Genomic DNA, 72,089 nt, shown 5'->3' with positions numbered 1-72,089 from the left:
CGCTCCGGCGTCGTCTCGCAGCCCCCCTCCCCCCCCCGTTTTGGCTTCGTCGCGCCTGCTCCACGGACCTTGCGCCGCACCGGCCACCTCCGGCGCCAGCGCTAGCGCCGCGCCGGCGCCCAGGAGCCCGTTCAGGCCGCCCCTTGTTATCGGGCAGGGCTGTGGCTTTGCCCGCACCCGCCTGCCCGTATGCCCGTTTGGCCCCCTGGCCCAATGACAGCCGAGGCCCATGCCCTGAGAACGAAAATAAAAAAATATAATAAAAAATATGTTTTTTGAATGATTATAAGAAATAAAAATATTAATTAATTAATTACATTAATTAACTTAATTAATTGTGTTTAATTAACCTAGTTAACTAACTAACTTCATTAACTCTGTTTAATTAAACCTGTTAGTTAATAGTCAATGACAGTGGGGCCCCACCCCTAGTTAGCTTAATTTAAACCCCCCTTTTTAAAATATGTGACACTGACAGATGGGCCCCATTGGCCCTGTTGACTGGTCAACTTTGACCCAGTCAACGCTGACTGTACCGCTGACTAGGCACTGACCGGCCCCACACGTTAGGTTGACCAGTCAACCCCTGTTGACTGCTGACGTCAGCATGACATCATGCTGATGTCATATATCCATTTTTGAATTAAATTAAATAATTTATTAAATATCAAGAAATGATTTAATCTTTAGAAAATCATATCTTTTAATCCGTAACTCGGATGAAAATACTTTCTACATGAAAGTTGCTCAGAACGACGAGACGAACCCGGATACGCAACCCGTTCGCCGCCACGCATCCCTAACCTAGCAAACACGCAACTTTCCCCCTCCGGTTCGTCTGTCCGAAAACGTGAAACACCGGGGATAATTTCCCGGATGTTTCCCCCCCTTCACCGGTACCACCTTGTACCGCGTTAGGGCACACCTAGCATCATGCTTTGTCATGTCATGCATCGTCATGCATTTGTTTGCATTATATTTATTGTTTCTTCCCCCTCTTCTCTCGCTAGACACCGAGACCGACGCCGCTGCTACCCAGTAGTACTACGGTATTGACGACCACTCTCTCTTGCCAGAGCAACCAGGCAAGCCCCCCCCCTTTGATCACCAGATATCGCCTACTCTCCTCTATACTGCTTGCATTAGAGTAGTGTAGCATGTTACTTTTTTGTTATTCCTATCCTGATGCATAGCCTGTCCTTGCTACTACTGTTGATACCTTTACCTGCAATCCTACTTGCTTAGTATAGGATGCTAGTATTTCCATCTGTGGCCCTACATTCTTGTACGTCTGTTGTGCTATACTATCGGGCTGTGATCACTCGGGAGGTGATCGCGGGTTTATACTATGTACTTTATACTTGATACATGTGGTGATTAAAGACGGGTCGGCTCGTAGGAGCACCCGCGAGTGGATCTTTGAGGCGGAGCGACAGGGCAGGTTCAGACCACCTAGGAGAGAGGTGGGCCTGGCCCTGGTCAGCGTTCGCGGATACTTAACACGCTAAACGAGATCTGGGTATTTGATCTGAGTCTGGCCATCTGTCTTATACGCACTAACCATCTACGCGGGAGTAGTTATGGGTATCCCGACGTCGTGGTATCAGCCGAAGCCTTCGTGACGTCAGCGACTGAGCGGCGCGCGCCGGATTGGAACGTAAGCCTGCTCTTGTATTAAGGGGGCTAGTTCTGCTTCCGGCCGCGTTCGCAACGTGCAGGTGTGCTAAGGGCGATGGGCCCAGACCCCTGTGCGCTTAGGTTTAGACTGGCGTGCTGACCTCTCTGTTGTGCCTAGGTGGGGCTGCGACGTGTTGATCTTTCGAGGCCGGGCATGACCCAGGAAATTGTGTCCGGCCAAATGGGATCGAGCGTGTTGGGTTATGTGGTGCACCCCTGCAGGGAAGTTAATCTATTCGAATAGCCGTGATCTTCGGTAATAGGACGACTTGGAGTTGTACCTTGACCTTATGACAACTAGAACCGGATACTTAATAAAACACACCCTTCCAAGTGCCAGATACAACCGATGATCGCTCTCTCACAGGGCGACGAGGGGAGGATCATCGGTTAGGGTTATGCTATGCGATGCTACTTGGAGGACTTCAGTCTACTCTCTTCTACATGCGGCAAGATGGAGGTGGCCATAAGCGTAGTCTTCGACAGGATTAGCTATCCCCCTCTTATTCTGGCTTTCTGTAGTTCAGTCCACCGATATGGCCCTTTACACATTTACCCATGCATATGTAGTGTAGCTCCTGCTTGCGAGTACTTTGGATGAGTACTCACGGTTGCTTTCTCCCTCTTTTCCTCCTATCCCTTCTACCTGGTTGTCGCAACCAGATGTTGGAGCCCAGGATCCAGACGCCACTGTCGACGACGACTCCTACTACACCGGAGGTGCCTACTACTACGTGCTGCCCGATGACGACGACCAGGAGTAGTTTAGGAGGATCCCAGACAGGAGGCATGCGCCTCTTTCGATCTGTATCCCCGTTTGTGCTAGCCTTCTTAAGGCAAACTTGTTTAACTCATGTCTGTACTTAGATATTGTTGCTTCCGTTGACTCGTCTATGATCGAGCTCTTGTATTCGAGCCCTCGAGGCCCCTGGCTTGTAATATGATGCTTGTATGACTTATTTTATTTGTAGAGTTGTGTTGTGATATCTTCCGTGAGTCCCTGATCTTGATCGTACACGTTTGCGTGTATGATTAGTGTCGATTAAATCGGGGGCGTCACAAGTTGGTATCAGAGCTGACTGCCTGTAGGAATCCCCCTTCCACACTCCTTGGCCGAAGTCGAGTCTAGATATTGCAAAAAGTTTTACTAACATGGCTGTGCGGCCCGTGGGCCCACGTCGCCATCGGGTGTTATTAGGATCTTTTACTCCTCGATCTTTACTCTTGGACTCTGAACTCTCTTCTACTCGGGTTAAATGATTTTTCTAAAATCTAACTTTAGGTTCTCGAAAATACTTCTCCCGGAGAGCCCCTTCACTCCAGATGATCGCCTGCTGCACCTGAAAATTTTGAAGATACTGTCTGATGTTTCCTCGAGACCCTTGTGCCCTTCGCCGTTGCAATCCCATACCACCGATAAATCCCTATGGGAAGCTACATACACTTGTCGGTCATAACTTCATCTCCAATTTGGTCTTGTTATTACAAGATACCCTGAAATACTTCGGATATTCCGAGAATCCCTTGTGTCTACTACCCTGCAGTTCTTTGCCGCCTGAATTCCCCTATGGATAATTCCTCGCACTTACCGAGTATCCGCTCACCCCTAGTTGATTCATGTATTTCGTAAAAGTCTTCAAAATACCATTCGATCTTCCGAAAATCCTGAGCAGCCTATTGATCTTGAAATTCTTTCTTTCTTGCATTATGGTTAATCCCATAAGTCTCGTAATCTTATTGACATCCCTTGTCTTTATGATCTTAAGTCCGTTGATTCAATATATTGAGGATGCTCCCATTCCTCAGTCGAATCCTAGAATTCATCCTTTTGGCTCAGTCGTCATTTTAAACATGAGCTGGATCTCGACCAATCAAATTGTTGTCGATTGTACCCCTAAGGATATTCAACTTATCCATCCCTAATCAGAGCATTGCTTATGATCCCTTGTCTTGGAATTCATAATTCCTTTGCATTTGAGCTTTGAGTTAGTTAGTTGTTTCTATAATCTGATGCACTTGCATTCATTCTTCGTTTGATAGAGTTCCGAAACTCACATCAGCTCCATTGTAGACCACTAGACCTCTTGTTGGATTATTATCCGATAGTGTACTTCATATTCAATAACCTTGTGAGCCTTTCCATGGGTATATAATGCCTTTGGTAAATTGTATCCTCTTCTTTGTTAACCATGCTCTACTTTTGAGCTTGTATTATTTACCCATGAACTTTGTGGTATATGTTTCTAAGAAGCCCCTATGTGTTGAACATATGCCTTCTCTAAACTGTGGGAACTCAAAAGTTTTCACGAGTCATACACTTCTGGTATTTTGCCAGATAAAATTTCAACACTACAACTTCTTCGAAAGTGAGAAGTGAATGAAAGGTTATGCATTGGAGAAGTGGGAGTCGACCTTGAACTTTGTGTTCATGCCCATGGACACGATGTAGATCTTATCATTAAAGCTTCTCTTAAATTAGATTATTCCTTTCGTATAAGTTCATCTTATATCCAGGATCTGGCCTTTTGCAATCGTGGTTCCGACCATGTTCTCCTTTAAATACCATTTCGCGTGCAAGTTTAAGCGCTTGTCTTCTGTAGAGCAATACCCCAGTCCAACCTCTACTTTGATCTGTCATCGAGTATTACCCCCTCTGGTATCTCGAGATTATCACGGAACTGCATAACTTCTTATGAGTTCTTCTTCAAGTATTATTTGACTTTCGCTGCATCATCATTTGACTTGATGTCATTGCCGACCGATTACATCTTCATGAAATCTCTCGACAAATGTGTCATGGTCATCAGCAACATCCTGAGCTCTTCCAGGATATCAATCAAATTCATGATGAGAATTACCATCCTTGCCCCTCGATGATTGTGTTATCATCGACAACATTCTTGCCTTCCCACAACACAAACGTGTTCATGTTATGATTGCAACTTGCTGTCCAGCTTGTATGATGTTCCACCTTGAAGTATTAATGTCCTTTATGACAAGGATGTTGTGGGGATTGCTCCACCTCTTAAGAATTCTTGGTATATTGATGCTTCTCACCATAACCATTCTTTCTTGGTCTCCGTGTTGTTTCTAACCGGAATACCGACAAATGGTCTGTGATATGTAAATTCTAAACTTCTAGCAACCCTATTGCTTTGAGGTTATTGGTCTATAGTTTCATTCTAAGTCTCTTGCTTATTGAATCATCATTCGAACATTGATCGTGCTACCTAGTCTAGATTCTTGGGTGCATCCTTCTATCATTGTTCAGTCGTGTATGTTTCCCTCGAGCATACATCATTATATCATTTGATCTGACAAATGATATTTCCTTGTTCACATAATTGTGGAAATCAATCCTTTGGAAATCTCGATGATTTGTTGCTGAGCCTATCAGCCACCTCCTCATCCTCTCCTTGGTTTACTGTTGAACTCTTGTGTCGGAACTCGCTCCCATAGTTCAATTCCCGAGAATCTTACAATGTCATCTCGACAATTTGTGTTGCACCTTTCTTCTCAGGTATCCTGAGTCTAAGTTATCTTGACACCCATCACATTTGAATCTCGGTTAGATATGATGGTTGGAATATATTTCCAAGAGTTATAACATTGGTATTTCATGACCCGGTAAGGTGATGTCATTCCTAGCACACTTGACCGAAGGGCCTAGTGTTATAGTTTCCTTTTTAACAAGATTAACCATTTTTCCATGAGGAAATTGAATGCCTTGTTTAATAAGTTTATCCTGATGGATCCTTTGTGTATCCAAAGTCTGACCTTTGCTTGAAGACCATGTCAATACTGTCTCGAAGCTTGTCCGTAGTACACCGATTTTCAACAAGAACATTGAATCGAAATGACAAATGTTTCTTGCTCAATTATCCAAACACTGTTGTATGGGTAATGTCATGAAATTTCTTCCCCCTTTCCTAAAGGGTTTTCTACATATATGCTGTCGTGGATATCATGCTCTGTTTGTCCATGGGAAGGATATACCCCTGAAATATGTGTATAATCACATTTTCCTTTCCATTGTTTTGTTTAACCTTCTTGAGGTTTATATGATCTAAGCAGTAATAAGTCACTGCTTTTGTAAGCACCTCGGTGTACAACTCTGTCAGTAAGAACCTGTTACTATTGTTGATGACATTCCGGTATCCACCGATGGAAGAGAACTTGGCCTAATGGTCCGCCTCATTCAACGAGCAGGAAAATGGTTCTCTTCGTCCCTCGCCCTTGGTAACGAAGTTGTTGCCGACATAACTAACAGCCTATCCTCTGACATGCCTTGCTTACATGATCGTGCAAGACGTCACCGCCCTTCCTACTTTTAACCCACATGGTGGGCCCATAACCCATAGTTCCACAGGATCGAAACCTGACTCTCCTGTACATCCCTGCTTCAAAGTTATTCCTAGAGCTTGACTTCGTATGTAATTTGCGAGCCACCTTCCTAGTGATCAATTCTGGTATCGGACACAATACTTATTCCCGATGCTCTGAACCCCATTCACACTCTGTTTCAGGCAATGAACGATTGCCTATCCGCTTGAAACTTCTTATTGCAGCGTCTTACTTTGCTCTCGATGTGTTTCATTTGTTGAACTCGAGAGATACTCATATGTTCATACTTGGGAAACCCCCAGAAGATTTTCCCTTGTAACATCCTATCGTTGTAGAGCTGCCCCTTACCTATTCGTAAGTACGATGGAGATCCCGAAGAAAGGATGACAAATTGATCATGGTGACTTGAAGCAGTGAAATGAAGACATCAACGAAAGGGATCAACCTCTTCGAAAGGGCAGCCAAGACCGAGAAGACTCGTTAGGTTTTTCGCTACCAACACCTTCGCCCCTTACTCCACCGCTTAAATCTCAGGACGAGATTTCTTGTAGTGGAGGAGAATTGTGACGCCCGCGTAATTAAGCTACAGTGATCCTCTGCTAATGGTGCCACGTCACCTCGTTTATAGTTGCTAATCTCGAGTTAGTTCGAAACCGATTCAAATTCAAATTCAAAAATAGGCAAACAATAAAAGTTTTCAAATATTAAAACTAAAATGTTCGGAGTGAACCAAATATTACATAGATAATTATGGTGGAGAAACCACACTTTTATAAAATGTTTAAATACTCTTAAATGGATAAAAGAGTAGCAAAAACAATTATTTTAATGCTTTAAAAATAATAAACATTTTCAAAACTAAATTTTTATAAGTATTAAACTATTGTGGCAGTGGCATAATTTGTAAAATCCTATTTAGGTGTCACTTTGGTAATTTACTAAAACTAAAATAAAAGGAAACTAAAAGAAAACAAAGTATAAAAAATAGAAAACAAAACTAACAAAAAAGGGGAAATAGAAGAACCCCCCCCCACTGGGCCACGGCCCAGCTGTCCTCTGGATCCACTAGGCCGGTCCAGTCGGCCCAGCTGCCGCCCGACCTAACCCTAGACGACCGACGCCCCCACTCCCCTCGTTCCCCACTCCCCCTCTTGCTCCCCGCACGCCTCTCTCCCCTTCCCCGCCTGGATCGGGGCAGAGGGCCCCGATCCCTTCGCCTGGCCGCCGCCGCTGCCCAGTGCCTCTGGCCACCCCCCTCGCCGGTGCCCGCCTCCCCATCTTCCCCCGCATGGCGCCCGCCCCACCTCGACCCGAGCTAGATCGGATCAATCCCGCTGCTCGACGCCCGTCGCCGCCCCGCTGCTCGACGTCGGAGCCTCCTCGCCGGACTACCTCCCCATCGCGCGCCGTCCACGTCTTCCTCCCCGAGCCCCATTGCCCCGTCCCCTACATCCCCCCTGTGAGCTGCGCCCCTCCCCTCTCTCCCGTTACCGGATCTGGCCGCGCCTCCGCGCGCGCGCCCCCGCCACCACGCCGACCACGGCTCTCCCCCGACCGCGCGCTCGCGCAGGCCCACGTGCCTCTGCTCGTCGGTCGTGCCTTGCGCTGCGTCACCTGCACGCCAGCCGCGCCCCGCACACGCCCTACTCCGGCCACCCTCCTCGTTGGTGCCCTGCGCACGCACCGCATTGCCCGTTCCCCGCGTGTGGCCTCCCCCCTACTCCCCTCCCCGCGCTCACCCAGCGCCGCGCTCGCGCACTCCCGCGCGTGGACTTGCCTCGACCACCTGCGCCTGGCCTCACTCGCCGCGTTCGCGCCGCTCTATTGCCGCCTCTGCTCACTCCCGCCGCTGTGAGTTCGATCCGGTCGCGCTCCGGCGTCGTCTCGCAGCCCCCCCCCCCCGTTCTGGCTTCGTCGCGCCTGCTCCGCGGACCTTGCGCCGCACCGGCCACCTCCGGCGCCAGCGCTAGCGCCGCGCCGGCGCCCAGGAGCCCGTTCCGGCCGCCCCTTGTTATCGGGCAGGGCTGTGGCTTTGCCCGCACCCGCCTGCCCGTATGCCCATTTGGCCCCCTGGCCCAATGACAGCCGGGGCCCATGCCCTGAGAACGAAAATAAAAAAAATAATAAAAAAAATATGTTTTTTTAATGATTATAAGAAATAAAAATATTAATTAATTAATTAATTAATTACATTAATTAACTTGATTAATTGTGTTTAATTAACCTAGTTAACTAACTAACCTCATTAACTCTGTTTAATTAAACTTGTAGTTAATAGTCAATGACAGTGGGGCCCCACCCCTAGTTAGCTTAATTTAAACCCCCCCTTTTTAAAATATGTGACACTGACAGATGGGCCCCATTGGCCCTGTTGACTGGTCAACTTTGACCCAGTCAACGCTGACTGTACCGCTGACTAGGCACTGACCGGCCCCACACGTCAGGTTGACCAGTCAACCCCTGTTAACTGCTGACGTCAGCATGACATCATGCTGATGTCATATATCCATTTTTGAATTAAATTAAGTAATTTATTAAATATCAAAAAATGATTTAAATCTTTAGAAAATCATATCTTTTAATCCGTAACTCGGATGAAAATACTTTCTACATGAAAGTTGCTCAGAACGACGAGACGAACCCGGATACGCAGCTCGTTCGTCCGCCACGCATCCCTAACCTAGCAAACACGCAACTTTCCCCCTCCGGTTCGTCTGTCCGAAAACGCGAAACACCGGGGATAATTTCCCGGATGTTTTCCCTCTTCACCGGTACCACCTTGTACCGCGTTAGGGCACACCTAGCATCATGCTTTGTCATGTCATGCATCGTCATGCATTTGTTTGCATTATATTTATTGTTTCTTCCCCCTCTTCTCTCGCTAGACACCGAGACCGACGCCGCTGCTACCCAGTAGTACTACGGTATTGACGACCACTCTCTCTTGCCAGAGCAACCAGGCAAGCCCCCCCCCCTTTGATCACCAGATATCGCCTACTCTCCTCTATACTGCTTGCATTAGAGTAGTGTAGCATGTTACTGTTTTCGTTATTCCTATCCTGATGCATCGCATGTCCTTGCTACTACTGTTGATACCTTTACCTGCAATCCTACTTGCTTAGTATATGATGCTAGTATTTCCATCTGTGGCCCTACATTCTTGTCCGTCTGCTCTGCTATACTATCGGGCCATGATCACTCGGGAGGTGATCGCGGGTTTATACTATGTACTTTATACTTGATACATGTGGTGATTAAAGACGGGTCGGCTCGTAGGAGCACCCGCGAGTGGATCTTTGAGGCGGAGCGACAGGGCAGGTTCAGACCACCTAGGAGAGAGGTGGGCCTGGCCCTGGTCAGCGTTCGCGGATACTTAACACGCTAAACGAGATCTGGGTATTTGATCTGAGTCTGGCCATCTGTCTTATACGCACTAACCATCTACGCGGGAGTAGTTATGGGTATCCCGACGTCGTGGTATTAGCCGAAGCCTTCGTGATGTCAGCGACTGAGCGGCGCGCGCCGGATTGGAACGTAAGCCTGCTCTTGTATTAAGGGGGCTAGTTCTGCTTCCGGCCGCGTTCGCAACGTGCAAGTGTGCTAAGGGCGATGGGCCCAGACCCCTGTGCGCTTAGGTTTAGACCGGCGTGCTGACCTCTCTGTTGTGCCTAGGTGGGGCTGCGACGTGTTGATCTTCCGAGGCCGGGCATGACCCAAGAAAGTGTGTCCGGCCAAATGGGATCGAGCGTGTTGGGTTATGTGGTGCACCCCTGTAGGGAAGTTAATCTATTCGAATAGCCGTGATCTTCGGTAACAGGACGACTTGGAGTTGTACCTTGACCTTATGACAACTAGAACCGGATACTTAATAAAACACACCCTTCCAAGTGCCAGATACAACCGATGATCGCTCTCTCACAGGGCGACGAGGGGAGGATCATCGGTTAGGGTTATGCTATGCGATGCTACTTGGAGGACTTCAGTCTACTCTCTTCTACATGCGGCAAGATGGAGGTGGCCAGAAGCGTAGTCTTCGACAGGATTAGCTATCCCCCTCTTATTCTGGCTTTCTGCAGTTCAGTCCACCGATATGGCCCTTTACACATTTACCCATGCATATGTAGTGTAGCTCCTGCTTGCGAGTACTTTGGATGAGTACTCACGGTTGCTTTCTCCCTCTTTTCCTCCTATCCCTTCTACCTGGTTGTCGCAACCAGATGTTGGAGCCCAGGATCCAGACGCCACCGTCGACGACGACTCCTACTACACCGGAGGTGCCTACTACTATGTGCTGCCCGCTGACGACGACCAGGAGTAGTTTAGGAGGATCCCAGGCAGGAGGCCTGCGCCTCTTTCGATCTGTATCCCCGTTTGTGCTAGCCTTCTTAAGGCAAACTTGTTTAACTCATGTCTGTACTCAGATATTGTTGCTTCCGCTGACTTGTCTATGATCGAGCTCTTGTATTCGAGCCCTCAAGGCCCCTGGCTTGTAATATGATGCTTGTATGACTTATTTTATTTGTAGAGTTGTGTTGTGATATCTTCCCGTGAGTCCCTGATCTTGATCGTACACGTTTGCGTGTATGATTAGTGTACGATTAAATTGGGGGCGTCACATTCGCCTAAGCACCGCTACAATATTATCGAGGATTACGGTGGAAGGGGCACCGCACACGGCTAAGAGATCAATAGATCAATTGTTGTGTCTTTGGGGTGCCCCCCTGCACCCGTATATAAAGGAGCAAGGGAGGAGGAGGCCGGCTCTAGGAGGGGGCGCGCCAAGTGTGGAGTCCTACTAGGACTCCCTAGTCCTAGTAGGATTCCACCTCCCATATGGAATAGGAAAAGAGGAAGGGAAAAGGAGAAGGAAGGAAGGGGGCGCCCCCCTTCCCTAGTCCAATTCGGACCAGACCAAGGGGAGGGGTGCGGCCACCCTTGAGGCCCTTTTCCTTCTTTCCCGTATCGCTTAATAAGGCCCAATACGTATTCCCGTAACTCTCCGGTACTCCGAAAAATACCCGAATCACTCGGAACCTTTCCGATATCCGAATATAGTCGTCCAATATATCGATCTTTACGTCTCGACCATTTCGAGACTCCTCGTCATGTCCCTGATCTCATCTGGGACTCCGAACTCCTTCGGTACATCAAAACTCATAAACTCATAATATAACTGTCATCGAAACCTTAAGCGTGCGGACCCTACGGGTTCGAGAACAATGTAGACATGACCGAGACAAGTCTCCGGTCAATAACCAATAGCGGAACCTGGATGCTTATATTGGCTCCCACATATTCTACAAAGATCTTTATCGGTCAAACCGCATAACAACATACATTGTTCCCTTTGTCATCAGTATGTTACTTGCCCGAGATTCGATCATCGGTATCTCAATACCTAGTTCAATCTCGTTACTGGCAAGTCTCTTTACTCATTACGTAATACATCATCCTGCAACTAACTCATTAGTTGCAATGCTTGCAAGGCTTAAGTGATGTGCATTACCGAGAGGGCCCAGAGATACCTCTCCGACAATCGGAGTGACAAATCATAATCTCGAAATACGCCAACCCAACAAGTACCTTCGGAGACACCTGTAGAGCACCTTTATAATCATCCAGTTACGTTGTGACATTTGGTGGCACACAAAGTGTTCCTCCGGTAAACGGGAGTTGCATAATCTCATAGTCATAAGAACATGTATAAGTCATGAAGAAAGCAATAGCAATAAACTAAACGATCAAGTGCTATGCTAACGGAATGGGTCAAGTCAATCACATTATTCTCCTGATGATGTGATCCTGTTAATCAAATGACAACTCATGTCTATGGTTAGGAAACATAACCATCTTTGATTCAACGAGCTAGTCAAGTAGAGGCATACTAGTAACATACTGTTTGTCTATGTATTCACACATGTATTATGTTTCCGGTTAATACAATTTTAGCATGAATAATAAACATTTACCATAGTAATATCGGAAGCCCTTGTCAGTTGCTCGTACTTCATACCCAAGTTATGTGGCCAAGTTGTAGTTGTTTTCTGAATTGTAATCTTATATACTTATGTTTTAATTGGAAATCGGAACGAGATATGGTAGTAGTTAGAATATGAAATGAGAATTCGTTATACCTTGATAGGCTTTGCCGATGAGATACTAGATTCTTCATAATTGCTTTTACCTGATTAGTCATAGTTGGGAGTTAAAATGCCATCAATTATGATTTTATTGTACCAAACTAACTATCCAGATGACATGGCAGTTCATGTTTGTTTGACATCAACCCTGCAAGTGTTCAGTTACAGTAAATTGTACTACTGGTCTTGGAACTTGGTAGGCTGGTGCAAGTTCTACAACTCGTTTCTATTATATTGCTTAAATGGCGCAAATCTTGGATCAAATCCCACCACTAAACCAGCTTTGCTACAACCTTGGCATGAATAGTTGCCTACATGGCACCTTGTCTTTTTGGGCAAAGAAGCTCCTCCATCACTCCTTCAAAAATTAGCTGCAATGTGTGCTTTTCACCCGATTTATTGTCAAACTTATTCTCAGACGTGCTTTAGTGTCTCAGACATTCTTTACTTTTCTTATCCAGCTATGCTTCTGAAGTAACATTCTCAAGCATGTATACGTAGAATGCACATTTAGCAACAAGATGAACGTTAAACCATTTAGCATACGCCCATACTAATTTCGAGAACATGCCTTCTGCGACATTGAAATCCATGAATCGTGTATAACTACGGAAAAATAGTTTTATCACTATGAATCCCACTTTGATCACTACAAATCCACTAAAATTTAGAAGGATGTAATGAGTCTATAACTCTAAAACACAACATGCACAAACATATGCAGTATGACCTATACAGTCTGTCCATGTAGTTCCATGAGGCATCAAACTGCATAGCAGTTTCACTACGTAAGTCTGTGGCCCTGTTTGTTTGGGCTTATGCTTCAGCTTTTGCAGCTTTTCCACTTTGGCTTAAAAGCCAAAGCTCCTAAATATGGGCTTTTGGCTTGTGAATCAATAGCCTAAACAGGGCCTATATGTAGGTCAATAATGATGAGAATAAATAGCAATTTTAATTTAGGTCGAGCAAACAGCGTGGCAATGAAATAGGCTTGCCCACACATTGAAGTATAAGAGCATCCTTGCTGGGGAGCGTCACTGGCCGGTAGGGTCGAAGATTGTAGGGTTAGAGTCTTGTGTATGTGTGGGGGTGTTTTTCTCAAAAAGAAGTGACACGTAGGCAGCCATGTACACCAAGATTGCAGCGAGCTGCTTAGGTGTTAGTATTTGCACCTAAATACCTAACTTAAAAGTTAAAACACCATAACGTACCTAAAAGCGGGCTTTTATTCTGCAGGAAGCTATGCACGCCAAGATTGCAGTGAGCTGCTTAGGTGATAGGATTTGCACCTAGATTGCCTAACTTAAAACACCATAACGTACCTAGGCTTTTATTCTGCAAGCACCTGCCAAGTTCCTATACGCTTACTGCATAATTTTACTCTTTATATAACCTTTTTTTATAGGCTAAAGGGCGGTTGTACAGACTTAAAATTCTTACTCCATCAACTTTTTTGACCTTCTTGCATAAGTACTACTCCCTCTGATACAAATTAATTGACGCAGCTTTAGTACAACTTTGTACCGAAGGGAGTAGTTTTCTTGTATTCCCATTTTCAATAATACTTCTTGACCGGAAGACTGTAGGAGATGCCCCAACAGTAAATTCTATTAATTATAAGCGCATGTTACAAGTGTACAAAGAGAGGGAGAGTATACCGAGGGAGAGTGGAATGCACACCATGGGAGAGGGAGACTAGCAAGAGTTGGACTAGACTGGGGAGCTGAGCCAAGCACTTCAAACCTCAGCCTTATCTACAGTCATCCTGAAAAAGAGAAGTTGGCCTTCTCTTTTAAACGGCTGAAGCCAAGAGTTAGCATTCAGCCTATTGTTATGAAAGATCTTGGCGTTTCTTTGCTTCCGAATGCACCAGGCAGCAGCACAAAAGGCCTATGGAGAAAGTTTTGGCAAAGTTAAACCTGGCAGAATATAGGGCTTGGTTGAAGTCATTTCTTCCACTGAGGGAAACCAATCCTGTGTCAGTGACTACGACTGAAAGGGCAGGAGCTGAAGAGCTGATGGTGGGCTTCAAGCACGTTGCTCCTACAGAGAACACAGCAGTTGCTATCAGAAACCTACAAGTTTTTTCTTTCCAGAATGTCCCTTGTGTTGAGCCTGTCGTTGACCAGGAGCCAAGCAAAGCCCTTTTTAACTTTTAAGTGCATGTAGGCATCGCTCATGGGCAAAAAAGAATTTATAAAAGGACGCAGAGGACAGACGTCCAGATCTGTGTGTGTGGTGGGGGGAGGTGTCCAGGAATCTTCAGAATTGGTGTTGGTCTGAAGGTTGAACAGTTCAACCCAGGCTGGCTGACCAGGCTAGTACATTCGAAATCCCAGGCACAAGCCAGCGTGATCTCTGCCCAGGCATGCAGCCCAGGGTGGCAACCAAACTAGCCCTCAAGCCGTTGGAGAGCTGCTTAAAATGGAAGGAACCATTGTTCCACTTGTCATGCCACGGACACACTGTGATATACCCTTGCCAATGGAACAGGTGGCATAAAACAGTAAAAGTTCTGCTCAAAATTCTTTTTTAACAGGAGGCATAAACTATTTTCAATCTTTGCTTCATTTTAAGAAAATTATACTTTGCTTTTGAACCAAGAATCAGCTTTGTTTTAACATTTTTTCATGGATGAACCATGTTTGCTTCTGAACCAAGAGAAGATATCATATTGGAATCACTATCCAAATAGAAAAGATGCCTTTGGTAGTGCCAATTAAGGATACTTTTTATGCCTGTAATAGAACTTTTCTATTACATATGGCTATTGGTAGTGCAGTGAAAGGCTTTGTGGTTGTTGTAATAGAACTTTTCTATTAATATTTCAGGCAGACATATGGCTATTGTCCATGGATCAGGAAGAGGGTCGTCCGGATGTTAGCAAGCTAACTAGAGAGTACTGCAAGGACATGAAGGGTGAAAATAGACCTATTATTCTGTCCCATAGTATCCTTATTCAGCCTTCAGTTCATGCTTTCTAGTTTTGGAGTTCCACTTTGTTCCTGATGCATCTGCATTACTACATTTCTATGCATGTGCATGTACTGCATTTCTTTTCCATCCCAGCATGTCGAAATACACGCATATATCCTTGACATGGTGTACAGATAAGCTCCCCAATTTAATAGAAGACCATGAATTTATGAAGATAGACGATCCAATGTGCGCCATCTTCATGGAAGACGAGGAGGTGTGTACTCTTCTGCATGCCAGATAAGTTGGTCCTATTGGGCTTACCCTAGTTTTATTTGTCTTGCGAACAGTTTTGCTTTCTCAGGCTAAATTTATCCGTAAGCCTTTCAATAAATGGACTATGATAGCACAAACAGTCAAATGTCCTACAAGTTACATGTTTAAGCTATTACCTTTGTTTCTTAAAAATTACTCCATAATTTTATGAAGTTTTACATTATCTTTTATACTTGTAAATGTTCAGAATTGACATTCTCACTAGAAATAAATTTAGTTACACATTTTTTTAATATTTTACTATGGAATCACAGTTCCAAAAAAATGTGCTCGAACAATTCCTTCAAGACTGCAGATTGTCATTTAATGACAGTCTTTTTTTGTTGTAAACTTATTTAATACTAAGAAGAACAAAAGTGTAGAAACATTCATTTTAATTCCTCTCAGGCTATGTGTCAGAACCATTCAAACTAGAATCAGGACATCAAAATTTCAAAAAAAAAACACTATAGGAAATAGGAAAAGTAATGTATTCTATAGCTATGCTAAAGGACGCCTTCTTATTATCAGGCTTGATTTTCCAGATCGCATCGGGTTATGTAGCCCTAGAATTCACTGTTTTGTCGAGTAATTTTTCTGGAGGTTGAAGTTAGCAGTGAGTTACTAAAAAGGAAAGATGTCAACAGTCAAGAACCATACAACTTCAACTCGACACCGTAAAGAATAGTGTAATGTTGGATGTCACTTTAGCACTTCGTATCGGCTCGCGTATGCCCGCGTTCCTGTTTAGTGAAGTCACCAAAGCATTGCGCTTCCTGCTGATTCCTTGTCCTTCACTGAAACTAAAGAAATGGACGCCCCCATTGTCCACCCATTCCAATTGAAAAGAGGGGTTTGGATGAAATAAAGCATCCAAAATAGGAGTCTGATTTTTACTCAAGACCATCACTGTTACATTTTGGTTTCATTTAGTTGGTCTACAAGAGTTTTCACATAGTTTGCCCAGTAACTGTTGAGTTCTGAAAGTGGCTTTTGTTCTTGCCATTCAGTGTAACATTATACCCGAGATATGTCATATGCTTTACTTCATGGATCTTTGATATTTGGATGTACCTTTTTTCGGGTCACTTATGTGAGTTGTCCATCTAACATGTCTCTGCTTCAGCAAGATATACCTGTGAAAATAAGGAACGCTTTCTGTCCTGCAAAAGTTGCAAAAGGCAACCCATGTCTAGAGTACATCAAACATATTGTGCTTCCATGGTTTGGATACTTTGAGGTACCTAGGAAGGAAGAGAACAGTGGTAGCAGGTAATCTTTCTATCTGAACAGTGCTATCTGGTACTGTATTTGTACATTTTATTTTTCTGAAGAGGTGCATGTACAAATTTTCATTTGATGGGAGAGATCAGGGAGGTAGGTATACAAGGACTTGGATCATTTGTTAGCATGAGGGATTTCTTGTTCCTTTCACTTGGTTAAGTAGCACATCTACGCTTATATACCTAAGAGATTCATCCCCACTATCTTATTTATCTTTACATGCACAAACAACATAAGCAAGTGGCCCCATGTGTCGCTAAGAGGATGAGAGAGCAGCGCTAGTCTACAGAAAATGAGCAAAGTATGGGTGTGCACAATGGTTGATAGGACGATCTTATCTTAAGTCCGCCGCGAAATATAGAAAAGACAATAAAAAATGATGTGCAATGGGTTATTTCTTAGCTTTATCTTATCTCTAATAACTTGATATCCCTAAATTTGTGGTGAGAAAATTGATGCTAAGAGATCATCTCTTAATTAAGGGAAGGCAAGCCTTTTCTTATGGTTTCTCTATCCTCCACCTCGGCATTTATCCTATGTGGCACTCCTAAGCTAGCACCATTTTACATGCCCTAAGGATAATAAGGATATGATAGGGCTGTTTTGTTGTTCAATGGGTCTCACATTTAGGCCTCATTCGGTTTGGAGGATTTTTATAGGAAAAACATGGGAACAAGGATTCCAGAGGAAAATTTCCTATATATGCATTCGGTTTGTAGGAAATGCGTAAAGGAATTTCGTAGGAATACTATTCATTTCCTATGCTTTTGGAGGAAACTACACATCCACTCAAAGCTCATTTTGCGCGTAGGAACGAGGCAAGTCAATTCCTTAGGGTGGCAAGTGCCATCCTATCAAATTCCTATACTACTCTAAATTCCTACGGTTAGATTTCCTCCAAACCGAATGAGCCCTAGAGGCGTGGGAGAACCTAAACATTGCATGAAGGTTAAGAAACTTGGCCTCAGTTTACGTGGAAGAGTTAGCTCACATCTACACTGCATCGGCCCTTGTGTGCCAACAAATTTTCCAGGCAGCAGATATATTCTACAAAATGAATGCTATATTTCATCATTTGATGCAACATTTTTTATCTATATATGTAGGACGTTTCAGAAGATGGAAGAGCTTATCACTGATTATGAAAGTGGTGCTCTGCATCCCACTGAGGTGAAGCTGGCCCTTACGAAAGCACTAAACAAGATTATGAAGGTAATATATTCTTGCGGCCTACATCCATCCCCTAATTTTCCCCAAGGAAGTACTAGACCCATTTTCTTAGTAGAAATACCAGGTTGTTTTCTTCGAGGCACGGTTTCTTTTTTGATTGGATGTATCGGTAATTAACAATTCTTCTATCATAGTTAAACACAATTTGGGTATTAAATGTTTGGATAAATAGTGGTATGCACCAAAGATGCTGTCAGAAGATTGACAGAGGATATCGAGAAGTGAGGAAGTTAACATCAATTCATAATAATGTACAATAGTTTCAGTAAACTAGCAGTTGATCCGTGCATTGTCAAGACTACATTTTTTGCCAAAGGCGAGCAGGAAAAAAAAAACTTCTCTCTTTCTTCAGAAAAGAAAGAGAACACCTGCCATTAGGGATGCAGAGTGGACGGGTTTGCGGGCTACAGAATGGAGGGCAGCATACCTTGATGAGTTAGTTACTTGGGCGCTTGTCTGTAGTTGTGTTTTTGTGGTGGATGAGGCCAAGTCAGGTGCACTTGTTGCCTTCAATAAGTCGGCACTGAAGCCTGTACCTACAATCAAATTGCAATGTAATTAGTCTAGAACATAAAACAAGAGTGACTTAACAGGTGGACCCATGAACTCTGAAAATGCACTGCACATAAAAGTCTGAAAATGCAGTACACCATATTACTGAAATAAGGAACTGGATTAGATCCTGTACTAACAGCAAATTGTCTCTTCTGCAGTCAAAAGTAAATATTGGTCACTAGCAGGTTATGTTAACCAACTAGCGATTCTAAAGCAGAGCATATACTCTTGGTATGGTCTAGAAAATTAAATGATATTGCAGAATAATTCACAACAAGATCATAAGTTTGCACTTTCAAAGCAGAGAAAGCATCTAGGTAAAGTAGCAAGGCCTGAGCATCTCTGAAGAGCACAATACTTAACACTGACTACTGCAAAAAGTATAAGAACTTCTGTTTTGACTGCCATGACTTGATTAAAAAAACCTCTAGTACATGAGCTCCAAAACTAGAAAACCACATAAACTGGTACAATTTTTCTTCTCCCAAGAAATCATGATCCACTCCACCTCTTTCAACTAATGTTGAGTTGGACAAGAGAGACTACATGCAATCAGGCTTAAAGAGACTATATGCATCAGTTGTACGAATAAAATATAATGGTTCTTGTGAAAATCTGGAATTGAGAGAAGTCTGTAAAATCGGTTTAGGAATCGTCTAGGAATCAACCCTTCCCTCTTCTCAAATCGGTTTTCGCTGAGTAGGCCCGGTTTTTACCTGTTGACCGGATAGTCAGCAGCAACATAAGCAAGCCCATTTAATTTACATTTTCAGCCCCTTTCTTGGTCAAATTCTGATCAAACATAGAAATGTCCAGAAAAATTGAAAAATTCTGTAAAAATCAGCACTAGTAAAGTGATCATTCTGGGAAAATTCCACACATTTTTTGCCAAACAGATTAAAAGATGCACTTAAATTACATTTTCAGCCCCTTTTTAGTCAAATTTTGACTAAAAAATGGAAGTGTCCAGAAAAAGTGGAAAATAATCTGTAAGATCAACACTAATATAGTGATCATTCTGTAAAAGTTTCAGGCATTTTTCCAAACAGATTTTAAAATACACTAAATTGCATTTTCAGCCCCTGTTTTGGTCAAATTTTGACCTAAAAATGAAATTGCTGAGAAAAATTTGAGAACATTCTGTAAAATTAACACTAACATAGTCATAATTCTTGGAAAGTTTCACCGATTTTTGCCAAACATATTTGAAAATACATTTATTACATCTTCGCCTTTTTTTTTGACAAAAAAGTGAAAGCGTTGAGAAAACACTATGTAAAATCAACTCTAATATAGTGATCATTCTGGGAAAAGGTCCAGAAAAAATAAGAAGACTTGTAAAATGAGCACGCACATTTTTGCCGAACAGAACTAAGAATGCCCTCAAAATTTGCTAAAAAGGAGCTGAAAAATGTAATGTAAGTGTATTTTAAATCTGAAATGTGTGAAACTTTCGCGGAATGATCACTATACCAGTGCTGAAAATATATAATTTAAGTGGGCTTGCTAACGTGGCTGTTGAGTGGGATGCTGAATCAGAGTTGAATGTTAGACAACTGGAAGAGTTCATGGTTATAATATGGGCTTCTCTCTCTCGAATATGTGCTCACCATGATGTGATGATGATGCGGGGCACTCCAAGATGGACTCAACAAGAAGCAATATGATGTGGAAGAGGGGGAGGAGAGGCTATCCATTGTCGAAGAAGGAGCAAGATGAACGTCAGGTCGTCGTCAGACATGACAAAGATTCCTCTCGCCGCCGACATCTTGGTGGAATAGAAGCACGACCGCCGAGTTGTTGCTGTACGGAGGGCAGATGGCCTTGCAGGCGTAGCGCTTAGGCCTCAGGGTAGTCGCTGGAGCGAGGCGGAGACACTTCTCCCGGTTGCTTGGTGGAGGCACCTCTCGATCGCGTGAGAGAGCCAGCCGTGTCTTTTCTCCCTGACCCCTCGAGGCGTGGATCTCTCCACCTGGGCAAAAAGGACGTGTATCTTGGCGGAAAATCCCAAGCGCGTGAGCGACCAAATGCTGAGGTGGTTTACCATGGGCTGACTTGCCCCGTGGGCTCTGCACCCTGGTTTTGGCTACCAAATGAGCCCTTAAACTACTAGTATTTGGATCTTGGTCCTACTGGGTCTTCTTGGGGAGTTCACATAATACAATCATTGCAGGACAATCGCAACTTCCGATGTGCACAAGGATATGTCCTGAAATAGTCAAAAGATGAAAGCATATTAAGTTTGTTTAGGTCTTATATTAATATATTTTAGATGGGGGCAACTATACATAATAGTATGATGTACTTTCCCGTCACCAGCCTCCCTTCCATGGCCAAATCCCAAAACCATTCTGGTCCACACCCAGTCAAAGAAAACCCATCATCTTCCACTTCAGCCAACAGTCATTGGCATCTCCCTACTCACCCCTTTTTTCTCCTAAGGGCATGTACAAATGTATGATCAGCTGTCTGGAAGGGATGAGAACTAGGATTTTAGATGATGTGGAGGAGAGAAACAGTACAGCCTTTCACATTGTAGAGAAGCGGCACGGACGGCGGCTCTGACGGCTAGAGGTGGATGAGATTTAACTTTCATCTGATTAATATATAATTTCCTAATTTTAGAGTGCTATAGATAAGTAAACCGTCCTGCCTCTTGTACGGGGTGTTTTTACCTTTGTCTAGCCCCCTGGTTCTTCATGGGGCGAAGGCGTCGTCCCTATGACTATGCATGAGCACCAAGCTTCTGATGTCTCGGCCAGTCGCGGCCCAAGGCATGTGCAAGACTGACTTCAGGCGGTGAACCTCACGGTCGTTCTTTCCGTTGCTTGGCTGAAGACCACAAGGCTGCCTCTTTACATGACCCGATTCGATGCCTTGCATGCCTGCACTTTGGGCACCGCGAGAGGGATTGTCGTCTACCGTTAGAACTCAGAGGTCATCGTAGTGCCCCCCCCCCCCCATTTACTTGTCCTTCCTCATCCGGCCGCTCATGGCTCCTGTCTTCCTCAGCCGACCGCTCATGGGCTTCTGTCGTTGCCCCCACAACGATCGTCGAAGCTCCAATTGCCGACCTTGGTCTCCGCGAATTAGATAGGGTTGGTGCCAGGTTTACCTGAACCAACCGCCAAGCCTCCCCGACCCAGTCCGTTCTGGACCGGGTCCTAGTGTCCCCGGAATGGGACCTCCGCTGCTCCCTCGCCTCCCTCCGTGCTATCACTAGGATTGGCTCCGACCACGCCCCCCTTCTCCTTTCCTCTGCCGACGAGCACCCCCCGATACCCCCACGATTCCGGTTTGAGACTTTCTGGCTGTCCCAGATCGGCTTCGTGGAGGCGGTCCGTGCTCGGTGGGTTGAGGCCCGCGAGCACCCTCACCCTCGTCCCCCCTTGGCCATTGATGCCTGGCAGTTCTGTGCCAAGTGGGGCCGACAATTTATGAAGGGTTGGGGTGCCAACCTGGGACGTGACCTGCGCGAGCGCAAGAAGACCTTGCTGTCCGCCATCCAGGCGCTCGACCTGCGCGCTGTTGCGGTTGGTCTCTCGCCTGAGGATTGGCTTTCTAGGTACGACTTGGAGGACCAGCTCGCGGTCATTTACACCGACGAGGAGGCCTACTGGCGCCTTCGCGGATCCCAGAAATGGGTCCTGAAAGGTGATGCGAACACGGCCTACTTCCAGGCCATTGCGAATGGTCGGCGTAGACGCAATACCATTCCCCTTCTTTGGGACGGGGAGTCTCTGCTTCAGTCCCCCCGTGACATCAGGGCTCACGTCGATGGATTCTATAGGACCCTTTTCTCTGCCTCCCCTCGGGGAGGCTTATCTTTGGCCCTCGACTGCTGGTCTGGCCGCCAGCTTGTTTCCGCTGAGGAGAACGCGATCCTTACGGCCCCCTTCTCCGAGGACGAGGTTTGGGATGCCATCCGCGGCATGAACCCTACCTCGGCCCCAGGTCCGGACGGCCTACCGATGAAATTCTTCCAGTCTTTCTGGAATGTGATCAAACCGGAGATCATGGCCATCTTCGAAGAGTTCTATATTGGGTCTATCGACCTCGGGCGCCTCACCTATGGGATCATCTCGCTCATCCCAAAGGTCCTGAGAGCCTCGGACATTCGTCAGTTTCGTCCAATCATGGTCATCAACGTGATTTTTCGAATTCTGGCTAAAGGGTACGCCAATAGGGTGACCCTCCTCGCTGACCAGATTACCCACCCCAACCAGTCCGCCTTCATTCAAGGGTGATACATTCTGGATGGGGTGCTAGTCCTTCACGAAGTCCTCCATGAGGTGCGCGCTAAACACCTTAAGGCGGTCTTCTTGAAGATTGATTTCCATAAGGCCTACGACACGGTCTGTTGGCCCTTCCTTCGGGAAGTATTGCTCCGTAAGGGCTTCGACGACCGGTGGATTTCCAGGGTAATGCAGATGGTCTCTTGCGGTCGTACTGCCGTGAACATCAATGGGGAGATCGGGCCCTACTTCCCCACCTCCTGTGGGGTAAGGCAAGGTGATCCCTTCTCCCCCTTCTTGTTCAATATGGTGGTGGACGCGCTTGCCGCCATTCTAGATAAGGCTAAGGCTGCTGGCCACATTCAGGGAATCACTCTCCACCTGGCTGGCGGCTCCGGGATCTCCCTCCTCTAGTATGCCGACGACACCATTATCATGGTCAAAGGCTCGGAGTCGGATGTCACCAACCTTAAGTTCCTCCTCCTTTGCTTCCAACAAATGTCTGGCCTTAAGATAAACTTCGACAAGAGTGATGTGATGGTGATGGGCTACTCTCCGGCCGAGTCGCTTGCCATTGCCAACCGGCTCAACTGCCGCCTCGGCGCCTTTCCCACAACATACCTGGGAACGCCCATTAGCGACTCTCGGCTTACCGTCGTGGACCTGCGCCCGACCGTAACCAAACTCCAAACGCGCATCGAACCCTGGCAGGGTAGATGGCTGTCAAAGGCGGCTCGGGCCATTCTCATTAACTCATCCCTCTCCAGCCTCCTCCTGTTCCTCATGAGCTTCTACAGCCTCCACGAGACCCTGCACCATGAGATTGCCAAAATTCAGTCCCGCTTCTACTGGGTCGGTGATCATAATAAACAGAAATACCACATGGTGAGCTGGCCTGACATCTGCAAGTCTAGGGATCAAGGAGGCCTCGGGATCATGTGTTCCAAACGCATGAATATCGCCCTCCTTTCTTGTTGGCTCTGGCGGATTTCGCAGGGCCAGGGGGGTCTTTGGCTTGACATCATTCGGAACAAATATTTGCGAGGCCAACCCCTCGCGTTTTGTCAGAGATCTGGTGGCTCTCAGTTCTGGCAGTCGGTCGTCCAGCTGCTCCCGGTCCTTCGCATCGGGACATCCATCTCGGTGGGCTCCGGATCGGCGACTCTGTTCTGGTTTGACAGATGGGCTGGAGATTCCCCCTTCGCTGCGCGCTTCCCCGACCTCTTCTCCATCCCGGTAGAACCCCTGATCTCGGTTGAGAGGACCCTTATTGACCTAGGGCGCCTTGCTTTTCGGAGGCCCTTTGGCCCTCCAGAATCCGCCGCCTGGCGTGCGTTGCTGGACTGCGTTGCTCTTCACGAACCGGTGGTTGATAGTGACCTTGACCGGGTGAGATGGCGCCTCGAACCTTCGGGGCAATTCTCCACCAGGTCTCTATACCAGGCCATCGCTCCCTCCTCCGCCGAGCGGCGTTCCCGACCTCGCGCGCGATCTTCTTGATCATCCGCTCGCCACCGCGATCCGCCTCATCTACGCCGCGCAACCGACCTGGCCCGTCGGTTACGCGTGCCTCCGTAGGTCCCGTGAAGATTGTCCCCGAGTTCAGCGCGCCCCTCCGCCAATCGAGCAATGGGCTGCCGCTGCGTGGCCCCGTCAGGCCGCAACGCCACCGCCCTGTGGTTCTCCTCGCGGCTGCATCGACTCGCGCGTCACCACTGTGTCGCCCTACGGGTCGTAGTGTCGTGATACGTGGTCCCAGCCACCGCCCCGGGGCCGTCCCCGTGGTTGCACCGACCCATGCTTTGCCGCTGCACCGCCCCTTAAGGCCGTAGCGTCGCGGCCCGCGGTCCCTGCCGCCGCCCCGAGGTCTTCCTGCCGTCGCCCCGACCTGCCCGCCGCCGATGCGTCGCCCCATTGGGTCGTAGCGCCGCGGCCTGCGGTCCACTCCGCCGTCACCGTGCGTCGACCTCCCGTGGTATGCGCCGCGCCGTCTCCCTTGGCGCGGGAATACCACCGGCCGCGCCGGTCTTCGTCACGCTGCCAGGGTTCTTCGCCTACTTTGAGCACCACCACCACACTCCTAACCTAGCCGCCGCCGCTGTCAGGCCGCTACCTCTCTAGCCGCCGCAGCTGCCCATCCACCCCTTTGTCTTCATCCAACACCAGCCCGTCGCCAGCATGGCAGCGTCGCCGTCATCTACCCCGACCGCTTCATCTACTCTGACAACCGCGGGCGACATTGGCCCCGCGCCGATTGGCGCCGCAACCGTCATCGAGTCCTTCTCTGCTGGCCTCTCCGACTTCTTCAACATGGCATACAGCTCGTGCAGGTCCTAGTCTATGTATGCCCGATGCTGGCAACGCCGCCACGTGCCTTCGTCCACGACGTGTCCCCGGGCCTGGCAAGCCTGGTGCGGCGCTTCGTCAACTTCGTCTTCGTCCGTCTACGCATGCCTGGTGCTGGCAACACCGACGCGTGCCTTCTTCTATGATGTGTCCCCGGGGTTGTCAACCCCGGCGCGACGCGTCGTCAACAATGTCTTCTTCCCGGTGCACCACTACTTCGACACCACTGCGCCCATGACTGACTCGGCGCCCCCTTGCGCCCACGGCTCCACGACGACTTCCTCGACACCGGCCACCCCGACTCAACATCGACCACGGCATTCTTCGCACGACTACCTCGACCACGGCTCCACCACCCATGCTCTCGGCTACTTCGACGAACGACCACGGCTTGTAGAATGCTTCATGTGCTTCACTTATATCATTTGAAGTTTGGATTGCTTGTTTCTCTTCACATAGAAAACTGTTATTTGAAGAATGCTTTTTTGCTTCACTTATATTTGTTAGAGCATGTTTTTTTGTAGAAAGAATCAAACTCTCATACTTCACTTATATCTATGTGTGCATCCATGGTGCCGAGCACGTTGCCGAGATGACGGCTGTGCACTCGAGCGATATTGCCATGGATAGCAACTGCATGTGTGCATCTATGGTATGTATAATATGTTTTTAAGCAGATCACATGAGCCAGGTCCGTGGCGGAGGCATCGAGGATGAGATGCACCCATGGTGGCAATATCGAGGATGACACGCGCTCGTGGCGACAGAGTGTGCGCGGGACATGACGCTCTTCTCCTAACATGTGCAATGTAGGTGGCAGACGATGCACCCAGCAAAGGTGGCCATGGATGATGCGGTGCTCTTTTCATACCAGGTGCTGCGGAGGAGGCGGATGACGCACCCAACGGAGGTGGCCTCGGACGAGCGGGGCTCTTCTCGTACCACAGGGCAACTCCTACTACACCGCCGCCTGAGACGACTTCATCCCACCAGGAAACGACACCAACACTGTCGGAAATTGCCTACGACAAGCCAGGCATCACGCTTCTATTTGGAGATACTCGGAAGCGGTCGGAGCTCGCCGAAGACGTAGCCCAACCGCTAGCTTTGGATCTCTATCATGGTGGCCTACATGTCCTCGACGAATAGGACACGGTGTACAGGTTGCGACGCACATGTCATCGATGAACAAGCCACGACACACAGGTCCTTGAAGAATAGGTCACCGGTGTACAGGTCGCGACGCACATGTCCTTGGCGAACAGGTCACCGGTTCACAGGTCCATGGCGCTCAGATCCCGTGTAACAAGTCTGGTGTCCTGAAGAAGATGGGGTGGCCGAAATAGAGCTCGCGACGACGTAGCTCGAGGCAAGTCCATGACGAACAAGTCTTTCTATTGCACAAGTCCTTGCCGTCCCGATCGCGGTAAACAGATCATTGGTCTTGCTTACCGAAGAAGACGGGGTGGCGGAACCGGAGCTTGCGACTATGTAGCCCGAGTCAAGTCCATGGTGAACAGGTCTCTCCGGTGCACAAGTCTTTGGCGTCCCGATTGCGGTGAACAGGTCGGTGGTCTTGCTTACCGGAGGAGACGACGTGGAGGAACCTTGGTGTCCCGATCACGGTGAATAGGTTAGTGGTCTTGCTTACTGGAGGAGACAACGTGGAGGAACTGGAGCTCGTGACAACGTAGCCCGAGACAAGTCCATGGCGAACATGTCTCTTCGACGCACAGGACCATGACTAACAGGTCCATGGCAAACAAGTCACCGGCATACAGGTCCTTTGCTACCTTTTTGTCGGATCTGGGGTTCCGGCAAAACCCTTAAGGTTCGAACTCTGGGGTGCACGCGAAGTTCTTCCCTCCTACCGATCTACGCCCTAGCTCGCTAAGATCTCGCGGACGAACTCGATGAACTTGCAACACAGAAAGACATGTGATTTATACTGGTTCGGGCCACCGTTATGGTGTAATACCCTACTCCAGTGTGTGGTGGTGGATTGCCTCTTGGGCTGATGATGAACAGTACAAGGGGAAGAACAGCCTCCTGAGGTTGAGGTGTTCTTATGCTTGGCAAACTTGTGTGTGTCTCTCGATTCGATCCCAGATCAGTTGCCTCTACGGTGGTGGCTAGTTCTACTTATATAGGCCCTGGTCCTCTTCCCAAATATTGAGCAGGAAGGGAGCCAACAACGGCGGGCAATTTGAAAGGGGACAGCTAGTACAAGCTATCCTGACAAAACCGGTCTTCGCCTGTGAAAGCTCTGGTGGTGACGCCGTCTTGGGCTCCACGGTGACCTCCGTCCTGCTGGCCTGCTGGTCTTCGGTCTTGTTGCACTGATATGGTAACCTTTACATGATGACTCGGTACTCCGCCCCTGCGCTAGCCTCCTTAGCACCAAAGAGGAAACAAGGACGCTGCGCACGTTGGCGCCCGCCTGATCTTGATTGTCATGGCTCACGTCACGAGAGCCTCGCGAGGTTTGCCCCGCCTTGATATCTCCGCTCCTCGCGAGCCTGCCTGGAGAGGCAACTCCTAAGGAGGTCTTGCGTCATCCGCCTCGCGAGGGTCTTGAATACCTTATTGATGTAGATGGGTCATACAGGCCTCCTAGCGTAGCCACGCCGTGGGCCGCATGCAGGCAAGTCTGGGGACCCCCGTTCCCAGAACGCCGACAGTAGCCCTCGGGCCCAAGGCGCGCTCGGGCTTGGCTTCGAGGCGAAGCCAAAGGTCAAGTGCGGAGCGCCACGTGCCCCAAAATCCTGCGGCCTGGGTCGACGCGTGGCGGTTTGATGACGTGGGCGTCTTCGCTTCCCCACGCTGCCTCGGCAACTACTCGACTTGACAAGTCCCTGCGACATGCAAGGAAAATCATCATTACCTGTGATCGTGGGAGGCGCCGGTTGGCCTTCTTCCGCTATAAATGGGGAGGGGTCGGAGCCCTCGTCTCCCATCTCTTCCTTGCTCGCTTGCTTCTTCTTCCTCGCTCCATTGCTAGCAGCAATGGCGCCTATCCGAAGGTTCTCTGCTGAAGAGAAGGGAAATGCCCCCCACAATGATCCAGGGCCGCTTCCGCCGAAGAAGAGGTCAGTCCATCGCCGCGACGAAGTGGCGATGCAGGTGGGGATGAGGCCTTGGCGCGAGCGGCCTCCTCCTGGGTATCCGCTACCCTTGTACGCCCGAGCCGAGGGCTCAAGAGGGCGGAGCGACGAGCGGCGCCGCCCGCGCCGTGCCCGTGGTCGCCGCGCCATGGCGACTCGCGTCGTCGCCCTGGAATCCATGCTTCGGATTCCTCATGCGAGCTCGTGCTGTGGGCGCCGATGCCCCCAAGCTCCTGGATCCACTTCCCGTGGTTCTTCTTCGATGCAATGCCGCCGAGGGGGCCTCTCGAGCTCTGGCTGCGTGTAACGCCCTCGATGCGGCTATATCTCACACGTGTCGAAGCACGACTTAGAGGCATAACCGCATTGAAAGCAATGTCGCCAGTGAGGTAATCTTCACAACAACCCATGTAATACATTAAGGGAAAATGATACATAGTTGGCTTACACTCGCCACTTCACACAATACATGAATAAAGCATTACATCATCCAGATACAATCAAGGTCCGACTACGGAACCCAAAATAAAAGAAGACTACCCCAAATGCTACACAGATCCTCGATCGTCCCAACTGGGCTCCACTACTGATCAACTGGAAACGGAACAACATAAAGGACAAGATCTTCATAGAGCTCCTCTTTGAGCTTGGTTGCGTCATCTGCACGGTATCCTCGGCACCTGCAAGATGGTTTTGGAAGTATCTGTGAGTCACGGGGACTCAGCAATCTCACACCCTCGCGATCAAGACTATTTAAGCTTATAGGTAGGGTAAAAGGTATGAGGTGGAGCTGCAGCAAGCGACTAGCATATATGGTGTCTAACATACGCAAAAGAGAGCGAGAAGAGAAGGCAAAGCACGATCGAACAACTATGATTAAGAAGTGATCCTAGAACAACCTACGTCAAGCATTACTCCAACACCGTGTTCACTCCCCGAACTCCGCCGGGAAGAGACCATCACGGTTACACACGCGGTTGATGTATTTTAATTAAGTCAAGCTTCAGGTTTTCTACAACCGGACATTAACAAATTCCCATCTGCCCATAATCGCGGGCACGGCTTTCAGAAGTTCAAACCCTGCAGGGGTGTCCCAACTTAGCCCATCACAAGCTCTCACGGTCAATGAAGGATATTCCTTCTCCCAAGACAATCCAATCAGACTCGGCATCCCGGTTACAAGACATCCTCGACAATGGTAAAACAAGTCCAGCAACACCGCCCGAATGTGCCGACAAATCCCGATAGGAGCTGCACATATCTCGTTCTCAGGGCACACTCAGATGAGACATCCTACGAGTAAAACCAAGCCTCAAGTTTCCCCGAGGTGGCCCCGCAGTCTACTCGGTCGGACCAACACTCAAAGGAGCACTGCCCTAGGGGGTTTAAATAAAGATGACCCTTGAGTCTCCAGAACTCAAGGAAAGAAAAGGCTAGGTGGCGAATGGTAAAACCAATGTTGGGCATTGTTGGAGGAGTTTTATTCAAGGCGAACTGTCAAGGGGTTCCCATTATAACCCAACAGTGTAAGGAATGCAAAATCCGGGAACATAATACCGATATGACGGAAACTAGGGTGGCAAGAGTGGAACAAAACACCAGGCATAAGGCCGAGCCTTCCACCCTTTACCAAGTGTATAGATGCATTAATTAAATAAGAGATATTGTGATATCCCAACAAATATCCATGTTCCAACAGGAACAAACTCCAATCTTCACCTGCAACTAACAACGCTATAAGAGGGGCTGAGCAAAGCGGTAACATACCCAAACAACGGTTTGCTAGGACAAGGTGGGTTAGAGGCTTGGCTCAACAATACAGAAGGCATGATAAGCAAGTGGTAGGTATCGCAGCATAGGCATAGCAATAGAGCGAGCAACTAGCAGGCAAAGATAGAAGTGATTTCGAGGGTATGGTCATCTTGCCTGAAATCCCGCAAGGAAGAAGAACGAGTCCACGAAGAAGATAAACGGATGTAGACGAACGGGTCCTCACAAACGCGATGTTATCGGAACCAACCCGAAGAAGCAACACCAGAAAGAAGCACACAACATAGTAAACAACCAACACATGAACCTGGTATGATATGCGGGATGCGGTATGTGATGCATATGCATGATTTGGAAAGGAATGATTGAACCTGGTCTCAACTTGAAAAACCAACAGTGCCACTGGAAAGAGGAGTTGATTTCGGTTGAAATCGATATAAAGATCACCGGAATCGGATGCACGGTTTGGAAATGGCAAGCAAAACAAATATGGCACCGGTCTGCGATTAACAGCATGAGGCCACCTAAATGCATCAAGAACAACATGCTACAACACACAAACATGGCAACAAAATACATGGCAGGGATCCAGTCATGAAGCTTGACAAAAGATGAACACTGAGCTACGGCTAATTCACTCAATAGCAGGTACAAACAAGCATGGAAAAAGTGCAAAAGATAACAGGTTTCAGACTTAGTGAAATTTACAGCATGTCAGGAATTTATCATCAAGAAGCAATGTTTAGAGCATGATAACTATATGCTACAGGAACATATCATGGCAAAGCAAGGCATGGCATGAAGCTACTCAAAGCATGTAAAAAAAAGTCCCTTAGTGACCATGAGCCAAAAGGGATCAGAAAGTACAATTGCAAGCATGTGAACATAACAAAAACATAAACAGATTCAGACTTAGTGAAAAACTGGAGCATGGCAAAACAGTTAACGAGTAGACATGTTTACGAGCTCGATGCACTCACTAGGAGGCATTGCATGATAATCTAAGAATACACCCAGCAAGTAGACATGGTATAGAAGCTAGACATGGCAAGAACAACAACATAGCATGCACGGATCAACAATAACGAGCTTGGCAAAATTGCAAAACAAGTTAACAATCTGCCAGGAACATTTTATTGCAAAAGTAGAGCTCGATTGACTCAAGCTAGGGTGCTCCATAATTGCAAACAAGGACATGGATGGATAGAGCACCACAATATCTACAAAACATCCTTACTGATCATGCTCAAAAGAGGCACGGATCACTAGGAAACAACATGAACATATGGCATAAAAATAAGGACAAAGCAAGGACTTAGTGAAATTCTAAGTCCCTGAAATCAGCATCATTGAGTAAGCTACTTTGAATGCTTGTGCTAGTCACCACAAAGATCACAAAAATACATGGCATACACCCCTGTAAAGATGGCATGGCATTCATCAAAACACATATAGAGCTCAGGATCATAGCATGCACACATTAATCATGGCAAAAATGACAAGGGCATTTGCTGAAACAGATCTGAAACTATCATCACATAGCCCTCTTCCAACAGCATTTCGGGCATCAAGATGAGCTCAAATGAAAATGATGCAATGAGATGAAATGATGTACTCGTCGAGACGAACATTTTGATATGCTACACACACGAATTGGAGCTACGATGAGGAAGTTATGATGCACCAAAGTATGCCAAAAAGTTAGGGTTAGGAGGGAAAAAGTCAACCGAGGGGAGTTTTCAGATATGAGATCCGGTCTTGCACTGTAGCATGCACGTAGTCCAGAGTTCGCCGGAAAGGGGCCGAGATCGCCGGACTTGGTCAACGCGGTGGCCGGAGCTGCGGGATCCGGCCGGGGTCGGAGGAGAGGACGACGGGGCAGCGGGCTCGGGCGCCGGCGAGGCGCGCGGTGGCCGGCGAGGCTCTGCGGTGGCCGGAGCGAGGCGAGGCGCCGGCCGACCGGCGGAGGAGGCGGCGGGGCCGAGCGGCGCGACGGCGAGCTAGCAGCACGGCGGGTCGGCGGAAAGCGGCGAAGCGCGGCGCGGCAAAGGCGGTGGCGGCGCACAGCGACCGAGGCTGCGACGGCGAGGTGCTCGGGGAGCCAGGCGGCAGGGCGCGGCTCGCTCCTGCGGGCGACGGCATCGGCAACCGGGCCCGTACGGGCCCGCGATGGGCTCCGCGGGCCGGCGCGGTGGGAGGCAGCGCGCTGGAGAGGTGGCGGGCGCCTGTTGGCTGCGGTGGCGGGGAAGGTGATGTGGCGACGCCTGATTGGTGGAGATGAGGTGGCCGGCGGCGCGGACATGTCCGACGCGGTGAGGACGCGTCCGGTGGCGCGGAGGGAGTTGGATCTAGGGTTAGACTGCACGAATTTCGGAGGAGAGCACATATTTATAGGTAGAGGGAGCTAGAAGAGTCCAAATGAAGTGCGGTTTTCGGCCACGCGATCGTGATCGAACGATCTAGATGATGGATGAGGTTTAGGTGGGTTTTGGGCCACTTTGGAGGGGTGTTGGGCTGCAACACACACGAGGCCTTTTCGGTCCCTCGGTTAACCATTGGAGTATCAAACGAAGTCCAAATGGCACGAAACTTGACAGGTGGTCTACAGGTAGTAAACCAAGGCCGCATGACAAGTCTCGGTCCAATCCGAGAACGTTTAACACCCGCCCACGAAAAGAGGTAGAAAGGGACACCGGGTGACATAGGAGCGCCGGATTGCAAAACGGACAATGGGGAAAATGCTCAGATGCATGAGACGACCATGTATGCAAATGAAATGCACATGATGACATGATATGAGATGCATGACACACAAGCAATGACAAGGCAACAACAACGAAAAACTGGAGGACACATGGCACATCGGTCCTGGGGCGTTACAACACTCCACCACTATGAGAGGATCTCGTCTCGAGATCTAGAATGGCACCGGAGGGACAATAGAAGAGAAAGAGGAGAGGTAAAGCTAAGTTGCTTCTTTGACAAATGAGTGAAACCACGAGCCTTGAGAGTTTGAACAAATTTAAAGAAAGAATACAACGAAGATGAACAGAGTTGAAACACTCCATTAAGAAAGAGGAATAAGAAACATTACGGAAACCTTGAGATTGCAAAGCTAAGAATGACGAGCGCAAAGGACACGAAGGAATTGAAACCACTCTGGTTGAAATGAGATAAACAAAGATCAAAGAAGAAAAATCTCGGGCAGAACTCCGGTTGAAAAGTGATATGAAGCTTGATAAGATGAAAAGAACTTGAACAGAGGGCACACCACTCCTGTTAAATGGATAAGCATGAAAAGAACATGATCTTCACAATTCGAGATGATGATTGAAAAGAGCAACATCACCAAGCCTCCGGAACAAAAGTAAGAATGGAAAGGAATGAACGAAGGGAAACAAGATCTTGAAGGAGCACGCTTACCACAAATGCTAGAACGGAGTTGTTGGAGAAAACCAACAACGAAAAGAATAAGCTTGATATGGTCTTATGGAAAACATCACAAATTATGAGGTGACAACCTGCCACTCACGGGAAGAAGAATTGGATTGATATGAGCAAGGAGACGAGAAACTATTTCACCGGGAGGAAAAATGAAGAACTTGGGTCCTTTATGGGCACCATAAATAGCAACAATCCTTAGGGAAGGCTTTAGGTGAACTATAACCCAAGATAACTCCAAAGAAGAGATTGATGGATTTAAAATACCTCATTCTTAATCACATGTGAATCATGAAACATGAACTCAAATTATCAAGAATGACATAATACCACCTCCAATGATACGGAAGAAAGAATTGCACTCCGGATAGGAAGATGAAGAATGATTGAGCTCCTCTGAAAAGAATCTCAATGAACACTTCGAGAAGGAATTAAATCCTTGATGAACTATCATGTAGAGCCTCCATGAAGACCTCCGGTAATAAAAGGATGATCAAACGGAAGGAAAGAGAGGTTGAAAGCACAAGGTGAAGCCTTGCAATGATTTAGATGGATCTCCGTGGTGAAATAATTGAAAGAGGTTGGAACTCCGGGAAAAAGAGAAGATGAACAATTGAAATCAGGAATTTGATGAGCCTCCGGAATAAAGAATTAAACGCTAGGATGAAACAAGAATAAGAATTACATTATGCTTATCCTTCACCAATTTAAATTGATGACAAAACAATGGATTTGGCATACTACTTATTCTCGTAGAAAGGATTAAGATAGATATGGCGCCAACTTGAGAAGGTCTTCGATGAACCACCGGTAGGATTGAAACAACGAATGAATTGATATGATCACCATGGAAGAGAATCTTGAGCAAACCACCGTAAGAATTGGGAACGATCAAAGGAAAGATATCGAAGCACCGGGAAGAATTAGCAAATGAACAAAGATGTTTGAGAGAATTTATATACAAGTGAACGAAGAGATCACGAACTGATTAAAGAATACTTGATTTAAGCACTGGTATGATTGAAGAACGAGAGTTAAACGCTGGAAAGAAAACTTCTGAGATGATAGCCTCCGGAGAATCAAACTGAAAAGACTCTTGAATTTCTCCGGATAGGTGAAAAAAATTCTCACAATCCAAAAACAACTATGAGAGGATGGCAACAAGCTAGAATGACGAATCTTTGAGAGAACGGATAAGATATGGAGGAAAAACTCTTCTTCGGTCTTAAAAATTTGAGAATTACGACGAGAAACACCACCAAGAATTGTTGAGGCACTCCGGAATGAAAAATTAGAAAAGCTGAACCAACGATGAAAAGTATTTGAAAGATCTTGGAGAAAAGCATCTGACTGATGGAAATTCATACTTACGTCAACTTCAAAAGAATTTAGGATAGCTCCGGGAAAAATAAGAAGAGTCAGGTAAGATCCTGGGAAAAGACCTGTGGGTTAGGGCCCACTCAAGAGAAACGCCGTTGAAAATATTTAAAGAGAGAGATTGCACCGGTTGAATTAAAATGGCTTGAATGAGATAACAACCTCGGAATAGATTTGAATGGATCTTGAAGGAAAAGACGAGCCTTCCAAGATATCTCCAGCACTCCGGAATAATTGAATAGCGAGAAATGAATGAATATGATGAGCACCGGCATGAGAAGGTATTTGAAACGAGGAAAAGGGATATGATCCACACCAAAAACTTGAATTAAAACCACCGAAGAAGAATGAGAACGAACAATGATGGACTTGTAGAGCATCTTCATGAGAATCACCGGATAAGAGCATTGACTAAAAGGAATGGAGAGACTTCATATCCATAAAATGGATAACGAACTAAGAAATCCGAGTCCTTGAAGAAAAAGGGGTGGGTGGGTGGGAAAACAAAGGCAACTTGGAGCGAATGAAGCAAACACCGTTGAGAAGAACTGATAATTGATCTTGCTAATTTTGAAGTGATCGGATCCACTTGAAGAGAGACACACCGGTTGAAAAGGATTGACATGACAATCTTGATTATCATGAAGGATTGGTATTCACATAGGCACATGAGAACACCACTTGGGGAAGGTATGGAATCACATTTGACTTCAAAGCAACTCGAATACCACAACTCAAAACAAAACAAAAGGATTGGCTTGCAAAATAAGCCGGAACAAACATATGATAGAGATTTTGTCCAAAGTTTTCGTGGTGGGGCCTGCACGGGCTCGATCATACAGCACCATCATGTACAAGGTAGTGCACATGACATACGAAGCGTCTCCGAGTCGGCATAGCCAATGACTCTTTAAGACACAACGAGACCACTGTAAAACCAACCGTGGATAGGCGGACCACTAGATGTCGAACCCCAATTTCATATCATACATCTATCGGAAAGATATCCTAAGAGCTACTTGAATTCCCACTTATAAACTCCCGAAATTTTCCGGTTATGCAATCAGGTGTTGGGGATATAGGGGAAGCATAATATCTCACCCAAAACTAGCAAATCCTACATCCAGCTGTATCCATCCTTCAACACATAACCAAGAAACCTTCGGAAATCGTTTACCTCAACCTTCGAAAAGCATCCGTTATACGAGTTATGGCAATACTCCCGAACTCCCACCACAGTACTGGGTGGCGTCGAGGTTATCTCACCAACAACTGCATAAAAGAGATTTTCGATGTTGGCGAAACTCAGGTATTTTAGAATCTCAACGATAAAATTGTGACGACAACACCTCGGAGCTCAACTCCCCGGGACACTGCCACAACCCCTAAATGTCAGGAGGCACCAAGAACAATGTTCTCGTCACAAAACCATCGGAACGATTCCAAGATACCCGCGTGATCCTAATTTTTTTAGTGAAATTTGAGAAGAGAAGAGTCAAAACTCTACGCCAGGATGCCTTACCAGAGCGACGAAGGGACTGAGGAGTAAAAAGAATCCTACTCTCCGATATATAATTCCTAAATGACTCAAAACATTTTTCTAGACTCAACAACGCCAACGATTCGATCAAACAAGGGGCTCCTAAAGTCAAGGAAGGCTCTTATTACCAACTTGTAACGCCCTCGATGCGGCTATATCTCACACGTGTCGAAGAACGACTTAGAGGCATAACCGCACTAAAAGCAATGTCACAAGTGAGGTAATCTTTCACAACAACCCATGTAATACATTAAGGGAAAAGGATACATAGTTGGCTTACACTCGCCAGTTCACACAATACATGAATAAAGCATTACATCATCCAGATACAATCAAGGTCCGACTACGGAACCCAAAATAAAAGAAGACTACCCCAAATGCTACACAGATCCCCGACCGTCCCAATTGGGCTCCACTACTGATCAACTAGAAATGGAACAACATAAAGGACAAGATCTTTATAGAGCTCCTCTTTGAGCTTGGTTGCGTCATCTGCACGGTATCCTCGGCACCTGCAAGCTGGTTGTGGAAGTATCTGTGAGTCACGGGGACTCAGCAATCTCACACCCTCGCGATTAAGACTATTTAAGCTTATAGGTAGGGCAAAAGGTATGAGGTGGACCTGCAGCAAGCGACTAGCATATATGGTGGCTAACATACGCAAAAGAGAGCGAGAAGAGAAGGCAACGCACGATCGAACAACTATGATCAAGAAGTGATCCTAGAACAACCTACATCAAGCATTACTACAACACCGTGTTCACTCCCCGAACTCTGCCGGGAAGAGACCATCACGGTTACACACGCGGTTGATGTATTTTAATTAAGTCAAGCTTAAGGTTTTCTACAACCAGACATTAACAAATTCCCATCTGCCCATAACCGCGGGCATGGCTTTTGAAAATTCAAACCCTGCAGGGGTGTCCCAACTTAGCCCATCACAAGCTCTCACGGTCAACGAAGGATATTCCTTCTCCCAAGACAATCCGATCAGACTCGGCATCCCGGTTACAAGACATCCTCGACAATGGTAAAACAAGTCCAGCAACACCGCCCGAATGTGCCGACAAATCCTAATAGGAGCTGCACATATCTCGTTCTCAGGGCACACTCAGATGAGACATCCTACGAGTAAAACCAACCCTCAAGTTGCCCCGAGGTGGCCCCACAGTCTACTCGGTCGGACCAACACTCAAAGGAGCACTAGCCTAGGGGGGTTTAAATAAAGATGACCCTTGAGTGTGCAGAACCCAAGGGAAAGAAAAGGCGAGGTGGCGAATGGTAAAACCAATGTTGGGCATTGCTGGAGGAGTTTTATTCAAGGCGAACTGTCAAGGGGTTCCCATTATAACCCAACCGTGTAAGGAATGCAAAATCCGGGAACATAACACCGATATGACGGAAACTAGGGCGGCAAGAGTGGAACAAAACACCAGGCATAAGGCCGAGCCTTCCACCCTTTACCAAGTGTATAGATGCATTAATTAAATAAGAGATATTGTGATATCCCAAAAATATCCATGTTCCAATAGGAACAAACTCCAATCTTCACCTGCAACTAACAACGCTATAAGAGGGGCTGAGCAAAGCGGTAACATAGCCAAACAACGATTTGCTAGGACAAGGTGGGTTAGAGGCTTGGCTCAACAATATGGGAGGCATGATAAGCAAGTGGTAGGTATCGCAGCATAGGCATAGCAATAGAGCAAGCAACTAGCAGGCAAAGATAGAAGTGATTTAGAGGGTATGATCATCTTGCGGAAATCCCGCAAGGAAGAAGAACGAGTCCACGAAGAAGAAAAATGAACATAGATGAACGGGTCCTCACAAACGCGATGTTATCGGAACCAACCCAAAGAAGCAACACCGAAAAGAAGCACACAACATAGTAAACAACCAACACATGAACCTGGTATGATATGCGGGATGCAGTATGTGATGCATATGCATGATTTGGAAAGGAATGATTGAACCTGGCCTCAACTTGGAAAACCAAGAGTTCCACTGGAAAGAGGAGTTGATTTTGGTCGAAATCGATATAAAGATCACCGGAATCGGATGCACGGTTTGGAAATGGCAAGCAAAACAAATATGGCACCGGTCTGCGATTAACAGCATGAGGCCACCTAAATGCATCAAGAACAACATGCTACAACACACAAACATGGCAACAAAATACATGGCAGGGATCCAGTCATGAAGCTTGACAAAAGATGAACACTGAGCTACGGCTAATTCACTCAATAGCAGGTTCAAACAAGCATGGCAAAGTGCAAAAGATAATAGGTTTCAGACTTAGTGAAATTTACAGCATGTCAGGAATTTATCATCAGGAAGCAATGTTTAGAGCATGATAACTATATGCTACAGGAACATATCATGGCAAAGCAAGGCATGGCATGAAGCTACTCAAAGCATGTAACAAAAGTCCCTTAGTGACCATGAGCCAAAAGGGATCAGAAAGTACAATTGCAAGCATGTGAACTTAGCAAAAACATAAACAGATTCAGACTTGGTGAAAAACCGGAGCATGGCAAAACAGTTAACGAGTAGACATGTTTACGAGCTCGATGCACTACGAGGCATTGCATGATAATCTAAGAATACACCCAGCAAGTAGACATGGCATAGAAGCTAGACATGGCAAGAAAAACAACATAGCATGCATGAATCAACAACAACAAGCTTGGCAAAATTGCAAAACAAGTTAATAATCTGCCAGGAACATTTTACAGCAAAAGTAGAGCTCGATTGACTCAAGCTAGGGTGCTCCATAATTGCAAACAAGGACATGGATGGATAGAGCACCACAATATCTACAAAACATCCTTACTGATCATGCTCAAAAGAGGCACGGATCACTAGGAAACAACATGAACATATGGCATAAAAATAAGACAGGCAAGGACTTAGTGAAATTCTAAGTCCCTGAAATCAGCATCATTGAGTAAGCTACTTTGCATGCTTGTGCTAGTCACCACAAAGATCACAAAAATACATGGCATACACCCCTGTAAAGATGGCATGGCATTCATCAAAACACATGTAGAGCTCAGGATCATAGCATGCACACATTAATCATGGCAAAAATGAGCAAATGGCATTTACTGAAACAGATCTGAAACTATCATCACATAGCCCTCTTCCAACAGCATTTCGGGCATCAAGATGAGCTCAAATGAAAATTATGCAATGAGATGAAATAATGTACTCGTCAAGACGAACATTTTGATATGCTACACGCATGAATTGGAGCTATGATGAGGAAGTTATGATGCGCCAAAGCATGCCAAAAAGTTAGGGTTAGGAGGGAAAAAGTCAATGAGGGGAGTTTTCAGATCTGAGATCCGGTCTTGCACTGTAGCACGCACGCAGTCTAGAGTTCGCCGGAAAGGGGCCGAGGTCGCCGGACTTGGTCAACGCGGTGGCCGGAGCTGCGGGATCCGGCCGGGGTCGGAGGAGAGGACGACGGGGCGGCGGGCTCGGGCGCCGGCGAGGCGCGTGGTGGCGGCGAGGCCCTGCAGTGGCCGGAGCGAGGCGAGGCGCCCGGCCGGCCAGCGGAGGAGGCGGCGGGGCCGAGCGGCGCGACGACGAGCTAGCAGCGCGGCGGGGCGGCGGAAAGCGGTGAAGCGCGGCACAGCAAAGGTGGCGGCGGCCCACAACCGACCGAGGCGGTGGTGGTGAGGCGCTCGGGGAGCCCGGCGGCGGGGCGCAGCTCGCGCCTGCGGGCGTCGGCGGGGCACAGCTCGCGCCTGCGGGGCCCGTGCGGGCCCGTGATGGGCTCCGCTGGCCGGCGCGGTGGGAGGCGGCACGCTGGACAGGTGGCGGGCGCCGGTTGGCTGCAGCGGTGGGGAAGGTGACGTGGCGACGCCTGATTGGTGGAGATGAGGTGGCCGGCGGCGCGGACATGTCCGGCGTGGTGAGGACGCGTCCGGTGGCGTGGAGGGAGTTGGATCTAGGGTTAGACTGCGCGAATTTCGGAGGAGAGCACATATTTATAGGTAGAGGGAGCTAGGAGAGTCCAAATGAGGTGTGGTTTTCAGCCACGCGATCGTGATCGAATGATCTAGATGATGGAGGAGATTTAGGTGGGTTTTGGGGCACTTTGGAGGGGTGTTGGGCTACAACACACATGAGGCCTTTTCGGTCCCTCGGTTAACCGTTGGAGTATCAAACGAAGTCCAAATGGCACGAAACGTGACAGGTGGTCTAACGGTAGTAAACCAAGGCCGCATGACAAGTCTCGGTCCAATCCGAGAACGTTTAACACCCGCCCATGAAAAGAGGTAGAAAGGGACACCGGGTGACATAGGAGCGCTGGATTGCAAAACGGACAACGGGGAAAATGCTCAGATGCATGAGACGACCACGTATGCAAATGAAATGCACATGATGACATGATATGAGATGCATGACACGCAAGCAATGACAAGGCAACAACAACGAAAAACTGGAGGACACCTGGCACATCGATCCTGGGGCGTTACACACGCCGACTGCGATGCTCCGGCGACCGGAGCAGAGATCGAAGCGGTCCCCACCGGTAAAATCTTCATGACCCGCGGCTGGGGCGAGGTCGCGCGGGTTTGCCGTGCAAGGGGTGCCCTTGCGATCCACTTCGAGTATGACGGCGCCACCACGCGCTTCTTCAAGGTCTTCGATGTGGAGGGCCGCCGTCTGGAGTGTTGCCCTGGAGAGGAGCGCCAGGTTGACGCGCGCTTCGCCCGCGGCTACTCCAGCAGCAGCAGCCCCCAGGAGTCCAGCAGTTCTCCTGAGTTCTATGAGTCTCCGGAGACGAGCGATGACAGCTACGTTCCCCTGAGCTCTCGCCGCGCTCGGAGCAAAGCTGCGGCGTCCAGCCGCTGCCGCCGCTGATCTGGATGGGGTTGGCGCCGGCCTCCCGTGGCCCACTGTTGATGATGGCGTCCACCACAGGAGAGTGTAGATATGATCCCTTTACTTTTCTCCTTTGTTCCCTGCGGAGGATCATGAAGTACCCCGTGGGGGCGTGTAAAGGGTATGTAATGTCTTTTGCACATATCTTCCCTGTTATGAAAATTTGTGAACGCGTGTCCTGCTAAAGCTCGGTCTCCCCTTTCTACCCTCGCGACAGCTTGTTGCTCTACGCTGACAGGTCCCGGTCCCCAGGCAGTCTACAACCGTCGCTGGTATGCCAGGTCGCGTGCTGTGGTCAAGGCCAGGAGGTGTGCGACCTGAGGTCCAGTAAGATCCCCTGAGGCACGATGCTCAGGAGGTCCCCTTTAGCGCTCAAGCAGCTATGGCAAGGCAAGAAAGGGAGTTGACGTGGCTGCAACAGGGCTGCGGCGAGCGTAACCCTTAGGCTCCAACAGCTAGCTAATCCAAGAGCGATACTTATCTTGTCGATTTCGTGAAGATTCCTTGAGGTGCGCTAGGCCTGCGCGCAAGCTTAGGCGGCATAGCTAGGTCGCGCCCATACGAGTTTCCCTCCTCCCGCGCTCTCCTTAGTGCTCTACATCCTCAGGTCCCAGCCCTCGAGCGAGCTCAGCCGCCGCTGGTATGCCAAGTCGCGATGCCGTGGTCAAGGCCAGGGGGTGAGAGCTGGAGAGCCAGTAAGAGCTCCTGAGTCGCGATGCTCAGGAGCCCCCCTTTTAACGTGCAAGTGAATTGCACGGGAGAAGAAGGAACTCGCGGTGCCGCCTACTATCTTCCTCCTGAGACCCCTGTGAGCTCACACAAGAAGAAACATGGTTTGTTGATATGGTTGCTAGCCTGCCACTGGTTGTCCCGCGGAGAGGTGAGGGCACTGAGGGCCTTGTGAGGTGACGTGCGAGGGACGTGCCACGAGCCAGAGCTCGATCGCTCAGGTTTGTCAACGTGGCAGGGACGGACCCGTGCACCAGCGCCGTGCCAATGTGAGGGGGGCCCGTGGGAGGCGTCGATCAAGCAGGTGGTAATCATAGGCAGATTAAGGATGGAAGGCAAATCAGTTTGGGTAAGTGCAAAAAGATACATGGCACTGGGTCAGGCCCGAGCAGCTTGGGGATGATGTAGCCCGAGGGGTGCCCCCAACAGGGTATACTGAACACATAAGCAAAAGGGATACATGTCACAGGGACGGACCCATGCGGCCTGGGAATAGTGCAGCCCAAGGGGCGCTCCCAGCTAAATGAACTTGGAAAATATCACCTGGTTCTGTCGACGAAGGAGAGTTGGTGCAGCTAAAGGCGTGCAGCGAAGGGGTAGCTCCTCACGAGCCACCGGGCCCTGAGCCTCGGGAGGATCTGGGGCTCATGTAATGCCGCAAGACCGGAGCTTCAGGTGCCTTCCATGGTTTCCGGGTTTCGTCGTGTGATTCGTTTTGGTTCGTCGCATCATGTCATCATGTCATCATGTTATAAGTCTTTTGCATCTCAACTAAATAAATTGCATGGATCTTCGGTCCATTTAAACCGAGGGAAGGGTGACTTCTCTTTATAACATATCCTCTCGATAGTAGGGAGCTATTATAAATATTTCCTTTAATGTGGAATTACCGTGACACACTTGCAATGTAACTCTCAAGTCTTTCTACTTCGAGTTGCTCCTCAAACCTTGCCATATATTTTTCTTTCATCGCTTTCCCGTTCTCCACAAAATTCCGAACATTTTTGGACTCTCCAAAAATGTTTTCCTAATTCAAACTTATTTGATTCACATTCAAATGTGTTCGAATGCAATCCTTCCAAACGGTGCCAAATGTATTTTTCTTGGATCAAGCTCCTTTTTATGAGTCTAAGAAAATTGGCGCCCTGCTCCAATTCTTCTCTTATCTCTCTCTACATTTCTTGTTTCTCGGTTTATTTGTTAAATCAGGAAATAAACAAGTAAATAAGAGGGAGAGAGAGAGAGCCCAACCTTGCCACATGGGCCTCCTGCGGCCCATTTGGCTAAGGCCTCCCGCGCCAGCCCACCTCCAGCTAACCCTAGGCGCCCAAGACACCTCTCCCTCCACCGCCAGAGAGCATCGGCTCGTCCCCGTTTTCCTCTCGATCCCGCTCGTCCCCATCTCCCTCTCGTTCCCTTGCTGCTCTGCTCGACCCCCCTTTCTCCTCTCGATACCTCCAGCGCCGCCACAGGGGAGTAACCCCTCGTACCAGTGCTCGCTCCCCCGCGCGGCCTCCTGTCCCAATAGCGTCGTCGAACCAACCTCGTCCCTCCTGGGCGCTCTCGGCTCCTCTCGCCGTCCTCTGCTCCGGTCGTCGCCGACATCCGCCGCCGCTTGGAGCTGCTCGAGCCCACCGGGTTCCCAGCGCCGCCGCGCCCTCGTCACGTTCCCCTCTCCCTCTTCCTCTCTGCCTCGCAGTCTTCGTCAGCCACCGCAGTACCATGCCGGCCCGCCTCTGCCACGGCGCCTCCTGTCGGCCCAACCTTGCCCTTGCTGCTCCGGCGACCTGCAAGCCAGGCGCGCGCCACAGGCCGAGGAGCTCTGTGCCGCCCCTGCCAACTCGATCCTCGTCGGATCTAACCTCCACGCCTCTCGCGTCCGCCCCGAGCTCATCCCTGCCTTCCCGGAGTCCCGTGCCCCGTTGATGCACGAACTGACAGGGATTCTTGCTCCTGCTTGTGCGTGCGTTGGGGAAAGGACGTGCGCCAGGTCCACCCGCCGTGGGGGTCTGCCAGATATCGATCCCCCTGCAAGCTCTCACAGCCGTGCCGAGTTCCTTCTGCTGCTGCTGCTGCACTCTGCTGCTCTCCCTTGAGCGCGCCCACTCCATCGCCTCCTTGCTGCTGCCCAACCGAGGCCTTGTGATGCTTCGTTTCGGAACAAAAGACCATCAAGACCGGCAAGACCCGGACTCCGAACGCCAAGTACTACTACAAACCCGAAGAATTCGGATGCATCAAGTCCCCGAGGAGACCCGTTTTTCGTCAAGTTCGACTACTCGTATCATCAAGTACCACTACGGCCGGAGACCTCGGACACGACAAGTACCCCTTCGAGCTATCAATACCGCAAGCGCCAAGTTCCGCGACGACCCAAGTACCGCGAGAACGTTTGTACCTCTACCGTCGTCGTGGATCCGACAAGTACCCCTACAACAAGTGTACCTCTATCATTGTCTTCGGAATCGCTAAGAACGTCAAGCAACCCTTCGAGATGACGAGACTGACAAGTTCAAATGACCCCAAGTACCTCTCCGAAAACGAGACGTATACCACCACCGTCGCATGAATCGAGACCGACAAGTCCGAAGAAGCAAGTACCACTCCGAACCATGTACGCCAACCATCGCCGAAGACCCGTGTAACGCAAACGTCAAGTTCAACCACCATCGCGTGAACCGCTACTTCCCACAACGACCCCGTGAACAACTACTCCCCCTTCGACACGTGTACCCCTACCGCCGAACTTGATCCGTTCGGATAATGCACGCTTCGAAGGTATAACCTCGAGACGACGTCCGTGAACGAATGCATGTGTGATATATGAGTTGCTCGTGCTTGCTCCGTGCTCGAATTGTTTGTGCACGTTGCCCCTCTTTTGCCTTGTCACCATCGTCGACTCATGGGACACCCGGTATCCGGGAGTGCCCCCCCATCTTTTGTATGCATCCGCACACTTCTTTGCATCGGTATCTCAATCGAGTTACCGGAACCGATATGTTGCCGTGGCACCATTTTCGGAATCATCGTTGTGGCCCCCTTTCCTTTCCACCACGGTGACAAGTGCTTCATAATGCTCTTGTCAACTTTTAGTAAAAAAATGCATAAACTTGTTCATGTCATCCGCATCATGATAACAACAATTAAAATGTTTAAATTGTTGTTGCTTTAAATTGCTAAATGCATATGGGGATTTACCGGATTCGTTATTTGTTATATCTGGCCCCATTTAAATTGTTTAGATGGTATAGTTTTGTTATGCTTCACCTCTTGCCATGTTAACCAACATTTAATATTTTTGAGTACATAACTGAGAGAGAACTAAATAATTGATGTGGTGTTCCGTCAATATGCAACCCGTTGCATATTGAGCTCCACTTAATTTGTAGGATTGCTTGTGCACTTTGCCATGCCATGCTCCATTAATCCGGACAAGCATCATACTTGTTTGCGCATCATGCCATGTTTATGTGATGGTTGTTTACTATGTTGTGTGCTTCTTTCCGGTGTTGCTTCCCGGGTTGGTTCCGATAACGCCGCGGTTGTGAGGAACCGTTCGACTACGTCCGTTTGTCTTCTTCATGGACTCGTTCTTCTTCCTTGCGGGATTTCAGGCAAGATGACCATACCCTCGAAATCACTTCTATCTTTGCTTGCTAGGTGCTCGCTCTTTTGCTATGCCTATGCTGCGATTCCTACCACTTGCTTATTATGCCTCCCATATTGTTAAGCCAAGCCTCTAACCCACCTTTTCCTAGCAAACCGTTGTTTGGCTATGTTACCGCTTTGCTCAGCCCCTCTTATAGCGTTGTTAGTTGCAGGTGAAGATTGGAGTTTGTTCCATGTTTGAACATGGTTATTTTGTTGGGATATCACAATATCTCTTATTTAATTAATGCATCTATATACTTGGTAAAGGGTGGAAGGCTCGGCCTTATGCCTAGTGTTTTGTTCCACTCTTGCCGCCCTAGTTTCCATCATATCGGTGTTATGTTCCCGGATTATGCGTTCCTTACACGGTTGGGTTATAATGGGAATCCCTTAACAGTTCGCCTTGAATAAAACTCCTCCAGCAAGGCCCAACATTGGTTTTACCATTCGCCACCTAGCCTCTTTTTCCCTTGGGTTAGGCCAGCCCAAGGGTCATCTTTATTTTAAACCCCCGGGCTAGTACTTGTCTAAGTTTTGGTCCAACCCAGAGCATCGTGCGGGGCCGTCCCTTGGCAACTTGGGTTACGTTGGCTCCCGTACGCTTAGCTTATCCGGTGTGCCCTGAGAACGAGATATGTGTAGCTCCTATCGGGATTTGTCAGACAGCGGGTGGTCTTGCTGGACTTGTTTTACCATTGTCAAGGATGTCTTGTAACTGGGATTCCGGGTCTGATCGAGTTGTCTTGGGAGAAGGAATGTCCTTCGTTCACCGTGAGAGCTTGGGATGGGCTAAGTTGGGACACCCCTGCAGGGATTTGAACTTTCAAAAGCCGTGCCCGCGGTTATGGGCATATGAGAATTTGTTAATGTCCGGTTGTAGAAAACCTGAAGTTGATCTTAATTAAAATACACCAACCGCGTGTGTAGCCGTGATGGTCTCTTCTCGGCGGGGTCCGGGAAGTGAACACGGTGTTGGAGTTATGCTTGACGTAAGTAGTCTTGGATCACTTCTTGATCATAGTTTCTCGACCGTGCTTTACCTTCTCTTCTCGCTCTCATTTGCGTATGTTAGCCACCATATATACTAGTCGCTTGCTGCAGCTCCACCTCATACTTTTACCCCTCCTATAAGATTAAATAGTCTTGATCGCGAGGGTGTGAGATTGATGAGTCCCCGTGACTCACAGATACTTTCAAAACCAGCTTGCAGTTGCCGATGATACCGTGCAGGTGACGCAACCAAGCTCAAGGAGGAGCTTGATGAAGAACGTGTTCGTTATGTTGTTCCGTTTCTAGTTCATCAGTAGTGGAGCCCAGTCGGGACGATTGGGGATCTATGTAGCTTTCGGGGTAGTCTTCTCTTATTTTGGTTCCGTAGTCGGACCTTGAGTGTACCTGGATGATGTAATGCTTTATTCATGTAATTGTGTGAAGTGGCGATTGTAAGCCAACTATGTATCTCTTTCCCTTATGTATTACATGGGTTGTGTGAAGATTACCTCACTTGCGACATTGCTTTCAATGCGGTTATGCCTCTAAGTCTTGCTTCGACACGTGGGAGATATAGCCGCATCGAGGGCGTTACAAGTTGGTATCAGAGCCTTCCCCGACCTTATGAGCCCCCTGCTTGATCGAATCGTTAGCGTTGTTGAGTCTAGAAAAATGTTTTGAGTCATTTAGGAATTATATATATCGGAGAGTTAGGAATTCTTTTTACTCCTCAGTCCCTTCGTCGCTCTGGTGAGGCATCCTGACGTAGAGTTTTGACTCTTCTCTTCTCAAAGTTCACTAATTTTTTTAGGATCACGCGGGTATCTTGAAATCGTTCCGATGGTTTTGTGACGAGAACATTGTTCTTGGTGCCTCCTGACATTTAGGGGTTGTGGCAGTGTCCCGGGGAGTTGAGCTCCGAGGTGTTGTCGTCACAATTTTATCGTTGCAGTTCTGGAATACCTGAGTTTCGCCGACATCGAAAATCTCTTTTATGCAGTTGTTGGTGAGATAACCTCGACGCCACCTAGTACTGGGGCGGGAGTTCGGGAGTATTGCCATAACTTGTATAACAGATGCTTTTCGAAGGTTGAGGTAAACGATTTCCGAAGATTTCTTGGTTATGTGTTGAAGGATGGATACAGCTGGATGTAGGATTTGTTAGTTTTGGGTGAGATATTATGCTTCCCCTGTATCCCCAACACCTGATTGCATAACTGGGAGAATTTCGGGAGTTTATAAGTGGTAATTCAAGTAGTTCTTAGGATATCTTTCCGACAGATGTATGATATGAAATTGGGGTTCGACGTCTAGTGGTCCGCCTATCGACGGTTGGTTTTACAGTGGTCTCGTTGTGTCTTAAAGAGTCCTTGGCTATGCTGACTCGGGGACGCTTCGTATGTCATGTGCACTGCCTTGTACATGATGGTGTTGTATGATCGAGCCCGTGTAGGCCCCACCACGAAAACTTCGGACGAAATCTCTATCATATGTTTGTTTCGGCTTATTTTGCAAGCCAATCCTTTATTTTTGTTTTCAGTTGTGGTATTCGAGTTGCTTCGAAGTCAAAGGTTGATTCCATACCTTGTCTAAGCGGTGTTCTCATGTTCTTGTGTGATACTAATCCTTCTCGATCATCGAGTTTGTCATGTCAATTCTATTCAACCGGTGTGATTCTCTTCAAGATGATCCTATCATTTCAACATTCGCAAGATCCAATCTCAGTTTTTTTCATCAACGTTGTTCGTTTCATCCGTCTTCAAGTTGACTTTGTTTTCCCTCCCTCCCACCCTTTTTCTTCAAGGACTCATATATCTTATTAAAGTATCCATTTTATTCATGTGAAGACTCTTCATTCTTGTCTTTGAATGTTCTTATCCGATGATTCTCATGAAGATACTAACGGAGCCTCAAGTTCGTCACTCTTCACTTATTTTCTTCTCTGGTGGATCCAATTCTAGCTTTGTTGATCCTTTTCCTCGTTTCAAATACCTTCTCATGCCGGTGCACCTCTTAATCATCCACTTCTCACTAGTCAATTGTTCCGGAGTGCTCAAGATATCTCGAAGATTCATGTTTCCACTCTGCAGTTGTTCAATATCTTCGAGGACGTTCTCTCATTCAAGCCTTTTAATTCAACCGGTGCATTCTCTCTTTTAAATCGGTCTACGGTGTTTCTTTTGAGTGGGCCCTAACCCACAGGTCTTTTCCCAGGATCTTACCTGACTCTTCTTATTTTCCCGGAGCTATCCTCAAATTTCTTTTTGAAGTTTGATGTAAGAATGATTTATCATCAGTCAAATGCCTTTCAACAAGATCTCTCAAATTCTTTTCATCGTTGGATCAACCTTTTCATTCTTCATTCCGGAGTGCCTCAACAATTCATGGTGGTGTTTCTCATCGTCTATTTCAACATTTGAAGACCGAAGAAGAATTTTACCTCCATATTTTATCACTTCTCTCAGAGATTCGTGGTTCTAGTTCGAGGCCATCCTCTCATAATTGTTTTCGATTGTCAGAATTCTTTTCACCTATCTGGAGCAATTCAAGATTCTTTTCAATTTGATTCATCCAGAGCCCATCATCTCAGATTTATTCATTCCAGCTTCCAGCTCTCGTTCTCCAAATCTTACCGGTGCTTCGTTCAAGTTTTCTCTAATCAATTTGGGATCTCTTCATTCACTTGCATCTAAATTCTCTCAAGTATCTTCGCTCATTTTCCAATTCCTCCTGCTGATGTGGTCGTTTTCTCCGTTCATTTTCAATTCTTATGGTGCTTCGTTCAAGATTTCTCTTCCTTGTTTATCATATCAATTCATTCGTTCTTTCCAATCCTACCGGTGGTTCGTGAAGACCTTTCTCAAGTTTATGCTATATCTCTCTTCAATCCTTTACAACGGGAATAAGTAGTGTGCCAAATCCATTGTTTATCAGCAATTTAATTGATGAAGGACAAGCATAACATAATTCTTATTCTTGTTCATCCAAGTGATTAATTCCTTATTCTGGAGGTTCATTGAAAAATTCTTGGTTTCTTTTGCTCATCTTTCTTTTTCGGAGTTCCAAGTTTCCACTTTATCTTGTCGCGAAGCTCCATTTAAATCATAGCAAGGCTTCACCTTGTGTTTTCAACTTCTTTTTCCTTTCGTCTTCGTCATCCTTTTTGTTACCGGAGTTCTTCATGGATGTTCTATATGATGGTTCATCAAGGAAATAATTCCTTCTCCAAGTGTTCATTGAGATTCTTTTCTAAGGAGCTCAAGCATTTCTTCTTCTCGCATTCCGAAGTGCAATCCTTTCTACTGTATCATTGGAGGTGGTATTATGTCATTCTTGATAATTTGAGTTCATGTTCCATGATTCACTTGTTGTTAAGAATGAGATAGTTGAACCCATCAATCTCTTCTAGCATGAGCTCTTCTCAATCCATCAATCTCTTCGTTGGAGTTATCTTGGGTTATATTTCACCTAAAGCTTTCCCTAAGGATTGTTGCTATTTATGGTGCTTATAAATGACCCAAGTTCTTCATTTATCCTACCGATGGAATAAGTTTCCCGTCTCCTTGCTCACATCAATCCAATCTATTGTTTTCCATAGTGGCATGCATTCACCTCTAAGTTTTGAGTTGTTTCCATAAGCCCACTTCAATCTTATCATTTTCGTTGTTGATAATCCAACAACTCCGTTCTAGCATTTGTTGTAAGCGTGCTCTACCAAGATCTTGTTTTCTCCTCCGTTAATTCCATTCCATCCACTCATTTCTTCCAGAGGCATTGTGATGTTGCTCTCTTCAACCCATCATCTTGTTTTGCCAAGATCATGTTCAAATTCCTTCCATTTACAAATCGGAGTGCTGTCCAAATTATATTATTCTTATTCCTTTTCTATCTTTCTTTAACCGGAGTGTGGTCGTAATTGATTTTTTCTCGTTCCTTGTACATCTTTTTTTCAACCGAAGTGCTTGCATGTACTTCTTGTCCATTGCAACTCTTTTCTTATGTCTTTCAACCTACAAGGTTCTCGTAATGTTCCTTGTTCCTTTTTTCTAACGGAGTGTTTTCAACTTTGTTCATCTTCGTTGTATTCTTTCTTTCAAGTTGTTCAACCTCTCAAGGCTTTTTGGTTTCACTCGTTTGTCAAAAAAGCAACTTAGTTTTACCGCTGCTCTTCCTCTCCCTTTTTTCCTCCGCTGCCATCCTAGATCTCGGGACGAGATCCTCTCGTAGTGGTGGAGTGTTGTAACGCCTCAAGACCGGAGCATCAGGTGCCTTCCATGATTTCCGGGTTTCGTCGTGTGATTCGTTTTGGTTCGTTGCATCATGTGCATTGCATCATGTCATCATGTCATCATGTCATAAGTTTTTTGCATCTCAACTAAATAAATTGCATGGCTCTTCGGTCCATTTAAACCGAGTGAAGGGTGACTTCTCTTTATAACATATCCTCTCAATAGTAGGGAGCTATTATAAATATTTCCTTTAATGTGGAATTACCGTGACACACTTGCAATGTAACTCTCAAGTCTTTTCTACTTCGAGTTGCTCCTCAAACCTTGCGATATATTTTTCTTTCATCACTTTCCCGTTCTCCACAAAATTCCGAACATTTTTGGACTCTCCAAAAATGTTTTCCTAATTCAAACTTATTTGATTCACATTCAAATGTGTTCGAATGCAATCCTTCCAAACGGTGCCAAATGTATTTTTCTTGGATCAAGCTCCTTTTTATGAGTCTAAGAAAATTGGCGCCCTGCTCCAATTCTTCTCCTATCTCTCTCTACATTTCTTGTTTCTCGGTTTATTTGTTAAATCAGGAAATAAAGAAGTAAATAAGAGGGAGAGAGAGAGCCCAGCCTTGCCACATGGGCCTCCTGCGGCCCATTTGGCCAAGGCCTCCCACGCCAGCCCACCTCCAGCTAACCCTAGGCGCCCAGGACTCCTCTCCCTCCGCCGCCAGAGAGCATCGGCTCGTCCCCGTTTTCCTCTCGATCCCGCTCGTCCCCATCTCCCTCTCGTTCCCTTGCTGCTCTGCTCGACCCCCCTTTCTCCTCTCGATACCTCCAGCACCGCCACAGGGGAGTAACCCCTCGTACCAGTGCCCGCTCCCCAGCGCGGCCTCCTGTCCCAGCAGCCCCGTCGAACCAACCTCGTCCCTCCCGCGCGCTCTCGGCTCCTCTCGCCGTCCTCTGCTCCGGACGTCACCGACATCCGCCGCCGCTTGGAGCTGCTCGAGCCCGCCGGGTTCCCAGCGCCGCCGCGCCCTCGACACGTTCCCCTCTCCCTCTTCCTCGCTGCCTCGCAGTCTTCGTCAGCCACCACAGTACCATGCCGGCCCACCGCCGCCACGACGCCTCCTGTCGGCCCAACCTTGCCCTCGCTGGAGCAGCGACCTACAAGCCAGGCGCGCGCCACAGGCCAAGGAGCTCAGCGCCCCCCCTGCCGACTCGGTCCTCGTCGGATCTAACCTCCACGCCTCTCGCGTCCGCCCCGAGCTCATCCCCGCCTTCCCGGAGTCCCGTGCCACGTCGATGCACGAACTGGCAGGGATTCTTGCTCCTGCTTGTGCGTGCGTTGGGGAAAGGACGTGCGCCAGGTCCACCCGCCGTGGGGGTCTGCTAGATATTGATCCCCCTGCAAGCTCTCACCACAGTGCTGAGTTCCTTCTGCTGCTGCACTCTGCTGCTCTCCCTTGAGCGCGCCCGCTCCATCGCCTCCTTGCTGCTGCCCAACCGAGGCCTTGTGATGCTGCGTTTCGGAACAAAAGACCATCAAGACCGGCAAGACCCGGACTCCGAACGCCAAGTACTACTACAAACCCGAAGAATTTGGATGCATCAAGTCCCCGAGGAGACCCGTTTTTCGTCAAGTTCGACTACTCGTATCATCAAGTACCACTACGGCCGGAGACCTCGGACACGACAAGTACCCCTTCGAGCTATCAATACCGCAAGCACCAAGTTCCACGACGACCCAAGTACCGCGAGAACGTTTGTACCTCTACTGTCGCCGTGGATCCGACAAGTACCCCTACAACAAGTGTACCTCTACCGTCGTCTTCGGAATCGCTAAGAACGTCAAGCACCCCTTCGAGATGACGAGACCGACAAGTTCAAATGACCCCAAGTACCTCTCCGAAAACGAGACGTATACCACCACCGTCGCATGAATCGAGACCGACAATTCCGAAGAAGCAAGTACCACTACGAAACATGTACGCCGACCGTCGACGAAGACCTGTGTAACGCAAACGTCAAGTTCAACGACCGTCGCGTGAACCGCTACTTCCCACGACGGCCCCGTGAACAACTACTCCCCCTTCGACACGTGTACCCCTACCGCCGAACTTGATCCGTTCTGATAATGCACGCTTCGAAGGTATAACCTCGAGACGACATCCGTGAACGAATGCATGTGTGATGTATGAGTTGCTCGTGCTTGCTCCGTGCTCGAATTGTTTGTGCACGTTGCCCCTCTTTTGCCGTATCACCATCGTCGACTCATGGGACACCCGGTATCCGGGAGTGCCCCACCATCTTTTGTACGCATCCGCACACTTCTTCTTTGCATCGGTATCTCAATCAAGTTACTGGAACCAATATGTTGCCGTGGCACCATTTTCGGAATCATCGTCGTGGCCGCCTTTCCTTTCCACCACGGTGACAAGTGCTTCATAATGCTCTTGTCAACTTTTAATAAAAAATGCATAAACTTGTTCATGCCATCCGCATCATGATAACAACAATTAAAATGTTTAAATTGTTGTTGCTTTAAATTGCTAAATGCATATGGGGATTTACCGGATTCGTTATTTGTTATATCTGGCCCCATTTAAATTGTTTAGATGGTATAGTTTTGTTATGCTTGACCTCTTGCCATGTTAACCAACATTTAATATTTTTGAGTACATAACCGAGAGAGAACTAAATAATTGATGTGGTGTTCCGTCAATATGCAACCCGTTGCATATTGAGCTCCACTTAATTTGTAGGATTGCTTGTGCACTTTGCCATGCCATGCTCCATTAATCCGGACATGCATCATACTTGTTTGCGCATCATGCCATGTTTATGTGATGGTTGTTTACTATGTTGTGTGCTTCTTTCCGGTGTTGCTTCCTAGGGTTGGTTCCAATAACGCCGCGGTTGTGAGTAACCATTTGACTACGTCCGTTAGTAACTCGAAATAAAAGCTATGGAATAAACGGAGACTAGCTAAAGGTGAGATGACGATATGTGTTGGAAGTATTTCCAAGGTTGATCAAATATCGTACGCTCCCTCTACCATCGAGATTGGTGTTTGCGTTGAGCATGGACATGATTGGATTATGTCTATCGCAATACGGTTATTCATTTAAAGAGAATAATGGTTACTCTGTTTATTTGAATAATACCTTCAATGGTCTTACACCTGAAATGAATGGTTTATTGAATCTCGATCGTAGTGATACACATGTTCATGCCAAAAGATAGTAATGATAGTACCACCTACTTGTGGCACTGCCACGTAAGTCATATCGGTATAAAACGCATGAAGAAGCTCCATGTTGATGGATCTTTGGGCTCACTTGTTTTGAAAGGTTTGAGACATGCAAACCATGTCTATTGGTGTATATGCATGAAGAAACTCCATGCAAATGGACCGTTTGGACTCACTTGATTTTGAATCACTTGAGACATGCAAATCATACCACAAGGGCAAGATGACTGAAAGCCTCGTTTTCAGTAAAGTGGAACTAGAAAGCAACTTGTTGGAAGTAATACATTTTCATGTGTGCAATCCAATGAGTGCTGAGGCATGTAGTGGATATCGTTATGTTCTTACTTCACAGATGATTTGAGTAGATGTTGAGTATATTTACTTGATGAATCACGAGTCTGAATTATTGAAAGGTTCAAGTAATTTCAGGATGAAGTTGAAAGATCGTCGTGACAAGAGGATAAAATATCTATGATATGATCATAGAGATGAATATCTGAATTACGAGTTTGGCACAGAATTAAGACATTGTGGAAATTGTTTCACAACTAATACAGCCTGGAACACCATAGTGTGATGGTGTGTCCGAACATCATAACTGCACCCTATTGGATATGATGCATACCATGATGTCTCTTATCGAATTACCACGATAGTTTATGGGTTAGGCATTAAAGACAACCACATTCACTTTAAATAGGGCACCACGTAATTCCGATGAGATGACACCATATGAACTATGGTTTAGAGAAACCTAAGCTGTCATTTCTTAGAAGTTTGGGGCTGCGACGCTTATGTGAAAAGTTTCAGGCTGATAAGCTCGAACCCAAAGCGGATAAATGCATCTTCATAGGACACCCAAAACAGTTGGGTATACCTCCTGTCTCAGATCCGAAAGCAATAAGGGATTGTTTCTAGAATCAGGTCCTTTCTCGAGGAAAAGTTTCTCTCGAAAGAATTGAGTGGGAGGATGGTGGAGACTTGATGAGGTTATTGAATCGTCTCTTCAACTAGTGTGTGGCAGGGCACAGGAGTTGTTCCTGTGGCACCTACACCAATTGAAGTGGAAGCTTATGATAGTGATCATGAAACTTCAGATCAAGTCACTACCAAACCTCGTGGGATGACAAGGATGCGTACTACTTCAGAGTGGTACGTGATCCTGTCTTGGAAGTCATGTTGCTAGACAACAATGAACCTACGAGCTATGGAGAAGCGATGGTGGGCCTGGATTCCAAAATGGCTCGAGGCCATATAATCCGAGAGAGGATCCATATATGAAAAACAAAGTGTAGACTTTGGGAGAACTACTTGATGGTCGTAAGGCTGTTAGGTACATATGGATTTTAAAAGGAAGACGGACAATGATGGTAGGTATCACCATTAAGAAAGCTCGACTTGTCGTTAAGATGTTTTCCGACAAGTTCAAGGAGTTGACTACGATGAGACTTTCTCACTCGTAGCGATGCTAAGAGTCTGTTGGAATTATATTAGCGATTACTGCATTATTTATGAAATCTTGCAGATAGGATGTCAAAACATTGTTTCCTCGACGTTTTTTGAGGAAAGGTTGTATGTGATACAAACTGGAAGGTTTTGTCAATCCTGAAAGATGCTAATAAGTATGCAAAGCTCTAGCAATCCTTCTAGGGACTGGAGTAAGCATCTCGGAGTTGGAATGTATGCTTTGATGATGATCAAAGATTTGGGGTTTATACGAAGTTTATGAGAAACTTGTATTTCCAAAGAAGTGAGTGGGAGCACTATAGAATTTTTGATGAATATATGTTGTTGACATATTGTTGATCAGAAATGACATAGAATTTCTGGAAAGCATATAGGGTTATTTGGAAAGTGTTTTTCAATGGAAAGCCTGGATTAAGCTACTTGAACATTGAGTATCAAGATCTATAAGAATAGATCAAAACGCTTAATGGTACTTTCAAATGAGCACATACCTTGACATGATCTTGAAGGTGTTCAAGATGGATCAGTCAAAGAAGGAGTTCTTGCCTGAGTTGTAAGGTATGAAGTTAAGACTTAAAGCTCGACCACGGCAGAAGAAAGAGGAAGGACGAAGGTCATCCCCTATGCTTTTATCATAGGCTCTCTACAGTATGCTATGTTGTGTACCGCACCTGAGGTGTGCCTTGCCATGAGTCAGTCAAGGGGTACAAGAGTGATCCAAGAATGGATCACAGGACAGCGGTCAAAGTTATCCTTAGTAACTGGTGGACTAAGGAATTTTGTCGATTATGGAGGTGGTAAAAGAGTTCGTCGTAAAGGGTTACGCCGATGCAAACTTTGACACTAATCCAGATTATTCTGAGTAGTAAACTGGATTCGTATAGTAGAACAGTTGTTTGGAATAGCTCCAAATAGAACGTGGTAGCTACATGCATCTAGGAGATGACATAGAGATTTGTAAAGCACACACGGATCTAAAAGGTTCAGATCCGTTGACTATAACATCTCTCACAAGCATAACATGATCAAACCCAGAACTCATCGAGTGTTAATCACATGGTAATGTGAACTAGATTATTAACTCTAGTAGACTCTTTGGGTGTTAGTCACATGGGGATGTGACCTTGAGTGTTAGTCACATGGGGATGTGACCTTGAGTGTTAATCACATGGTAATGTGAACTAGATTATTGACTCTAGTAGACTCTTTGGGTGTTAGTCACATGGGGATGTGACCTTGAGTTTTAATCACATATCGATGTGAACTGGATTATTGACTCTAATGCAAGTGGGAGACTGTTGGAAATATGCCCTAGAGGCAATAATAAATTGGTTATTATTATATTTCCTTGTTCATGATAATCGTTTATTGTCCATGCTAGAATTGTATTGATAGGAAACTCAGATACATGTGTGGATACATAGACAACACCATGTCCCTAGTAAGCCTCTAGTTGACTAGCTCGTTGATCAATAGATGGTTGCGGTTTCCTGACCATGGACATTGAATGTCATTGATAACGGGATCACATCATTAGAAGAATGATGTGATGGACAAGACCCAATCCTAAGCCTAGCACAAAGATCATGTAGTTCGTATGCTAAAGCTTTTCTAATGTCAAGTATCATTTCCTTAGACCATGAGATTGTGCAACTCCCGGATACCATAGGAGTGCTTTGGGTGTGCCAAACGTCACAACGTAACTGGGTGGCTATAAAGGTACACTACAGGTATCTCCGAAAGTGTCTGTTGGGTTGGCGTGAATCGAGACTGAGATTTGTCACTCCGTGTAAACGGAGAGGTATCTCTGGGCCCACTCGGTAGGACATCATCATAATGTGCACAATGTGATCAAGGAGTTGATCACGGGATGATGTGTTACGAAACGAGTAAAGAGACTTGCCGGTAACGAGATTGAACAAGGTATCGGGATACCGACGATCGAATCTCGGGCAAGTATCGTACCGCTAGACAAAGGGAATTGAATACGGGATTGATCGAATCCTCGACATCGTGGTTCATCCGATGAGATCATCGTGGAACATGTGGGAGCCAACATGGGTATCCAGATCCCGCTGTTGGTTATTGACCGGAGAGTCATCTCGGTCATGTCTGCCTGTCTCCCGAACCCGTAGGGTCTACACACTTAAGGTTCGGTGACGCTAGGGTTATAGAGATATTAGTATGCGGTAACCCGAAAGTTTTTCGGAGTCCCGGATGAGATCCCGGACGTCACGAGGAGTTCCGGAATGGTCCGGAGGTAAAGAATTATATATAGGAAGTGCTATTTCGGCCATCGGGACAAGTTTCGGGGTCACCGATATTGTACCGGGACCACCGGAAGGGTCCCGGGGGTCCACCGGGTGGGGCCACCTACCCCGGGGGGCCACATGGGCTGTAGGGGTGTGCGCCTTGGCTTGTATGGGCCAAGGGCACCAGCCCCAAGAGGCCCATGCGCCAAGAGATAAGGAAAGGAAGAGTCCTAAAGGGGGAAGGCACCTCCGAGGTGCCTTGGGGAGGATGGACTCCTCCCTGGCCGCACCCTTCCTTGGAGGAAGGGCCAAGGCTGCGCCCCCCCCCCCTCTCCCTTGGCCCTATATATAGTGGGGGGAAGGGAGGGCAACCATACCTAAGCCCTGGCGCCTCCCTCTCCCTCCCATGACACATCTCCCTCCTCCCGCAGCGCTTGGCGAAGCCCTGTTGGAATCCCGCTACTTCCACCACCACGCCATCGTGCTGCTGGATCTCCATCAACCTCTCCTCCCCCTTGCTGGATCAAGAAGGAGGAGACGTCGCTGCTCCGTACGTGTGTTGAACGCGGAGGTGCCGTCCGTTCGGCGCTAGGATCATCGGTGATTTGGATCACGACGAGTACGACTCCATCAACCCCGTTCTCTTGAACGCTTCCGCGCGCGATCTACAAGGGTATATAGATCCACTCCTCCCTCGTTGCTAGATGACTCCATAGATAGATCTTGGTGACACGTAGGAAAATTTTGAATTTATGCTACGTTCCCCAACAATGATACCATGCAGGTGACGCAACCAAGCTCAAGGAGGAGCTCGATGAAGATCGTGTTCGTTATGTTGTTCCGTTTCCAGTTGATCAGTAGTGGAGCCTAGTCGGGATGATCGGGGATCTGTGTAGCTTTCGGGGTAGTCTTCTCTTATTTTGGTTCCATAGTCGGACCTTGAGTGTACCTGGATGATGTAATGCTTTATTCATGTAATTGTGTGAAGTGGCGATTGTAAGCCAACTATGTATCTCTTTCCCTTATGTATTACATGGGTTGTGTGAAGATTACCTCACTTGCGACATTGCTTTCAATGCGGTTATGCCTCTAAGTCGTGCTTTGACACGTGGGAGATATAGCCGCATCGAGGGTGTTACAGCTCAGGCGGTTCCTTGGGGACCGTCTCCATCTCCATCAGGACGGCGCGGTGCCTGGCGTCCTGAGCTGCCAGGGCGCGCTGCGAGTTGCGCTGGTAGATGAATGACACGCTCGGCAAGCCAAAAGGCATGCGAACGTAGCTGTGTGGCGGACCCTCGCAACGGCCCACGCGCGAAGGCTAGAAAAGCTCCTGAGATGCGGCCCTATTGAGCCCTTGAACGTCGATGCAGACGCGCAGCCCGACATCCTTGCTTGGATGGGGAGCTGTGCCTCGTGAGCGGCTGTCGCCGTGCATGGCCCTTGCGTCTTACAATTCCTGAGTGGTCTTGGTGACGAACTCCTGAGCGGTGAGTGCTCCTTGCCCTGTGTTCTCTTGAGGGGAACATGCCTTGAAGCATGCTTCCAAGTGGTGCCCGAGCGCCTCGCTCGTGATGTTGGCAAGGTCTGAGGCCCTCCAGGAGAGAGCCCCCGAGCCATGCCTAAGGAGGGCGCTGGGCGCGCCTTCCTATGCGATGGAGGGAGGCGCCCCTGGAGCGGGCGCTGATCCTGACGAGGCTCCAGCTGCGTTGCCATCCTCCTGAGATCCTGCACGGCGCAGCTGCTTCTTCTTCTTGGGGAGGGCCTCAGGAGGGCCCTCGCTCTTGCTGTCGGGGTCGTTGATCACGGCAGCTTGAAAGGCGCGCTCAAGGGAGCACACCACATCTCTTTCTTTGCATGGGACTGTGATGATTCCGCCGCTTCCTGGCATCTTGAGAACGTTGTAGCCGTGATGGGTCACGGCCATGAACTTGGCCAGGGCTAGATACCCGAGGATGGCGTTGCATGGCAGATGGATGTGCGCGACGTCGAAGTCGATGAGCTCGGTGCGGTAGTTCTTGCGTTCTCCGAAGGTGACAGGGAGGCAGACTTGCCCTATCGGTGTTGTGGAACCGTCGATCACTCCTGAGAAAGGCTTGGTAGGCTGAAGCTGCTCATATGGCACTTGGAGGTTGTCGAACGTGTCGACGGATAGGAGGTTGAGACCTGTGCCGCCGTCGATGAGGGTCTTGGTAACTTGCACATTACTGATGACCGGGGAGCACGTCATCGGGAGGGCGCCAGCGGTGGCTGCGCATTTGAGCTGATCTGCCGAGCTGAAGGTAATGGCACACTAGGACCACCTGAGCGGGCGCGTGGCCTCGAGCTTGGGGAGGACTGTGTTCACTTCACGAGCAAACTGTTTGAATATACACTGCGAGGCTGGAGCCTGAGCTCCGCCCAAGATGCAGGCAATTGCACGCGGCTCTTGGAAGCCCCCACCCCACTTGTCCTGATGGTGGTCGCCGTTCCTTCTTGGTGCTGGCGGCAGCGGGGGAAGACCGGCGTTTCCCTGAGGACGATCCTCACGAGGTTGGTCCCTCCAGGCGCCCTCGCGAGGATGATCCTGCTAGTGGTCCTCACGAGGCCTATCGCGCCACTCCTGGCGCGGGCCACCGTCGTCCCAGCGTCCGCCTCCACGTCCTCCTCCACGGCCGTAGCCCCGTCGCTGCATTCGAGGCGTCGACCGAAGCATCCTTCATGAATGGATCTGAGCTCTTGACAGTCACTGGTGTTGTGGGTGTTCGCGTTGAGGAAAGCGCAGAACGACCGGCTGTTCTTGGATGACTCGGGCTGGTCTCTGCCTCGCTTGGTGTCCGGCTCCGCTGCGAGCACGACTGCTTCCTTGCGCTTCATGTCCTTGGCCTTGGCTTTCTTCTCCTCTGGACCCGCAGCCGGCAGCTCGAGGAGGGAGAGGCATCCCTCCTCAGCCCTTGCGCACTTGGTTGCCAGGTTGAACAGCTCCTGAGATGTGCACAGCTCCTCATGGATAGCCAGCTCCTCCTTCATCTTGACGTCGCGGACGCCATTGGAGAACGCGGAGATGATGGCCTCGTCCGTGACCTTGGGGATCTTGAGGCGAGTGTTGTTGAAGCGCTGGATGTACTTCTGGAGGGTCTCTCCTGGTTGTTGTTTGATGCGGCGCAGGTTGCGGGCGGTCGCGGGTGCCCTGGAAGTTGACGATGAAGCGGCCGCGCATCTCGTCCTAGGAGGAGATCGAGCCTCGAGGCAGGTTCAGGAGACAAGAGCGAGCACCGTCCTTGAGAGCCATGGGAAACCAGTTCGCCATGACTTTCTTGTCGCCATTGGCAGCTTCGATGCTCAGCTCGTAGAGCTGCAGGAACTCCGCGTGGTCGGCGGTGCCGCTGTAGCGAGGGGGCAGATCCGGCTTGAACTTGCCCGGCTAGGCGACGCTACGCAGCTCGGGGGTGAAGGCGCGGCAGCCGGGGCCCATCTTGAAGGTAGAGCTTGGTCTTGACGAGGTTCGCGCGCCGCCACCGCAGGTAGCATGCGGTCTTGGCGAGGCGGCGCGGGGAGCGCAGGTCCAGCTTCTCGCGGCTGACGAATTTCTTGGCAGCTTCTTTCTTCGCGCGCGGGCACCGGGCATGGTGGATCACGCCGTGGGGCCGCGTGCCTTGGCGCCAGGGCACCGTCTTGGGGCAGAGGTGGTGGAGGCGCGCCATGAGCCACGTCGTCCCTGGCCGGCGGAGGGTGAGGTAGAGAGAGGGACGGTGTCGGAGAGCCCCCTGCGGCACGGACGAGCTCGGCGACGCGGTCGAGCCAGTCATCGTAGAGGTCGTCGACGGGGCGGTAGCGCAGGAGCTCGTTCGCCATGAGGAGCGCGGCCCGCGCGTCCATGGGAGCGCGACGTGCATGGGACGAGGAACCGGCTGGGGTCAGCGATGGAGTGGCGGTGCGGCCGTCCCGCCGCATCGATGGGTGCAGCGAAGATGCTTGCTGCTCGTTCCCCGCCGGGCAGGTGGCGGCGGGAGACGGAGAATGATGAGGTGGCCCACCAATGGGAGTCGTCTGAGCAACATGGGCGATGAGGGCAGCCCAGCATTCAGCTCGAGCGCGGCGAGCATCTGCCATGGAGACGATAGAGCGACAGAGTGCCGATCGGCAGAAGGGAAGCTATGGCGCACCCCTACCTGGCGTGCCAAATGTTGGATCTGGGGTTCTGGCAAAACCCTTAAGGTTCGAACTCTGGGGTGCGCGCGAAGTTCTTCCCTCCTACCGATCTACGCCCTAGCTCGCTAAGATCTCACAGACGAACTCGACGAACTTGCAACACAGAAAGACACGAGATTTATACTGGTTCGGGCCACCATTGTGGTGTAATACCCTACTCCAGTGTGTGGTGGTGGATTGCCTCTTGGGCTGATGATGAACAGTACAAGGGGGAGAACAACCTCCTGAGGTTGAGGTGTTCTTGTGCTTGGCGAACTTGTGTGTGTCTCTGGATTCGATCCTAGATCAGCTGCCTCTACGGTGGTGGCTAGTTCTACTTATATAGGCCCTGGTCCCCTTCCCAAATATTGAGTGGGAAGGGAGCCAACAACGGCGGGCAATTTGAAAGGGGACAGCTAGTACAAGCTATCTTGACAAAAGTGGTCTTCGCCTGCGAAAGCTCTGGTGGTGACGCTGTCTTGGGCTCCAAGGTGACCTTCATCCTGCTGGCTTGCTGGTCTTCGGTCTTGTTGCACCGATATGGTAACCTTTGCTTGATGCCTCGGTGCTCCGCGCCTGCGCTGGCCTCCTTAGCACCAAATAAGAAACAAGGACGCTGCGCGCGCTGGCGCCCGCCTGGCACCAGCCTGATCTTGATCGTCATGGCTCACGTCACGAGAGCCTCGTGAGGTTTGCCCCGTCTTGATATCTCTGCTCCTCGCGAGCCTGCCTGGAGAGGCAACTCATGAGGAGGTCTTGCGTCATCCGCCTCGCGAGGCTTGGCCCCTCGTGAGGGTCTTGAATACCTTGTTGATGAAGATGGTCCGTACAGTCCTGCTAGCGTAGCCACGCCATGGGCCGCAGGCAGGCAAGTCTGGGGACCCCCGTTCCTAGAACACCGACAGTTTTGTTGGAGGGGACAACATTGGCCGAACCAAAGCTCACGATGATGCAGCCCAAGACCGGTCCCTCCTTCAAGAAGCACACCCGCCATGGCCGACAGGTCCTGCGTACGAGTGCTGGTGTACAGGTCCATGGTGTCGCCGGCGTACAGGTCACCCTTTGGTGTCACACCTACCGAGGTGGCACGACCTCTACGACTCGACCTTTCGTCGACCCCATTAGGAGGCACCCTTGTCTTGGCAAACCACGGAATCCGGCATCCGGCTGAGACAAGGCAATGCAACAAATACGATCATATCTCCACAAGTTTGCCAGACGGTGCACCTTGATAAAGCGGACGGTCATAGACTTGGCGTTCAATCAAGTGAGGCGCACTCTTCACGGTGGATAGATTTTTGGTGTACAGGTCTCGACGTACATGTCAATGGTGTCACCGACGTTCAGGTCACCCTTTGGCGTAGCACCAACCAAGGCGACGCAGTCTCCATGACACCACCTTTCCACGACCCTGTGAGGCGGTGCTCTTTGTCTTAATAGACCGCCGAATACTCAGTGTCTAGCCGAGATGAGGCGCCAACCACACCGGCCATGCCGATGTTAGCGTGCGACAGTTTTACACCGACGCCGGTCTCCGAAGCAACTTACTCCCGCGAGGCATACCCCTTGCATACCCTAACGAGTCCGCTAGGTCATCTAGAAGTCCAAGTCGAGCAGGACCCATGCAACTTCAACCCCAACTACATCATCGGCGCCAAGACCGACGAGGCATGACGGTGAGGGTGACGTGGCTAGCACAAAGCCACGTTTTGAGTGGCGTGTGTACCAACAAGGACACGGGCTCTGCCGCTGCCCACACACCACCATCGTCATGCATGGAGAACGCAAGGCAAAGACAATAGACGACCACACGGCTTAATCGGAGGTGTCTTGCGGAGTAACCCACGGGAGTAATTAACCGGGAGCCTTCTGAGGCCCCGGGAACCAAGAGACTGCAATCGATACAGTCAGGCAGGCCGTGCTAGTAGGACATGGAGTGCATATGTAAAGTGAGCTTGTAATTTTGTTTCTCCGATGAGAGATTAATAAAGTGCATGTTTCTCTATGTTTATTTGTGTACTTAGTACACTGGCACGCTCGCAACGTTTTATTTCCCCTGGTGCGTAGAGAGATAATAATACAATAACCCACATTATTTATTATTATTTCTCGTGTCAAACAAAGAGCAGTCTGGTGTGCATGCTGATCGAGAGGCATGCAAGCTGTCCTCCAATGCGCAGGCTCACTGGGAAGCGTGCAAGCTATAATGTAGCAGAAGGGCCCATATGGTGTGATGAAGGAGGTCGTCTCTTGGTCAGACTCTTTCATACATATTTGGTCATATCCAGAGTACGCATCCAAGAAGCAGAGGCGTTCACATCCTACTATGGATTCAATGATCTGATCGAACCTTGGTAGAAAAAAAGGGTCCTTTGGTCATGCTTTGTTGAGGTCGGTGTAGTCCACACACATGCGTCGCGTGTTGTTTTTCTTCGGTACCATCATGGGGTTTGCCATCCACTCTGGGTGCGCAACCTCCCTTATGAACTTAGCCGCAAGTAGGCGCGCTATCTCTCCTCCTATCGCCATTCGCTTCTTTGTAGCGAAACATCGTCAGGCATGTTTGATCGACCTCGCATCCTAGCGAACGTTCAGGCAGTGTTCCGCCTTCTCCGCCGGTACCCCTTGCATGTCGGGGGGCTTCCACGCGAATATGTTCCAGTTGTCTTGAAGAAAAGCGAGGAGCTCTGCCTCTTGGCTCTTCGAGAGGTCTCCGCCGATAGTCGCCGTTTTGCTAGGATCCTCTAGGTGCACCTGGAACTTTTTGGTCTACTTGGCTCGCTGAAAAACAGGCCTAGGCCTTGGTTTCTGTGGGAGCTCGGCCTCTGATGGCCCTATCCGCTTGTTTATCTTGGCGAGCTCAGCCGAGGCCAAGGCGGCCTCAGCGAGCTCCATGTTCGCCACTTTGGCCTTGTAGGTCTTCTTTGTGCTTTCCCATATGGTGATCATACCGTTCTGCCTAGCATTTTTAGCTGCAGGTAGGCGTAGGATGGGAATGCCATGAACTTCATGTATGCGGGTCTACCCAAGATCGCGTGGTAGCGGCTCTGAAAGGGGATGACCTCGAATTGGATGGTCTCACTTCGGTAATTAGATTCGTCTCCGAAGATGACCTCAAGTTTGATCCGCCCCAAGGGACGGACTGGGCGTCCCCCACTACAAAAAAAGACACATCCGTGACATTTTGGGCCGAACAAAAAAAATTTCTGTCATACTTATGACACTTCTATGACGATAATTGTGACAAAACCTGGTATCATCACAGATGTGGTGGGCTCCTACTTCTATGACAAAAAATCATGACAGAAAATGGGATTTTCATCCTGGGCGGGCCGGAGACGTAGCTGCATGACATTCTTTGGGCCATCCATCACGGAAAAAACCGTGGTAGAAGCGAGGGCGAGGAAAATATCGGGTTGTTCCCGGTTACGGTGGGTGGTCGGGGCCGAGCGATGCGTGTTTCTCTCGTACACGCACACGCGTGGGTGTGAGGCGTTGGACTCTAACTGAACCGGAGCGAGGCGTTGGGCTCTAACTGAACCCGAGCGATTGCACTGCAGGCTACGCATTACTGAACCCGAGCGATCGATCGATGGCTGTTAACTAAACCCGATCGAGCGATTCCTTCGCTACTGCTGCTAAGCCAATCGATGCTACCTCTGGATGAACAGTGAGCGTTGCTGGGGGGGTTGGATGAACAGTTCCCGGTGGGGTGGATGAACAGGACCCCGTGATGTTGCCTCTGGATGAACAGGACCTCGATCGATCGAGCCGGTTGGGGCTGGATGAATAGGACCCCGTGGAGGGCTGGATGAACAGGACCACCCCGTGGAGGGCTGGATGAATAGTAGATGATGGAGGTTGGATGAACAGTAACACGTGGAGGGGTGGTTGAACAAGAGCCCGTGGAGAGGGTTGGTTGAACAGTAGCCGGTGGAGTAGCGCGCGGTGGAGGCTGGATGAAGAGGAGCCCGTGGATGAACAGTCGCAGGTGGAGGCTAGAGGAGGTCGACGGTGGATGAACAATAGCCCATGGAGGCTAGAGGGGGCCGATGGTGGAGATGAGCAGTATCCTGTGGAGTCCTGTTTTGCGGTACGCCACACCCCTCCTGATGAACAGGACCCCCGTTTCGACCGTAGCGCTCCAACACAAGTCCGTTTCCTTCGTTTTGCGGTACGCCACACCCCTCCCGATCAACATGACCCCCGTTTCGACCGTAGGAGGTCCGTTTCCTCCATTTTGCGGTACGCCATACCCCTCCCGATGAACAGGGTCCCGTTTCAAACGTGGCTGGTCGAACACAAGGCCCCTTCCTCCGTTCTGCAGTACGCCAGGCCTCGTTTCCATCGGCTGTTCCGTCCAAGCCCTCCTAATGAACACGATGACGCTTTCCGTTCCGACCCAGCCGGTTGGCTCCCCATGAACACGATGATGATGCAGTTTCTCCGTTCCGACCCAGCCATGTACATGACCCCTGGTCGTATGTATGCGCGAGTAGGCGTTCGAGACCCCGCCCATATTTACGTACGTGGCCGTATTTTCTTTCTTGCACACTGGCCGATGTACGTACGTGTACATGCAACGTGCACGCCTCTACTACGACACGTGCACGCCTCTACATCGATTAGTATGTACATACACGTTCGCGACCAGAATGACAACGCTACGTACGCTTCGACCAGGTGGGTCCCGACTGTCAGACACTTCCTTGCATGCGAAGATGTAGCTGGTGGGTCCCAGCAGTCAGGGGGGCGAATCGTTTTTTTGCTCAGACGCACTTCCTTGCGTGCGAAGATGTAGCTGGTGGGTCCCAGCAGTCAGGGGGAAACATTTTTTTTGCAAAATACGGTGGCCCGTACAGTGGGTCCCCGCTATCAGGTGGAGGAATAATTATTTTGCGCATAATAAGGAGGCACTTCCTTGCTGCGGCCGTGGACCCAGCTGTCAGCCTCTCCACGTACAGTCCATGTCCGATGGAAGTCGTTCCTTGACCACGTTGACCACGCTGTGCTGAGAGCACCAGAGCGGTGGACGACAACGAGGCCTAGGAAGGGGACGATGCGGAGCCGGGGAAGACACGGCAGTGGATGCCCACGCGTAGAGGAGTATGAAGGTTCACTGGTTCGCTGCGGTGTGAGGTTCCTATCGCCGCAGAATAACAGGGGGTGTGGGTGAGTAGAGGGATGGCCTGGCCAGCGGTGGGAGTAGTAGGGGGCGGTGAGGCCTCCGCCGCATCGCAGCCGGCCACGGGAGGCAGGAGCATGAGGCACGACCGACACTGGTTTGGGCGGCTGGAGCAAGAAGACCAGAGGTTGAAGAAGCACTACGGCCGTTGGATGGACATCGTACGATCACTGGAGCTAGAATCGTGCATATTGACTAAGTTGACAAAGCCCTCCGTCGCCGTCAACTTAGTAGGCCCACAAGTCAGACTGCCACTATACTGGGTCCCAGCTAGCAGGGGGAGTATTCATTTTTTTGTGCGTATTAAGGAGGCACTTCCTTGCGAGCGAAGATATAGCTGGTGGGTCCGAGCTGTCAGCGGTGGTAACGGTTTTTTCGCGAAATACAGAGGCCCTTTCGGTGGGTCCCAGATGTCAAGTGGAGGAATCATTATTTTGCACGTAATAAGGAGGCATTTCCTTGCGTGCGGCCCTGGACCCAGCTGTCAGCCTCTCCATGTACAGTCCACTTCAGATGCATGTCGTTCATTGACCACGTTGACAACTCCGCGCCGAGCGCACCAGGGCGGTGGACGATGACGAGGCCTAGGAAGGGAACGACATGGAGCTAGGGAAGACTCGAAAGTTGTTTCCCACGCGGAGGGGAGTATGACTGTACGAGGGTTTACTGGTTCGTCTGCCGTCGCCGGAGAATAACAGCAAGTGTGAGTGAGTAGAGGGATGGCTAGGCCAGCGATGGGAGTACGGTGGGGCGGTGAGGCCTGCGTGGCAGCACAGCCGGCTGCAGGGAGGAGGGAGCAGGCAGTCTCGCCGGTACTTGTTTGAGCGGCTGGAGCAGGAAGAGCAGAGATTGAAGAAGCACGACGGTCGTTGGATGGACATCCAGCAGTCATTGCTTGTGCGTCAACCTTTTTTAGGAAAGCCTTAAATCTTTGGAAAATAGCATACAGCCCATCTACCATTATTTCTAATAATTTACAGCCCATTTGCTAATTCTTAAGGTTTTTTGAGTCCATATTCTTTTTGTTAGCATTACAGCCCATATTGTGACCACGGTTTAAAAATTGTACGAAATTTTCCATATTTTGGTGCGGTCCGAACTATTTTTAATCTCGAAATTTCGAGTCACATTCAAACTGATTTTAAAAATAAATGTATATCAATATAAAATCCAACAAATTGTCCACACCAGTTTGATGTGTTTTAAAAATGTACATCCCATTTCTCATTACTGATAGGCCATTTTCTCGACCAGCCGAATGAAGGTCTCCTCGTCTTGAAAGATTTGCAGCCCAACAGGCCTGACAAAGCGACTTACTTGGCAAATCACAAAAAACTGGGCTGTGGCCGTGGACCCACCTGCGGCCGTGGACCCAGCTGTTAGCCTCTCCACGTACAGTACTCTTGTGATGGAAGTCGGTCGTTGACCACATTGACCATGCCGCGCCGAGAGCACCAAGGCAGTGGATGACAACGAGGCCTAGGAAGGGTACGACGTAGAGCTGGGGATGACGCGGCAGTGGATGCCCACGCGGAGAGGAGTACGAGGGTTCACTGGTTCGGCCGCGGTGTGAGGCTGCCGTCACCGCAGAATAACAGGGGGGGTGGGTGAGTGGAGGGATGGCCTGGCCAGCGGTGGGAGTAGTATGGGGGCGGTGAGGCCTCCGCCGCATCGCAACCAGCCACGGGAGGCAGGAGCACGAGGCACGACCGGCGCTAGTTTGGGCGGCTGGAGCAAGAAGACTAGAGGTTGAAGAAGCACTACGGCCGTTGGATGGACATCGTATGGTCCCTGCTGCTAGAATCATTTATATGACTAAGTGGACAAAGCCCTTGGTACGCGTCAACTTAGTGGGCCCATAGGCCAGCCTCCGAAACGGTGCGCCCCAGATGTCAGGGGGAGGAATCATGTTTTGGGCGGCTGAAGCAAGAATATCCGAGATTGAAGAAGAAACACGACATCCGTTGGATGGACATCCAACGGCCACAGCTGCCAGAACTGTGTGTTGTTGACAAAGCCTTGCATACGCGTCAACTTAGTTTTTCTTTTAGGGGACACGTCAACTTAGAAGGCCCACAAGTGTGTGGCAGAGAACATATAGCCCATTTGCGATTTGTAAGAAGCTACATCCCATTTTTAATTCTAATGTAATTTATTAGAGCCCATTTACAGTTTGTTAAAAGTACATCCCATTTTCTAGCTAGGACAACGATTAATAATTTCAATCAACCGCTCCAAACAGAGTTCAAAAAAAATTGCCACATTTAATTTTATGGGATCCGAAATATTTTTATCCGAAATTTCTAGTCAGATTTAATATAATTTCAAAATAAAGTTGTATTACGTTAAAATCCAACAAAATATTGCACACGCAACAAGTAATGAAATTAAAATTTTAAATTCCAAAAACAATATATTTTTTAAACTAATTACGCGTTTGGGGCATTTTTTATAGTTACTGCCCAGTTATTATAATTACATCCCATTTATTATTTCTTAAAGTCCATTTTCTTGTTAAGCCTAATGCATACCTCCTAGGAAAGTTTGCAGTCCAGCGGGGTGGAGAATAACAAGTTGACCCGGATATTGTGTACAACTATCGGCCCAGTTGCATTGCTGATGTTGAAAAAAAAGGACTGTGTAGTACAGTACAACCTAACATGGCTACTCAGCCACACATTCAGCGACGTCGGAAAAGGCCCAAACAAGGCTTCTATATAACTTTTTGAAGTCACTGAGCTCAATTAATAACTTAAGAAAAAAGTTAGATTACAGTGGAACCTAATTAAAAGCTGTCACAAGCAAAGAAATAATTCAACGGGTCCCACTGGTGCGTGTGTGCGTGTGTGTGTGTGTGAGAGAGAGAGAGAGACCCATCGGTCGATGCTCGTAAATACATCTTTCAGCCATATGCATTGCTGATGCTTAGTAAAAACTTATATAGTTGACACAATCATATAGAACATCATAGCACACTGAACTTGCATACAAAAATTTCACGCTGGCGGCACAATCAAGATGGAAGCAGTGGATCGCTACGGGTAGGTCTATGTTGAAACCAACGAACTCGTACATAACGGTTCATCGTCTTTATCAATGACGGGGAAATATCTTGAATGATGTGCAAAGAAAACAGACAGACAACACAATAAGTCCTGCTAGCACATTAAGTTGATGTACAACCCTTTCTAAAAAAAGTTCAGGTACAAAATTAGAACATGTCACAATCAAATGTACTGGCACATCAGTGCTTCACACCAATAGCTCGGATTTAACTAGTATCTGACAAGATTCAGTTGTTACCTCAAATTAGAGCACATCCAGGCAGCCAGCCATGCCTCTTCTCCCAAAGAAGCAGTGGCCTCCGTCGCACGATGGAGAAAGGCCTTGTGTCATCCATCGTCCCAAGCAACACGGGGAAAGTCTGACGTTTACTCCTATAATGGACATCGTCGATGGACCCTAGCACCAATGGCGGCGGCAGGACTTCGATTGATGGATTGACCACTTCTTCAACATGCACGAACACTCGATACAGGTACATCCCTAACGTGGTCCGCGGCGGCCTTGGTGGCAAGGAATAGTACAACCCCGGTTCCTGCACCGGTATCTCAACACCAATCACCTTCGGTATGGTGGACGGCTTCTTCATCCATGCCATAACCATCAGAGCCCAGCTGTCTGGAGGAACAAACATACTTATGAGCTCACCTCCAAGGTCGTTGATAAGCTCATTCATGGACTCGTTCCAAGCACGTCGAGGCATGCCGTGGAACGTAAGCTTTGTTAAAAACTCAAGCTCAGAGGGCACCGAGCCCCATCCTGGGTGCCACCTATCAAAGCTCACCAGCGCAGAACAAACGCTAGGAAGATTCGAACACACGACTGCAGTCGAAAGTTGTCTGGAACCTGACGAAGAAATCAGCCAGTAGCGGACATACTTCGACGAGCAAGTCACTTATTTGGATGCCGTGCGCAATGCCAAGAGCTTTGACAAGGTCGTCCGGTGAGACGGGAGGCCGGTCGCCGTTGATGGTTACCATCAGCACTTTGCTGGCAAATTGGTCGTCAAGCGCCGCCATGCCACTGTGGAGCGACAACACGCAGCGACCAAAGGTAGGACAGACCTCAGGATCTTTGGCTCGGAGATCCGCATTGACCAGCGACATGATAGTGAGCTTGAGTACAAGGAGTACATGAGGGGGATTTGGGGGAACTGGAGTAGGAATTGAGATTCCAGAGGTGGGGGAGGGGTGGGAGACTGGGGATGAAAAGGTAGCTTGAATTTCTAACACGCGCCAATATGCTCTCGGCGCGCAAGCGCACGAAAACACCGGTGGCGCCCACATGTCGGCCTAAGAGTCCTTATTCTTTCTTTTTTGGAGAGCCCGGCCTTTTTTAGGATCTTTTGAGAGCCCGGCCTGAGAGTCATAATTGACATGTTTGGCATTGCGTTACTACCCGGCCCATATTCAACGACACCTCACTGTCCCAAACAAGTGTACATCATCAAAAAGACACTGAGCTCAAATTATATAACTTGAAAAAAGGAGATACACTCTGAACACTGGAGAATGGTGATGCCCTCATTTAGCCCACCAGTAGTTCGAGACAATAAACAGTTCGAAACAACGATATATACAACATTCAAACACTGACTAGTGACTACTACTGACATAAACAACAAGACATGATAGTTCATAAGAAGTCTTGATACACCACCAAAACGCACCCATCTTCAGCGCTCAGACTCTCGTGATCCAGACGAGAATGACATTCTAAACAGAGGCAACTATTACATAGTAAGAGTGACATAGACAAGGATGACCAAATGACAAGGAATATGCATAACAAAAGAAAGAACTACCCATCCAGAACAAGCAGCAAAGACAACAAAGTCATTCGAAGAGATGATCCAACACCATCATAATTTGCAGCCCCACTTCAGCGACCAATGATCCAGAGACACCAGTACTCCACCTTTCAACGCAACAGCCCAATT

The sequence above is a fragment of the Triticum aestivum genome, chromosome 1A (genome assembly GCF_018294505.1).
Source record: "Triticum aestivum cultivar Chinese Spring chromosome 1A, IWGSC CS RefSeq v2.1, whole genome shotgun sequence".
Taxonomy (NCBI): domain Eukaryota; kingdom Viridiplantae; phylum Streptophyta; class Magnoliopsida; order Poales; family Poaceae; genus Triticum; species Triticum aestivum.
This window is presented reverse-complemented; position numbering follows the sequence as displayed.